This window comes from Anomaloglossus baeobatrachus, chromosome 1, assembly GCF_048569485.1.
Source record: "Anomaloglossus baeobatrachus isolate aAnoBae1 chromosome 1, aAnoBae1.hap1, whole genome shotgun sequence".
In the NCBI taxonomy this organism is placed as follows: Eukaryota; Metazoa; Chordata; class Amphibia; order Anura; family Aromobatidae; genus Anomaloglossus; species Anomaloglossus baeobatrachus.
In genome coordinates, this window is record NC_134353.1 from 824,380,019 (window position 1) to 824,452,107 (window position 72,089).

A 72,089-nucleotide genomic window follows, 5' to 3' on the forward strand; every position below is an offset into this window, starting at 1 on the left:
ATCCTTGTAATACCAGCCCGCAGCTGTCTGCTTTACCTTGACTGATTATCAAAAATAGGGGGGTTTCCATGCTGTTTTTTTTACATTATTTATTTATTTATTTAATTAATTAAACAAGGATAAAAACACTCTTTAGTGCCACATGAATGGCACTCAAGAGTGCAAGTGTAAAAATCCTGCTCTAATCTAAGTTCTGCTTCCTATATCAAGTTTTCCCTAAGCTGTCCCTGATGATGTGATGCAGCCAGCAAATCACATTAATTCCAGTAGCCAACATGGCTACGGCATTACAATGATTGGTAGGCAATCCCCGCATGTTTAGTGGCTGAAAAACAGCGATGAAAAATACAGGATGGGGATTCGAACATGGTGCTCAAACACCCGCGATACTCAATCAGTTAAAGAGCGAGTTTGAGCACCCTGATGCTCGATCAAGTAACGAGCAGTGTTGAGCATGTTCACACATCACTAATCAGAAGCTAAATCACATAATCTGAATCACATCATAATCACTCTTTCATATAGTGTATGATATACAGTCCCTGACAAAAGTTCTGTCGCCTATCCATGTTATGTAAATAAAAGCTTATAACCTGACTTTACATTCATCCATTGGTTTCATAAATTACTCTTTTGAAAGCTGAAACTATCCCAAATTTGGTTTAGATTATGAAAATAAAGTAGCTGCAAAGCTGAAATATTGATCATTTAATGAACACAGAAAGGTCAGATTTTGGCAAGACAAAAGTTTTGTCACCTTGTCACATAATGCACCCAATCCTAGTTTATATCCTCACCTGTGTTCACTAAATGATCGGTTAATTAGTGGGTGTGTATAAATAGAAACCCAGCACCCGAGACCTTCAGTTGAACTGCAACTTGACCTCTGACAACATGCCAAAAATCCACCCTGCGACCAAGGCCTTGATTATCAAGAGGCTGAAGACCAGATCCACTGCAGAGGTGGCTGGCACTTTAATGTGTCTCAGCGTCAAGTACAAAGCATTAAAAAAAGATTTAAAGAGACTGAAGATGTTTTTTGACAAGCCCAGGTCTGGCAGACCCCACAAGACAACTGCTCAGGAGGAACTTTTATTGGTTAGAAAATCCAAAGCCAGCCCCTCTTCCAGTGCAGCAGAGCTCCAAAAGGCCTGGTCAACTCAAGTCCCTGTGTCAACTAGAACAGTTTGTAGGATTCTGCCTCGAAATGGCCTCCATGGTCGAATCAGTGCCCAGAAGCCAGCACTAAACAAAAGGCAATTAAAAAACCGTGTGGTATTTGCCAAATTCCATAGCCTGCTAAACAGATGGATGCTGGAAAAGTTGCAGAAGGTGGATTTCTTTGATGTATCTTCATTTGAATTACACCACAGCCGCCGCTAATAATGCAGGAGACCTACTGGAGCCCGTATGGATCCAGAAAACAGTTAAGTTTGGTGGTGGAAAGATCATGGTCTGGGGTTACATTCAGTTATGGGGTGTGAGAAACATTTGCAAGGTGGAAGGCAATATCAATAGAGTAAAATATCAAGAAGTATTAGCTACCTCTCACATTCCCAATCATAAAAGGGGTCAATTTCTGCAGCAGGATGGTGCTCCATCTCATACATCCATCTCTACAACAAAGTTCTTCCTGGCAAAGAAGATTAAGGTGCTTAAGGACTGGCCAGATAAGTCACCAGACACGAATATTATTGAGCATGTTTGGGGTAGGATGAAAGAGGAAGCTTGGAAGACAAAGCCAAAGATTGTAGATGAACTCTGGGAGGCATGTAAAACTGCATTCTTTGCTATTCCTGATGACTTCATCAATAAATTGTATGAATCATTGTTGAACCGCATGATTGCAGTCCTTCAAGCTCATGGAAGTCACACAAAATATTAAATATGGCTCTAATAGCATTACAACTTCATTCACCAATGTTATGCAATATATCTTTGTATTAGAAGTTAATTATTTGTTTGAATTTCACATTACTTTCTGTGGGCGACAAAACTTTTGTCTTGCTAAAACCTGACCTTTCTGTGTTCATTAAATGATCAATATATCAGCTTTGCAGCAATTTTATCTTCATAACTTAAACCAAATTTGGGAGGGTTTCAAAAGAGTAATTTATGAAACCAATAGATGAATTTAAAGTCAGTTTATAAGTAGAGTTGAGCGCGGTTCTAGGTTCGAGGTTCTCCAGTTCTAGGCTCGAGTGATTTTGGGGGCTGTTCGAGATCGAACTAGAACTCGAGCTTTTTGCAAAAGCTCGATAGTTCTAGATACGTTCGAGAACGGTTCTAGCAGCAAAAAGCAGGGCTTTTTACAGCTACAGTGTGCAGGAGCCATCGCTGGCAGCCTGCCAGAAGCTGGTAACCAAGATAAACATCGGGTATCCAACCAAAGCGCTTTGGTTAGTAACCCGATGTTTATCCTAGTTACGTGCAGGAAGCCCACACTTCCCCGCTCAGCTCGCTCCGCCCCCTCCTGCCCGCGGCATGTACACATACATACACACACACACACACACACACACACACACACACACACACACACACACACATGGTCCCGCTCGGCTTACCTGCGGTGATGAAGTCCCGCCATCAGCGCTGTCACTGTCCTCCATGGCCGCCGCTTGTCACATCACCTTCTCTCGCTTCCGACCCGAGACTGACTAGCGGTGACGTCACGGGCCTCTCGCGATGCTTGGCTGTGAAGGCGCCGGTCATTGAACTCAGTGACAGGGGCTGTCAGTGTGCTGGAGATCAGCGCAGGTAATGTACCTCGCTGACAGCAGCACTTGTCATCCCCTGCAGTGACCTGGGCTGACCCATTGATGTTAGCTCAGGTCACTGCACTGCTCTCCCAGCCAATGGGGAACATCCTGCTCTTCATTGACTGGGACAGTGTGGATCGTCATGGCAACCCCTTGGATTACACCAGACCTGGATTTGTTTTTCTTTCTAATAAATTGGTTAAAGAGGGAATGTTTTGGGGAGTGTTTTTTCAAATAAAAATGTGTTTGTCGTCTATTTTTTTTTATTACTGACTGGGTTGGTGATGTCGGGTATCTGATAGACGCCTGACCTCACCAACCCCAGGGCTTGATGCCAGGTGACATTACACATCTGGTATTAACCCCATATATTACCCCGTTTGCCACCGCACCAGGGCGCGGGATGAGCTGGGGCAAAGCACCAGGATTGGCGCATCTAATGGATGCGCCACTTCTGGGGCGGCTGCGGCCTGCTATTTTTAGGCTGGGGAGAGTCCAATACCATGGACCTCCTTAGTCTGAGAATATCAGACCCCAGCTGTCTGCTTTACCTTGGCTAGTGATCCAATTTTGGGGGGACCCCTACGTGTTTTTTTTTTTAATTATTTATTTAATTTAAAATAACAGCGTGGGGTGCCCTCAGTTTTGGATTACCAGCCAAGGTGAGGTTGCCAGCTGTGGTCTGCAGGCTGCAGCCGTCTGCTTTACCCTAGCTGGCTACAAAAATAGGGGGAACCCTACGTCATTTTTTTTTTCATTTTTTTGGCTAAATACAAAGCTAAGCACCCCTTAGTGCCACATGAAAGGCACCAAAGGGTGCAAAATTACAAAATGCAGGAGAGTGGGACATTATGTGTCTTTCTGCCATTATAATGACAGAAAAGACTGATATGAAGTGCACAAGCACAAGAAAATCACCAGAGCGCTCTACGCTGTGAAAAGCAGTAGAAAATGGCACTGGAGTGAACATGTGACCGCCTCATGTAGGATGAAGCTATGGATCCTGGGTAAATTTATGCATTTACCCTCATTCAGTTTTTTTGCAGTACACAAAAAAACGGAAGGCACACGGATGACAAACAGATGACATACGGACCGTCTACGGAACAGAAACGGATGCCACACGGATGCACCCGTGAAAAAAAACGGACTGTTTTTTGCAGACCACAAAAATGGATCGGTCGTGTTAATGTAGCCTTATTCTGATCTGCCGTTTATAAACAGCAGGCAGAAATAAGTGAATAACGCCCCCCAGTGTCAGAAAATCTCCGGGGTTTCATGGCTAGCTGAGACCCTGGAGATCATGATTCAGGACGGTTTTTCCGGTCCCCACTCACATGATCACAGGTACACACCGTACACCGATGATCACGTTACAGTAAATGACAGCGCCGGTAAAAAATTATTTATCTCCCATCTGGCATGAACAAACACTTCTCCACTTCTTCTCCACTACTTCTCCACTTCTCCACTTCTTCTCCACCTTTTCTCCATTTTTTCTCCACTTTTTCTCCACTTTTTCTACATTTTTTCTCCACTTTTTCTCCATTTTTTCTCCACTTTTTCTCCACTTTTTCTCCACATTTTCTACATTTTTTCTCCACTTTTTCTCCACTTTTTCTCCATTTTTTCTCCACTTTTTCTCCACTTTTTCTCCACTTTTTCTACATTTTTTTCTCCACTTTTTCTACATTTTTTCTCCACTTTTTCTCCACTTTTTCTCCATTTTTTTTCTCCATTTTTTTCTCCACTTTTTCTCCACTTTTTCTCCACTTTTTCTCCATTTTTTCTCCACTTTTTCTCCATTTTTTCTCCACTTTTTCTCCACTTTTTCTCCATCTTTTCTCCATTTTTTTCTCCACTTTTTCTCCACTTTTTCTCCACTTTTTCTCCATTTTTTCTCCACTTTTTCTCCATTTTTTCTCCACTTTTTCTCCACTTTTTCTCCACTTTTTCTCCATTTTTTCTCCACTTTTTCTCCACTTTTTCTCCACTTTTTCTCCACTTTTTCTACATTTTTTCTCCACTTTTTCTACATTTTTTCTCCACTTTTTCTCCATTTTTTCTCAGCTTTTTCTCCACTTTTTCTCCACTTGTTCTCCATTTTTTCTCCACTTTTTCCTCCACTTTTTCTCCATTTTTTCTCCATTTTTTCTCCACTTTTTCTCCACTTTTTCTCCACTTTTTCTACATTTTTTCTCCACTTTTTCTACATTTTTTTCTCCACTTTTTCTCCACTTTTTCTCCACTTTTTCTCCATTTTTTCTCCATTTTTTTCTCCACTTTTTCTCCACTTTTTCTCCACTTTTTCTCCATTTTTTCTCCACTTTTTCTCCATTTTTTTCTCCACTTTTTCTCCACTTTTTCTCCACTTTTTCTCCATTTTTTCTCCACTTTTTCTCCACTTTTTCTCCACTTTTTCTCCACTTTTTCTACATTTTTTCTCCACTTTTTCTACATTTTTTCTCCACTTTTTCTCCACCTTTTCTCCACTTTTTCTCCACTTTTTCTCCATTTTTTCTCCACTTTTTCTCCACTTTTTCTCCACTTTTTCTCCACTTTTTCTACATTTTTTCTCCACTTTTTCTTCACTCTTTCTCCACTTTTTCTACATTTTTTCTCCACTTTTTCTCCATTTTTTCTCCACTTTTTCTCCACTTTTTCTACATTTTTTCTCCACTTTTTCTACATTTTTTCTCCACTTTTTCTCCACTTTTTCTACATTTTTTCTCATCTTTTTCTCCACTTTTTCTCCACTTTTTCTACATTTTTTCTCCACTTTTTCTCCATTTTTTCTCCACTTTTTCTCCACTTTTTCTCCATTTTTTCTACATTTTTTCTCCACTTTTTCTCCACTTTTTCTCCACTTTTTCTCCATTTTTTCTCCACTTTTTCTCCACTTTTTCTCCACTTTTTCTCCATTTTTTCTCCACTTTTTCTCCACTTTTTCTCCACTTTTTCTACATTTTTTCTCCACTTTTTCTTCACTCTTTCTCCACTTTTTCTACATTTTTTCTCCACTTTTTCTCCATTTTTTCTCCACTTTTTCTCCACTTTTTCTACATTTTTTCTCCACTTTTTCTACATTTTTTCTCCACTTTTTCTCCACTTTTTCTACATTTTTTCTCATCTTTTTCTCCACTTTTTCTCCACTTTTTCTCCATTTTTTCTCCACTTTTTCTCCATTTTTTCTCCACTTTTTCTCCACTTTTTCTCCATTTTTTCTCCACTTTTTCTCCACTTTTTCTCCACTTTTTCTCCACTTTTTCTCCATTTTTTCTCCACTTTTTCTCCACTTTTTCTCCACTTTTTCTCCATTTTTTCTCCATTTTTTTCTCCACTTTTTCTCCACTTTTTCTCCGTTCTTTTTCTATGGTCGGTCTACCCATTAGCTCTGCCATGCATAGTGTAGCTCTACACCTACTGCACATGTTACTTTATGATTGACATCTCTTTCGTACCAGAGCTGTCTAAGCCTACTCTGACCCCATATTTGTCATTACTATATTGTCCTTGTACTGTATTATGACATTTGTATCATGTGTTTCATTTCTTGCTGTGTTGCAATTTTTTTGCTGCATCCCAATTGTACCTTTACATTGTTCGAGTTTATGTTATTGTTCTCTCACTCTTATGTGATACTGATTATTGTCATTTTTCATGATTACATGCAGATAAGTCCAATCTGACGAAGGCTCAGGCCGAAACGTCATTTGTAACTTGTTTTGGACAAAAACATATATGCTTATGAAAAAAATTTTTTTCTTAATACGGACCAATAAAGAGTGATTTTGCATTACTATCCGTTGTGACTTACTGACTTAGTCTGGGAGATTTAGAGTGCCGAGGTTACTCACTAATTTTATCTATTATTACCTCTGAGCACCTATATACCAGTGAGCAGAGCTTCCTCTACAGTAGTTCTCCTGATTAGGCATGCCCTTACCTCATGAGCAGGGCATTGCAGCTTTGGTAGCAACCATTACGACATGGACTCTGCTGCTGTGGACCCGGGGAGAGTGAGTGCAGATTCATTGCACCCACACTCCTCACATGAAGGGTCCGCACTCCTAGAAAATGGGGGATACATTCCCTGAGTGTCTCCCCCCCATATTCTAGACGGTCCAGAGTCGTCGTGGGACCCCTTTATTTTTTTTCTGACAATAAATTGGTGAAAGAGGAAATGTTTTGGGGACTGTTTTTTTCAAATAAATTTCTTTTGTCGATTTTTTGTTTTTGTTAGTACTGACAGTTTATGATGTTGGGTATCTAATAGACGCCATGACATCACAAACTGCTGGGCTTGATCTCAGGTGACTTTACAGCTAGTATCAACCCAATTTATTACCCCGTTTGCCACTGCACCAGGGCACGGGATGAGCTGGGGTGAAGCGCCAGGATTGGCGCATCTAGTGGATGCGCCACGTCTGGGGTGCCTGCGGCCTGCTATTTTTAGGCTGTGAAGGCCCAATAACTATGGACCTTGACCTTCCCACCCTGAGAATACCAGACCACAGCTGTCCGCTTTACCTTGGCTGGTGATCCAATTTGGAGGGGACCCTACTTTTTTTGTGTAATTATTAATATTTATAAAATAATTATAAAAAAAGAGCCTGGGGGGACCTCCACATTGGATCCCCAACCACGGTAAAGCTGCCAGCTGTGGTTTTCAGGCTACAGACGTCTGCTTTACCCTAGCTGGCTATCAAAAATTGGTGGACCCAACGTCATTTTTTTTTTAACTATTTTTTAAATAGAAAAAATTAATGGGCTTCCCTGTATTTTGATTGCCAACCAAGGTAACGACAGGCAGATGGGGGTGGCAACCCATAGCTGTCTGCTTTATCTGCGCTGAGAATCAAAAATCAAAAATGTCATTTTTTTTAAAGATTTATTTTTACAGCACTGTGATGTCCAGCAATCAAAATACAGGGAAGCCCATTTTGTTTTTAGTTATTTAAATAAGTAATTAAAAAAAATATATATGGGCTCCCGCTGCATTTTTTGTATTGCTAGCTAAGGGTAATCCAAGCAGCTACTGGCTGCTAACCCCCACTGCTTGGTGTTACCTTCACTGGCAATGGAAAATCCAGGGAAGCATTTTTTAATTTTTTGGCCAAAAAACTACAAAAAAGGACGTGAGCTTCGCCCTATTTTTGTATGCTAGCCAGGTATAGCAGGCAGGTGCTGGAAGAGTTGGATACAGCGCCAGAAGATGGCGCTTCTATGAAAGTGCCATTTTCTGAGGCGGCTGCAGACTGCAATTCGCAGCAGTGGGGCCCAGAAAGCTCAGGCCAACCTGTGCTGCATATTCCAATCCCCAGCTGCCTAGATGTACCTGGCTGGACACAAAAATGGAGCGAAGCCTACATCATTTGTTTTCTAATTATTTCATGAAATTCATGAAATAATAAAAAAAGGGCTTCCCTTTATTTTTGGTTCCCAGCCGGGTACAAATAGGCAACTGGGAGTTGGGGCCAGCCGTACCAGCCTGCTGTACCTGGCTAGCATACAAAAATATGGCGAAGCCCACATAATTTTTTCAGCAAAAATCGTCTGCATACAGTCCTGGATGGAGTATGCTGAGTATGCTGAGCCTTGTAGTTCTGCAGCTGCTGTGTGTCTGTATGGAGAAGAGCAGACAGCAGCTGCAGAACTACAAGGCTCAGCATACTCCATCCAGGACTGTATGCAGAAGTTTTTTGCTCACCAAAAAAATGACGTGGGCTTCGCCATATTTTTGTATGCTAGCCAGGTACAGCATGCAGCTACGGGCTGCCTCCAACCCCCAGTTGCCTATTTGTACCCGGCTGGGAACCAAAAATATAGGGAAGCCCTTTTTTTTTAATTATTTCACTTATTTCATGAAATAATTAAAAAACAAATGACGTGGGCTTCGCCCCATTTTTGTGTCCAGCCGGGTACAACTAGGCAGCTGGGGATTGCAATCCGCAGCACAGGTTAGCCCGAGGTTTCTGGGCGCCTCTGCTGCGAATTTCAGTCCGCAGCCGTCCCAGAAAATGGCGCTCTCATAGAAGCGCCATCATCTGGCGCTGTATCCAACTCTTCCAACAGCCCTGGAGCCGGGTGGCTTGTTGGGTAATCATGAGTTAATACTGGCTTTGTTTTACTAGCCAGTATTAAGCCAGAGATTCTTAATGTCAGGCACGTTTGACCCGGCCATTAAGAATCTCCAATAAAGGGTTAAAAAAAGACACCACACAGAGAAAAAATACTTTAATAGAAATAAATACACAGACACATTAGAGACTCCATCTTTATTACCCCCTGTCAGCCCAATAAATCCCCAATAAACCAGCGCTGATAAGAGGTTTTTAATAGAGGCTTAAATTATAAGCAGCAATTTCAGCGTTCCAAGTGCCTTTAAATGAATTTGAAGAAACTGCACTTCAGGATTGTAGTGAGGATTGTAGTGAGGATGAGGTGCACCAGCCCATCATGGGCTGGGGCACCTCATCCTCACTGCAATCCTCACTAGTGTAGTAGTAGTAGTGACGATTGTAGTGAGGATGAGGTGCACCAGCCCATCATGGGCTGGGGCACCTCATCCTCACTACAATCCTCACTAGTGTAGTAGTAGTGACGATTGTAGTGAGGATGAGGTGCACCAGCCCATCATGGGCTGGGGCACCTCATCCTCACTACAATCCTCACTACAATCGGGAAGCAGCGTGCAGCCTTCACTCCGTGAGTGATCAGTGCTGCTAGCGGTAACAGTGGTAACGCTGACAGACGCGTTACCATAGCAACGGTGCTCCCGGAGCCGCGGTTAGCGGTGACGTCACCGCTAACTGCGTTGCTATGGCAACGGTGATCTCCGTTAATGACCGGCTGTGTCAGCCGGTCCCTAACGGAACGGGGAGTCGACCGTGTGCTAGAGCATATCGCCGGTACACGGCGATACACAAATGTGCACCGTGTACCGGAGAGATGCACTCGCAGGTCCTACATGACGTGTCATAGTCATGTGACCAGTCTGTAGCCAATGAGATAATAGCCACGTGACTGGTCACATGGCTATTTTGACATCACGATAGGTCCTGCTTCTCTGCTGGCAGTGCTGGTCACCGGGAGGATTCAGCGATCATCGGATGGAATAGCGGCAGGAGACAGAGTGCAGGAGGGATCGCGGGGACCGGTAAGTGTTATGGCAATGTTTATTAACTGTTTGTGTACATTTATCATGCATTTTTATGTGTTTGTGATTGCCTCCCATTATAGCCTATAGGTTCGAGTTTGGTTCGTCGAACGTTCGACGAACCGAACTCGAACGGGATCCCCGTTCGGCGAACCGACCTCGAGCCGAACCGCGACCGGTTCGCTCATCTCTATTTTTAAGCTTTTATTTACATAACATGGATAAGCAACAGAACTTTTGTCAGGGACTGTATAGTAGTTTTCTACATTTCTTTCAAATATTTTAATCAAATAAGAAAAATTGCGTCTTTTTATACATAATTTTAAGGTTTTGTCATTTTGATGATTCTTTAAAATCAGTGATTAGGTTCTGCACATGAATTATAATTGTTAATATTATTGATGACTTGCACTGTAAGTATGAGATACTATATTCCGTGCAATAAATAATTATGAGGGCACCAAATGTGCCATGCCATGCTGCAACAGGTTAAAAACATTATGTGAGAAGTTGGCGATGAAGTGGAATACTTTTCATTTCACTCTTGAATATAATGTTTTAAAAGTAATTAGGCCCACAATTGCATACTTGTATATTTTGAAATATAATTAGTAGAGATGAAATAATCTGCTGAAATTCGAATTTCAGAGGTGTTTTGAATTTTCCCAGGAAATTCAGTTTGCATCAAATATTTTCCATACAAATCCAATCAGAAATGAAGGGGCTACAAAAGTTTTATTAAACTCACTACTTTTTTCCCCTCCCTTTAGGATATGTCCGCACACTGCGTTCTTGATTTGACAAGAAAATGCACCCTCTAGCAACTGTAAACACTGCGTTTGACAAAAAAAACCGAGGTGAAAACGCATGCGCTTTTGATGCGTTTTCAATGCATTTTTGTCAGTACGTTTTTAAAGAAGAAATAAAATATGATAGGATAATTGATAGATAACTAGAATAGATAGAAAAAAATAGAAAGAATTGATAGAAAGAATATGTAGAATAGATAGAAAGAACATATAGAATAGATATTAAGAAAGAACAGGTGGGATAGATAGAAAGAAATATCAGAATAGTTTGATAGAGGGATAGCTAGCTTGGACAGCTGTTTCTTACATTTTTCGGGAAACAAATGAGGTGGGGGTTCCCCCCTTTTTTCATATCCAGCACAGGAACAGCAGCAGTCGTGGCCTGCAACTCTCAGCTGTCTGTTGTGCCTTGGCTTGTTATGAAAAATAGAGGCAATCCCACACTTTTTTTTAATTATTTGAATTAGTTAAAAAAAAATGACGTGGGTTTCCCCCCATTTTTCTAAAACTAGCCAAGGTGCAGCAGACAACTGGGAGATAATATTATTAGGCTGGAAAGGCCCATCGTTATTTGGCCCATTTCAGCCTCACAATAGCAGCCCACAGCCGTGCCAGAAGTGGCGCATCCATAAGATTCCAGGTATGGAGAATACAGCAGGTAATGGAAGATAGGTATGGGTTAGTGGGTACAGGTACAGGTAACGGCACAAAATTAAATGGGACCTGACAACAAGCTAGCTAGACAGAAATAAACTGACTGACCATTTTGCTCAGACTTCTGCGCTAGTGGGGGGATGCCTCAAGTACCTTGTGCCTCTGAGAGGCACTTCCAGAAATTAGTGGACTATCCCTTTAAGAGAGAGTGTGTGTGCATGCTCGAGCCATAAGTGCGCTTTTGGGGGACCTGTTCAGGGATTCGGCAGCAGCGGCCGCAGTATGGAAGGAATTGAAAATAGATTTTCTTTAACTTCTTCCCAGCCCTCAGAATTATTATTATTATTATTATTATTATTATTATTATTAATAATAATAATAGTAATAATATATTATTCCATTTTACTGGAATTTGCTTGAATCAAATCACAAAAATATGGATTCTGTTGAATCTAAATTTTTCAGTAAGTTCATAACCAATTTGGTTTGTTTGAATCTTATCAGTTATCTCATCGTGTTTTATTTTGTATCAAGTATGAATGTGTATGTACTGTATTCTTCAGCAGGAGGTAGTAAGCTCATGTGCTCCACCTAGTGGCAGCTACAAAAAGCCACAACTGCATGATGCGCATCAGGAATTAGTGATGTTAAGGCAGTTTGCTGGTTATTGTATAAGCATTCATGAAAAAATAGAAAACTGTCTCATGTTAGCCACAGTGGTCTGTGGAACTGCAATTGGTTTTAGAACGACCATTGTAAATTAAAAAAAATTGTGAGTTGAGATCATAACTGGATAGAAAATTAGTCATTGGTTCTGAAGCTTCCAAAATTTTCTCCCCAAAATAAAAAATAATAAGAATTAAAACAAACAAGAGTAAATCATATACAGATACTGATATATTAAAGTCAGAGTAAGGTATTGCACTTTGTAAATTGTTCCCTATGCTGAGGAAAAGGGCTTTTTCAAATTCCTGAACAATACATACAATGGACCTAAAAAAATAAAAAGTAGAGGCCGATCTCACCTAGCGTCCAAAATTGACAACTCAGTCTGCATAGGTACAAAGCAATACAGAACAAGTACAGAACAAGTAGTACTGTGGTACCCTGAGGAGTAGAGATGAGCGAACTTGTTTGGAAAAGGTTCTTCAATTCAAATTCGGTATGAGCCTTGGCCCTTTTGGCTCAGGCTCAGATTTTTGAGCACTTTGTCAAAAGTTGTCAATGTTTGCTTTTGTTCAGTAATAGTGATGGGCGATCCCCTTGATGGTCGGGATCGGGGAGACTTGCCCGATCATTTTGTAAAGATCGAGATCGGGATCGAGATAACATGATCTTGCATCCGATCACCGATCTTGGACTTTACAATTAAAAGCAAGAAGGCCTGCGGAGACACCATCACATGTTTCTCAACGCTGGCAGGAAACTAGCCAGGTCTTTCACCGGGAAGGAACAACCACGGGAAGGGCAGTCTCCAGTCAAGGAGACCACCTATGCCAAACATGGTATCCATCCACAGACAGCCGTTTCGGGGTATTTGCCCCTCATCAGTGTGGAGTAGGAATCTGGCTAGTGGGACATTGCCTAGTAAAAGACTATGTGAGCAAGGATGGTTGACCTTAGGGAGATCAACATCCACCACTGCGGAGACACCATCACGTGTTTCTCAACGCAGTGATTCTAGAGCAATGCTTTGAATATTTCCCAGGGGGCATTGCTCTAGAATCACTGCGTTGAGAAACACGTGATGGTGTCTCCGCAGTGGTGGATGTTGATCTCCCTAAGGTCAACCATCCTTGCTCACATGGACTTTACAATTAGGGATGGGGCAGGGGGACTTAAAATAAAGAATACAGTTAATTCTAAACATTGTCATTATACTTACAGGTCCCCCGACACATCCTGCTGACTCTGTCTCCCAGCGCTTCTGCTTCCGAGTACGATTATCGCTGTGCCACCCGATAACCAAAGGACCTTCCGTGATGTCATAGCATGTGACCAGTCAAGTGCGAATGTTTTATTATCTCACTGGCTACAGACAGGTCACATGACTATGATGTCATGCATGCTCGCCGGTACTCGGTGCTCGCCCGAGCATCTCAGTACTCTCGATATACTTGGCAAGCAGCGTGTACCGGCGAGATGCTCAGGCACATGCTCAGGCACATGATAGGCTCCCACTCCCTGCATGTTGGCGCTCTTTGCAGAGTCAGCTCACATGCAGGGATTAGCTGCCACACATTGTAATGCCACAGCCTGTGAATAACAGCGCTGGGACTCAGGTGGTCGGAGATCACCGTTACTATAGTAATCCGCTCGATAGGTTACTATGGCAACGTGGCAGCGGTGACGTCACCGCTTACCAACCCGCAGCCTCATTGAGTGATTAGACAGCACGAGGAGCAGCGTTGTTTTTCCTTCCCACCCGTGCATTCTGATATAGCAGAGCTGCACTGGTTGAAGAAGACAAAACACCAGGATTGTGGAGGGGTGAGAGGGAGTAATAAAGATGGAGTCCCTAAGTGTGTCTGTGTATTTATTTCTAATAAAGTATTTTTTCTCTGTGTGATGTCTTTTTTTAACTCTTTATTGGAGATTCTTAATGGCCAGGTCAAACTTGGCCTGAGATTAAGAATCTCGGGCTTAATACCAGCTGGTAAAACAAAGATGTTATTAACCCCTTATTACCCAGCGTGCCACCCGTCACCAGGGCTGCTGGAAAAGTTGGATACAGCACCAGAAGATGGCGCTTCTATGAAAGCGCCATTTTCTGGGGCGGCTGCAGAATGTAATTTGCAGCGGGGGGTGGGCAGCAGAAAGCTTGGGCCACCCTGCGCCACCCTGCGCTGCGGATTCCAATCCCATGCTGCCTAGTTGTACGTGGCTGGACACAAAAAATTGGGCAAAGCCCACGTCGTTTTTTTTTTAATTATTTCATGAAATTCATGAAATAATTAAAAAAAAGGGCTTCCCTATATATTTGCTTCCCAGTCTGATACAAATAGGCAGCTGGGGGTTGGGAGCAGCCCACACCTGCCTGCTGTACCTGGCTAGCATAGAAAAAATATGGCAAAGCCCACATTATTTTTTTTAGCTTTTTGGCAAAAAACTTAAAAAAAAAAAGGCTTTCCTGGATTTTCCATTGCCAGTGAAGGTAACACTGTTAAGAGGGGCATAATTTACGGTGATGCAATCCAAGTTATACATCTATAGTACATCTTAAATCTGTCTGTTTCCAAATCATAGTCATTTGTGAGTAGCATGCTATTGAATTAATCCACCCAGACCTGATAAAAGATGTAGGCAGATCTAGGTAGAAAATATGACTGCTTTAATTACGGAAATTAACATACATTTAAAGAAATCAGTTGGCTAGGAGCCAACAATACATAACACTTCTCCTATTGGGTAAACTGTAAAAGAGCTTATTCTGCAATATATATGTATATGTGTTTCATCATTTTATATTAAGCTAAGTCAGCATGATTCACTTATCATAGGAAAGTCCCAGAATGTCTTGTGAGTCTTATGATGTCTGAATGCACATTTAGGTGCAGTACACAGTGCAAGCACCATTTTAAGTCCTGCTTTTTGGATATATTCATATAATTCTTAATACTCATAACAGTTCACAACCATGTCCATAACATTCCCCCCTTTGGAGATAGCCAAAAATATTTCCTTACTTTCGTCGAGTCTATCGATCTGTCCTAATGCCAATGGTTACCTCACTTGCCTACGAGATAACCCATCCCTTGTGGATGAACCTCCTCACCCAACAGACTATGCATAGGAAGTCAGATCCTCTCCGTATCCCCTTGATTGTCCTCATGGCTATGTTCCACACTGGCGCACGTTATTCGGGAAGAAAGTAAGGGGTGGTAGTCCTCTCATCAGTCCTTTCATCAGGATCGGTTTCACTCAAAGCCTCATGTTCCTCAGTCCTCAGTCGATGATGGTGGGACATCATCAAAGGCGGGATGGACAGTAATCTTCTTGTCCACAAGCTTGTATAACATCACCTATTGTACCATCACCCATTCCCTGTAGACTGTGAGCCCTCGTGGGCAGGGTCCTCTCTCCTCCTATACCAGTCTGTTTTGTACTGTTAATGATTATTGTACATATACCCTCTTTCACTTGTAAAGCGTCATGGAATAAATGGTGCTATAATAATAAATAATAATAATAACATCTTCTTGACACAAAGTATCAGGTAGAAGAGGGGAGACAGCCATTTCTTGGTCCTAGGACTGACATCTTTTTGTAGTGGGATGCATGGATCTATGTGGGTTTCCCTTCCCCTTTACAGCAGTGCTGATCATCAGGAAACCTTGGAAGGTCACATCATATCTGGTTCTAGGGCTCGTAGACAGCCATCTCCTGATCTCGATCAGCCTGGATCTGGAGTGGAGGAGAAAACTCAGTGTATGTTAGTGAAATGTTTAGTTAATTAAACAACAAGTTTAGTTAAAGTATCTAGGGATACTTCTAAACAGGATTTCATCGGGTCTCAACTTAGTTGTTCCTGCTGGGGTGTGTCTGACACTGAACAATGCAAGGGGAAGACTCTCATGCCCTTGTTTCCTACACTGCTTCAACCTCTCAACCCTCTCACTATTCTGTGGATGGTATGGGGTGTGTAGGGTCAGTTCTGCCCTCAAGGCCTGTCATAGCACCCTATCAGTCCTCTTCTTCTGAGACTTTCTTTTGTAGGGTCAGGACAATGTTTTCTCAAGACTTTCCATCTTTCCTCTTCTCTTCGGGGTCACTTAAGGAGCACAAATTGGCTGACTGTTTCTGTGGTAAGTGGTCTTGGAGCTTCTTTGGTTGTTCTGTCAGCGAGGGCATTTCTTACTGCTTCCCTTGATTCCTCCAATGTAGGCCTCAACCCTGCTCACCGCGACTCTGTCTGGCAATAGCAAAGCTTCTATCAGTTCTTCTATGGCTTCATGGTGGTGTACAGTTCCATTGGCGGTGATCAAGTTTCTTTTTTTCCCATACAGAGTAGATGTAGGCTGCCATCTTGCAGGCTTCAGTGATAGCACATACCTTCTTTCTTTTGCAGACAGGGATGCAGGTAGCAACTGCTCTATCAGCACAGCGTCTTCTGCTACCATCACCATAACCATTTGGAACCGTCCTTTTTGATCTGCATATCGTGATCCATCCTCAAAGGGGTTAAGTCAAGGTCTTCCAAGGCTGTATCCATCACTGTATCGAATCCAGAGGTTTCCTGCCTCAGGAGAGCAAGGCAATCATGTAGAACTATGCCAGATCCAACTACCTCTTCCACCAAGGTGGTATATTTGGGACAATCCCCCCTTGGAAGAGGGAGAAGTGTAGAAGGATTATGAACCACACACTAGGAGATTGTGACTTTGTCAGGGAGCAGTGATGTCATACGGGCATTGATCTTCAACTGGTGCTTTACTGTAGGTTGGTGTTTCTCGGACAACTGGATCCAATCTGGCTGACTAGTATCCAAAGGGCCGCTGTCTTCCTCAATGGCAAACAGGCATAATGACTTCTGGTAGTCGGGCAGGCCCAGGACTGGAGATAACGTGATGATACTCTTCAGGTGACTGTGAATGCAGCCCATTTGTATGTGGGGTGGACTTGTAAGCTACTAGATTTTTCTTCATACCTCTTGCCACTTGAAAGAGAGTGTATTGGTCCTTTACTCTGTAATCAGAAGTTACCAGCTGTAGTTGTTTGCATATGGGCTCTCGGACACCTGATACAAAGGACTATACCCAGGTTTGTAAGCAAGAGCATTGGGGTAAATTTGGGTCAGGAGAACACTAATATTCTAAAAACTAAGATCCCCTAAAACCCCAGAAAAAGAGCACAAGAGTGTTTGGTAACTAACTAACTGGCAGCACCCCCCTGACTATATATGCATAACTAGAAATAGCGGTGGAGCATGCCTACTCTACCTAGATGCCTCGTTACCACCTAAGAACCTAGCTTACCTCAAAGAAGATGAAAGAAATCCTAACTTGCCTCAGAGCAGCCCCAAAAAGATAGTTAAAGCCCTCAACACTTAACAACGATGATATAAAAAGTAAACAATACACAGTTGGTTAGGGATAGACTTAAGCAAAGAGAGGCCCTGCTAACTAAGACACAAAAGGATAGGATAGATCACTGGTGCAGCCAGCAAAAACCGTAATATATGCCAATTCCTGATGAGCAATATTCGCTTAGGACCACACGATCCTCCACCCACTACATCAGGGAACTCTTGTGCAAGATACCAGGCAGTATAATATACAAGCGAAATTATCTCAAAAATAGGCTAAGTAGCAACTGCCATAGGCAGAAAAATATTCACTGTCCACCAGGACTAATACTGAGCAGCCATATGGTCTAATAAATTGTATACTAGGTACAGAAAAAACAAAAGTGAAGGAAAAAGGAAAATATGAGGCTTTTAGTTTGTGTTATGGCCATAAGATGGAAGCCTACAACTCTCGTCACAGGAACCTCATGCTTGTAGGTCCCTGCACTATATATAATATAACAAATAAAAATAGACTTCCGTCTTATGGCCATAACACCAACTAGGCTGCGGGTTTGTGACTGTACATCTGCAAGTGTGTGTGCTCTATGCAAGCCATCAGTGTACAGTTTTTCCATCCAGCAATCGCCCCCTCTATGTTTGGAAGTGTGTGTGTGATTTGCTCGTCCTGCACCTGTGATGCCTCCACCTAGTGGGGGCTTAGCTGTATCCTGCTGGAGTAGTAGTTTTTGGCCTAGGTAGTGTACAGCTGCAGTTCCATCTTTGCTTATTCAGTCCTCTTTTTTGTTGCTTTTTTATATTATATATAGTGTAGGGACCTAGAAGCATGAGGTTCCTGTGACGAGGGTTGTAGGCTTCAGTCTTATATCCATAACACCAACTAAAAACCTCATATTTTTTTGTACAGGATACAGCCAGGCCCCTTTTTGTTAGGCCTTGCATATTAGAGTTCCTGTCCCTGTATGATGTGCAGATGGAGTACGGCTTGGCAGCCTGCCTGATCTAATAGTATGGGCGTCGCCTAATAGGCTGCGGGTTTGTGACTGTGCATATGCAAGTGTGAACAGCGCTCTATGCAAGCCATCAATGTGCAGTTTTACCATCCAGCCATTACCCCCTCCATGTTTGGAAGTGTGTGTGTGTATGTGTGTGTGTGTGTGTGTGTGATTTGCTCCTCCTCCACCTAGTGGGAGTTAGCTGTATCCTGCTGAAGTAGTAGTTTTTGGCCTAGGTAGTGTACACCTGCAGTGCCATCTTTGCTGTAAATAATGATATTTATTCCCCTTTTTTGTTGCTTTTTTGTATTTTTTTCAGACAATCAAAATATGGACCAACACAGAGTTTGACATAAGAATAAAGACACTATATATAAAATGCAAGTGTTTGATCTTCTAATTACAGAGTTAAACATATAACCATATAATCTGGTTCATACCAGAAGTCAGCGTATATGACAACTTCCTCATTTTGCTCTAAGGCTACCGAAACAAAACTTTTAACTTATGCTTTCCACAGAACAGACAAAGACACACGTTACATGTAACATTATGCAGACGGTTTAAGAAATATTATGACCGGGATTCACCTAAGACTTTATCTCACAGAGGTCAGTCATCAGGTGTCTGGACTAGGACAGCCAACACCTCCCACCTCCAAATGGAAGCATGAAAGGCCAGGTAAGATAAGAAAATGTTCTTACCTTTTTGTGGAGTTGCGCAATCTCCCCTCTCATGTCTGCCATTTGTAAAAGGAGATAAAAGGGCCTTCTGTTGTCCAGCCTTTTCGTCCTAGTGCAGGTTAGGCACCATCTGTTAAGAGGGGCATAATTTACGGTGATGCAATCCAAGTTATACAGTGCTGGCCAAAAGTATTGGCACCCCTGCAATTCTGTCAGATAATACTCAGTTTCTTCCTGAAAATGATGGCAATTACAAATTCTTTGGTATTGTTATCTTCTTTTATTTTGCTTGCAATGAAAAAATACAAAAAAAATTGAAACAAAAATCAAATCATTAATCATTTTACACAAAACTCCAAGTGCGATCTTTCGAGATCGCACATAGGTCATTTTACGCATGTGCGATCTCGAAAGATCGCACTTGCGATCTAAAATTTCACATCGCTAACGAGATCGCTAGCGATGTCGCAGTGTGTAAAGTACCCTTTAGCTAGAGATGAGCGAACCGGTCCCGGTTCGGCTCGAGGCGGTTCGCCGAACGGGGGGTCTGGCTCGAGTTCGGCTCGTCGAACGTTCGACGAACCGAACTCGAGCCCATAGGAAACAATGGCAGGCAATCACAAACACAGTAAAACACCTAGAAAACACCCTGAAAGGTGTCCAAAAGGTGACAAACAACTCACAACATAACACAAACACATGGGAAAGTGACAAGGACATATACTCATGTGAAAACAAAACAGCTGGACAAGGAAAAAGAGGGAGACACACAGATATATGAGTATATGCAAAGAAACATCGATTCCATTATTGTGCAACTTGAGCCCTGCTCATTTTAGGCTTCCAATCTGGATAAATTGCCTGAGCTCGCCACGTACGCCTTGAGGATCTTGTCGTGTCCTGCAGCCAGCGTTCTCTCGGAACCTGTCTTCAGTGCTGCTGGGGGTCTGCTGGCAGATAAGCACACGTGTCTGTCCACTGACAATGTGGACCTGGCTCTCAGAGGACTTTTCTTCCCCTGGGTCAGCCAGGGGAGGCGAAAGGCACGCGTATTTTTGAGAGTGCTTCATGCAAAGCATCTTTTTCTTTGTCAAAAGGGGGGCTCAACCGATGCCAGTCAAGTGGGGTGTGTGTGGCCCAGTTAGTGGCAACGAGGGAGACTGTGGTTGGAGTCCCCTCGCTGTGTCTCTAAAAGAACCAAGATGAACAAGTCATGGCTCTCAGAGGACTTTTCTTCCCCTGGGTCAGCCAGGGGACGGGAAAGGCACGCGTATTTTTGAGAGTGCTTCATGCAAAGCATCTTTTTCTTTTTCAAAAGGGGGCTCAACCGATGCCAGTCAAGTGGGGTGTGTGTGGCCCAGTTAGTGGCAACGAGGGAGACTGTGGTTGGAGTCCCCTCGCTGTGTCTCTAAAAGAACCAAGATGAACAAGTCATGGCTCTCAGAGGACTTTTCTTCCCCTGGGTCAGCCAGGGGACGGGAAAGGCACGCGTATTTTTGAGAGTGCTTCATGCAAAGCATCTTTTTCTTTTTCAAAAGGGGGCTCAACCGATGCCAGTCAAGTGGGGTGTGTGTGGCCCAGTTAGTGGCAACGAGGGAGACTGTGGTTGGAGTCCCCTCGCTGTGTCTCTAAAAGAACCAAGATGAACAAGTCATGGCTCTCAGAGGACTTTTCTTCCCCTGGGTCAGCCAGGGGACGGGAAAGGCACGCGTATTTTTGAGAGTGCTTCATGCAAAGCATCTTTTTCTTTGTCAAAAGGGGGGGTCAACCGATGCCAGTCAAGTGGGGTGTGTGTGGCCCAGTTAGTGGCAACGAGGGAGACTGTGGTTGGAGTCCCCTCGCTGTGTCTCTAAAAGAACCAAGATGAACAAGTCATGGCTCTCAGAGGACTTTTCTTCCCCTGGGTCAGCCAGGGGACGGGAAAGGCACGCGTATTTTTGAGAGTGCTTCATGCAAAGCATCTTTTTCTTTGTCAAAAGGGGGGGTCAACCGATGCCAGTCAAGTGGGGTGTGTGTGGCCCAGTTAGTGGCAACGAGGGAGACTGTGGTTGGAGTCCCCTCGCTGTGTCTCTAAAAGAACCAAGATGAACAAGTCATGGCTCTCAGAGGACTTTTCTTCCCCTGGGTCAGCCAGGGGACGGGAAAGGCACGCGTATTTTTGAGAGTGCTTCATGCAAAGCATCTTTTTCTTTTTCAAAAGGGGGCTCAACCGATGCCAGTCAAGTGGGGTGTGTGTGGCCCAGTTAGTGGCAACGAGGGAGACTGTGGTTGGAGTCCCCTCGCTGTGTCTCTAAAAGAACCAAGATGAACAAGTCATGGCTCTCAGAGGACTTTTCTTCCCCTGGGTCAGCCAGGGGACGGGAAAGGCACGCGTATTTTTGAGAGTGCTTCATGCAAAGCATCTTTTTCTTTGTCAAAAGGGGGGGTCAACCGATGCCAGTCAAGTGGGGTGTGTGTGGCCCAGTTAGTGGCAACGAGGGAGACTGTGGTTGGAGTCCCCTCGCTGTGTCTCTAAAAGAACCAAGATGAACAAGTCATGGCTCTCAGAGGACTTTTCTTCCCCTGGGTCAGCCAGGGGACGGGAAAGGCACGCGTATTTTTGAGAGTGCTTCATGCAAAGCATCTTTTTCTTTGTCAAAAGGGGGGGTCAACCGATGCCAGTCAAGTGGGGTGTGTGTGGCCCAGTTAGTGGCAACGAGGGAGACTGTGGTTGGAGTCCCCTCGCTGTGTCTCTAAAAGAACCAAGATGAACAAGTCATGGCTCTCAGAGGACTTTTCTTCCCCTGGGTCAGCCAGGGGACGGGAAAGGCACGCGTATTTTTGAGAGTGCTTCATGCAAAGCATCTTTTTCTTTTTCAAAAGGGTGCTCAACCGATGCCAGTCAAGTGGGGTGTGTGTGGCCCAGTTAGTGGCAACGAGGGAGACTGTGGTTGGAGTCCCCTCGCTGTGTCTCTAAAAGAACCAAGATGAACAAGTCATGGCTCTCAGAGGACTTTTCTTCCCCTGGGTCAGCCAGGGGACGGGAAAGGCACGCGTATTTTTGAGAGTGCTTCATGCAAAGCATCTTTTTCTTTTTCAAAAGGGGGCTCAACCGATGCCAGTCAAGTGGGGTGTGTGTGGCCCAGTTAGTGGCAACGAGGGAGACTGTGGTTGGAGTCCCCTCGCTGTGTCTCTAAAAGAACCAAGATGAACAAGTCATGGCTCTCAGAGGACTTTTCTTCCCCTGGGTCAGCCAGGGGACGGGAAAGGCACGCGTATTTTTGAGAGTGCTTCATGCAAAGCATCTTTTTCTTTTTCAAAAGGGTGCTCAACCGATGCCAGTCAAGTGGGGTGTGTGTGGCCCAGTTAGTGGCAACGAGGGAGACTGTGGTTGGAGTCCCCTCGCTGTGTCTCTAAAAGAACCAAGATGAACAAGTCATGGCTCTCAGAGGACTTTTCTTCCCCTGGGTCAGCCAGGGGACGGGAAAGGCACGCGTATTTTTGAGAGTGCTTCATGCAAAGCATCTTTTTCTTTTTCAAAAGGGGGCTCAACCGATGCCAGTCAAGTGGGGTGTGTGTGGCCCAGTTAGTGGCAACGAGGGAGACTGTGGTTGGAGTCCCCTCGCTGTGTCTCTAAAAGAACCAAGATGAACAAGTCATGGCTCTCAGAGGACTTTTCTTCCCCTGGGTCAGCCAGGGGACGGGAAAGGCACGCGTATTTTTGAGAGTGCTTCATGCAAAGCATCTTTTTCTTTTTCAAAAGGGGGCTCAACCGATGCCAGTCAAGTGGGGTGTGTGTGGCCCAGTTAGTGGCAACGAGGGAGACTGTGGTTGGAGTCCCCTCGCTGTGTCTCTAAAAGAACCAAGATGAACAAGTCATGGCTCTCAGAGGACTTTTCTTCCCCTGGGTCAGCCAGGGGACGGGAAAGGCACGCGTATTTTTGAGAGTGCTTCATGCAAAGCATCTTTTTCTTTTTCAAAAGGGGGCTCAACCGATGCCAGTCAAGTGGGGTGTGTGTGGCCCAGTTAGTGGCAACGAGGGAGACTGTGGTTGGAGTCCCCTCGCTGTGTCTCTAAAAGAACCAAGATGAACAAGTCATGGCTCTCAGAGGACTTTTCTTCCCCTGGGTCAGCCAGGGGACGGGAAAGGCACGCGTATTTTTGAGAGTGCTTCATGCAAAGCATCTTTTTCTTTTTCAAAAGGGGGCTCAACCGATGCCAGTCAAGTGGGGTGTGTGTGGCCCAGTTAGTGGCAACGAGGGAGACTGTGGTTGGAGTCCCCTCGCTGTGTTTTACATGCTTTTAGAAGGGCATGAAATGGCTTGGAGGTTGACTTTCATCATATGCAAACTGTTGGCTACCAAAATGCTGCCTTTCCAACAACTGTGGTTATAGGCAATGAGGAACATACTGATGAAGATGAGACGCAGATACCCGATTGGGATGACAACTTAAATATTCGGTCAGGGCAAGAAGAAACTCGGTCTGAGGGGTAGGGGAGTGCAAACACAACAATTGATGATTAAGTTCTAGATCACACCTACTGTCAACCCACAGTCAGACACTCGAGGAGGTCAACAGAGGCGGTGGAGGAGGATGCAACCGACGTCGAAGTAACCTGGCGCCTTCCTGGACACAGTCGGAGCACTGGTAGCACGTCTACAACTGCATCCTCAGCCACCACTCTGCCTCTGAGCATTATTCGGGGTGGATCAACAGGTCGCATGGCCTCTAAGCCTTGCCTAGCCAGGTCCTTTTTTGACATAGAAAAAGATCGCCCAAATTATGTGATCTGTAAAATTTGTCATGGTTCTCTTAGTAGAGGTCAAAACCTCAGCAGTTTGACAACTTCTTCCATGAATCGTCACATGAATAAATATCATATGGCCCGATGGGAAGCTCACCGTGCTGCAATGCGGCCTAGCGGAGCGAACCATCCACCGCCTGCCCCTTCCAGTGCATCCGCGCGCTCGTCATCTTCTAGGACTGTGGGGACAGCTGTCACACCTGTTTTTCCACCCACAACTTCCACCACTGTAACCGCAACAGGCAGTTTGCTTGGTAGGTCGTCAGTTGGTTTGGAAGGGGAAACAAGTGAGTGTGTACAGCTCTCTCAGACATCGATAGCACCAACTTTGGATGAAGGCAACATCATGTCTCCGCCTGCACTTTCCTCACAAAGCTGCATTTTTCCAGGGACACCCGACTCAACACCGTCTACACACAGCAGCCAGATCTCTGTCCCTCAGATGTGGTCAAATAAAAGGCCACTTCCTGCGACCCATGACAAAGCGAAGAGGTTGACTCTATCCCTCTGTAAGCTGTTGACTACAGAAATGCTGCCTTTCCGCCTAGTGGACACACAGGATTTTAGAGACCTTATGTCTGTCGCTGTGCCCCAGTACCAGATGCCTAGTCGCCACTACTTCTCTAAGAAAGGTGTGCCCGCGCTACACCAGCATGTCGCACACAACATCACCGCTTCCTTGAGAAACTCTGTGTGTGAACGGGTGCATTTCACCACCGATACTTGGACCAGTAAGCATGGACAGGGACGTTACATGTCGCTGACTGGCCACTGGGTAACTATGGTGATAGATGGTGAAGGGTCTGCTGCACAAGTCTTGCCGTCCCCACGACTTGTGTGTCAATCCTCTGTCTGTCCAAGTTCCGCCACTGCTTCTGCATCCTCCACCTCATCTGGGTCCTCCACCTCCGCCCCAAGCCTGCCTGGTCAGGCCACCAGCGTTCTCACTGCGCAGAAGGAATCACGCACCCCTCATTACTATGCTGGTAGCAGAGCGCAACGGCATCAGGCGGTCTTTAGCTTGACATGTCTTTGAAATAGGAGTCACACAGCGACTGAGTTGTGGGCAGCTCTGGAGACTGATTTTGATAAATGGTTGTCTCCACTCAACCTGCAGCCTGGTAAGGCCGTGTGCGACAATGCTGCAAACCTGGGTGCGGCCCTTCGCCTGGGCAAGGTGACACACGTGCCTTGTATGGCTCACGTGTTTAACCTTGTTGTCCAGCAATTTTTAACACACTATCCCGGCCTAGATGGCCTTCTGACCAGGGCACGGAAACTGTCTGCAGTGCTCACTTCCGCCGTTCAACCGCCGCACCTGAGCGACTTGCATCGCTCCAGAAGTCTTTCGGCCTGCCGGTTCATCGCCTGAAATGCGATGTGGCGACACGCTGGAATTCAACTCTCCACATGTTACAGCGACTGTGGCAGCACCGGCGAGCCCTGGTGCAATACGTCATGATGTATAGCCTGGGCCAACGAGATGCAGAAGTGGGGCAGATCACCCTGATGGAGTGATCTCAGATCAAGGACCTATGCACCCTTCTGCACAGTTTCGACATGGCGACGAATATGTTTAGCGCTGACAATGCCATTATCAGCATGACGATTACAGTCATTTACATGCTGGAGCACACGCTAAACACTATTCGTAGTCAGGGGGTGGGACAACAGGAAGGGGAGGAACTACAGGAGGATTCATATGCGCAAGACACAACAACATCACCAAGGTCCAGACGTTCATCATCACCAACGCGGCAGGCATGGGACCATGGGGGACAGGGATCAACAAGGGCGCATGGTAGCAGGTGAGATGTTGAGGAAGGTGCAGGAGGACATGAAGATATGGAGGACGAACTGTCCATGGACATGGAAGACTCAGCAGATGAGGGGGACCTTGGTCAAATTTCAGTTGAAAGAGGTTGGGGGAGATGACAGAGGAAGAAAGAACGGTTAGCACCTCTATGCCACAAACACAGCGTGGACTTGGTGCGCATGGCTGCGCAAGACACATGAGTGCCTTCTTGTTGCACTACCTCCAACATGACCCTCGTATTGTCAAAATTAGAAGTGATGATGACTACTGGCTTGCCACACTATTAGATCCCCGGGACAAGTCCAAATTTTGTGACATAATTCCACCCATAGAAAGGGACGCACGTATGCAGGAGTATCAGCAGAAGCTGTTACTCGATCTTAGCTCGGCTTTTCCACCAAACAACCGTGCAGGTGAAGGGAGTGATTCTCCCAGTTGTAACTTGACAAACATGGGACGGCCTCGTCATCTTCAACAGTCTACCCGTACCAGTAGGACCGTATCTGGTGCTGGTAACAGCAATTTTATGGAATCTTTTCATAATTTTTTTAGACCCTCCTTTGCAAGGCCACCAGAGACAACAAGTCTGACACATAGTCAACGGATGGAGAGGATGATACAGGAGTATCTCCAAATGAACATCGATGCAATGACTTTGCAAATGGAGCCTTGCTCCTTTTGTGCTTCAAATCTAGAAAAATGTCAAGAGCTCTCCAGTTACGCCTCGAAGATTTTGTCGTGTCCAGCTGCCAGCGTTGTCTCTGAACGTGTCTTCAGTGCTGCTGGGTGTGTGCTGACAGATAAGCGCACGCGTCTGTCCAGTGACAATGTGGACAGACTGACGTTCATCAAAATGAACAAGTCATGGATCCAGAAGGAATTTACTACCCCTGTGTCATCCTGGGGAGAGTAAATGCTTGTGGATTTGGAATGTGCTTGATGCAAATCAAAACATCCTGTTTGCAACTAGGGCACAAGTGCTGCCACTGATAAGGTGTCTGTGTGGGGCCCAATTTTTGGAAAAAAAGGGAGACTCCGCTTGGAGTAACCCTTGCTTGCTGTGTTTTTTAAAAATGATACAAGATGAACAGATCTGAAGGCAAGATGAAGCCAACATCATGTCTCCGCCTGCACTTTTCTCACAAACCTGCATTTTTCCAGGGACACCCTACTCAACACCGTCTACAGACAGCAGCCAGATCTCTGTCCCTCAGATGTGGTCAAATAAAAGGCCACTTACTGCGACCCATGACAAAGCTAAGTGGTTGACTCTATCCCTCTGTAAGCTGTTGGCTACCGAAATGCTGCCTTTACGCGTAGTGGACACACAGGATTTTACAGACCTTATGTCTGTCGCTGTGCCCCAGTACCAGATGCCCAATCACCACTGCTTCTCCAAGAAAAGCATGCCCGCGCTACACCGGCATGTCGCACACAACATCACCACTTCCTTGAGAAAATCTGTGTGCGACAGGGTGCATTTCAACACAGATACTTGGACCAGTAAGCATAGACAGGGTCATTACATGTCACTGACTGGGCACTGGCAAACTATGGTGAGAGATGGAGAAGGGTCTGCTGTACAAGTCTTGCCGTCCCCACGAGTTTTTTCAATCCTTGTTCTGTATGTAGAAGTTAATACACTGCTTCTGCCTCTTCAACCTCGTGTGGGTCCTCTACCTTTGCGCAAACCCTGTGTGGTCAGGCCACCCTTCCTTGCAACTGCGCACAAGGACTACCACACACCTCCTTACTATGCTGGCAGCAGAGCTCAATGCCATCAGGCGGTCAAAGTTTTACTTTGAAATGTATGGGAAATGTGAGTCACACCGCTATTACAGAGAATAGTAGTCAGGCAGGGTCAAAACATTAATTGAGGAACAGGAACAGAATGGGACGGCCAGGACTTAATCAGAAAACAAGCAGAGGTGAAATGCGTATCGGCCAACAAGGTACATAAACAGCAAGCAGGAAAAGTAGTCAGGTAACAAGCACACAAAATCATAAAACTGAACTGGGGGTAAAATTAACCAGAGGTTCATAGCTATGTCTGGCAGTGGTCTGCAGACAGGATGGGCATAAAAAAGGGTGTGGTGTCTTCCCATTGGTTGTAGCTGAATGATGGTATTTCATCTGTGAGATACCCACCAGCTACATTCAGCCAGAGATTCTGCATCTGTCAAGGTAATGCAGCCCAGTGGGTGAGCATAACCTGCGTCCACCTGCGCCGCTGGCATCGACTACTCTCCCATCATCAGCACTATTCATGAAAGGAACACGTTGTCACCTGGCGACCGGAGTACAAATTGACGGAGCGGACTCCGTTGGTGACTTAACAGCCGTGTGCGGCAATGATGCAAACCTGGCTGCGGGCCATCCTCAGGGCAATGTGACACACGTGCCTTTTATGGCTCACGTGTTGATCCGAATTCTCCAGCAATTTTTAAAACACCATCACGGCCTACATGGCCTTGTGCAGCGGGCACGCTCGCTATGTGCTCACTTCCATCGTGCGCACACAGCAGCTCAACAACTTTCATCACTCCGGAAGTCTTAGGGTCTGGCAGTTAAACGCCGGAAATGCGATGTTCCGACACGCAGGAATTGGAATCTGCACATGTTGCAGCGTGTGTGGCAGCACCGCAGAGCCCTGCTGAAATACGGTAAGACATATAGCCTGGGATAAGTTGATCCAGAGGTGGTGCAGATCACGCTGCTGGAGTGGTGTCAGATCAAGGACCTATGCACCCTGCTACACAGTTTTGAAATGTCGACGAAGATGTTTAGCACTGGCAATGTCATTCTCAGCGTGACAATTCTGGTCATCTACATGATGGAGCACACTGTAATTATTATTCGGAGTCAGGTGTTGGGACAAGAGGAAGGGGAGGAAGTACAGGAGGAGTCATATGCGGAAGGGATAACAAGATCTACGAGGTCCAGATGGTCAGCGGCACCTATGCGGCAGTCATGGTGAGGGAGAGGGATTAACAAGGGCGCATAGTATCAGCAAAAAGTGTTGATGAAAGTGCAGGAGCCCATGAAGAAATGGAGGACGAACTGGCGATGGGCATGGAAGACTCAGCAGATGAGTGAGAGCTTGCTCACATTTCGGTTGTGCGAGGTTGTGGGTAGAGGGCAGAGGAAGGATGCACGATTCTCACCTCTCTGCCACCAACACACCAAGGACTTGGTCCTCCTGGATGCACAAGACACATGAGCGCCTTCTTGCTGCACTACCTACATGACCCTCGGATTGTATGAATTTGAAGTAATCCTGAATACTGGGTTGCCACACTGTTAGATCCCCGGTACAAGACAAAATTTGGCGAACTAATTCCTGCCATAGAAATACAAGTAAAATATATCTTTGTACCGTGTTAGCCAGTAGAGATAAAAAAATTGTTTAAAAGAACAGAGAGTCCTCAGTGGTTGATACCTTTTAATGGCTAACTGAAAAGATGGTAATAATTGCAAGCTTTCGAGACTACTCAGGTCTCTTCATCAGGCATGGTATAACACAAAATCTGAAGAGTCACGTATTTATACACAACAGGACTTAGAATAGTGCAGTAAAAAAAAAAAAAAAAAAAAAAAAAAAAAAAAAAAAAAAGAACAAGTTATATGAAACAGAACTATCTCTATGGCAGGGGGACAAGCTGTTCTAGCCATAAATACTGCTGCAGTTCAGTGTGAAAGTTTTATTGTCCTTTGATAAGGGTCTGGTCCAGGGCTGTGACACGCTCGGATGGTCAGAGGAGCACATCTTTTAACTGATGTAAAAAGACATGAATCCATGAGACACATTCATTCCTTCTCTGAATGTGTCAAAGGTCATCATAAGTTTGTACTCCCATAGTCTCCTGTCTCTCTGGGACTTGAAGTTTCCTTTCAATACCAGCAATTTCATGTCCATGATGCTGTGGTCTGGGTTACAAAAATGTTTGGCCACAGGTAGATCCATCCTTTTTTCTCTAATTGTGTGGCGGTGAGAATTCATCCTTGTCCTGAGCTGTTGTCCTGTCTCCCCTACATACAGACCCCCAGTTGGACATTTGGTACATATAATTAAGTACACCACATTGGTTGTGGTGCAGCTGAACGTACCTGGGATCTTGTAGTCCTGATGTGATCTGGGAATCTTTATCTTGTCCGTTGTCAATATTAATGGACAGGTCTTGCATTTTTTCTGGTTGCAGGGAAATGTTCCTGTTGGTGTTGTGTAGAATTGGGTTTGTAATCCAGAGTCCTTTGGGGATCAGATTCTCCTTTTTGCATTTGGATAAGAAGAAACACCAACAGGAACATTTCCCTGCAACCAGAAAAAATGCAAGACCTGTCCATTAATATTGACAACGGACAAGATAAAGATTCCCAGATCACATCAGGACTACAAGATCCCAGGTACGTTCAGCTGCACCACAACCAATGTGGTGTACTTAATTATATGTACCAAATGTCCAACTGGGGGTCTGTATGTAGGGGAGACAGGACAACAGCTCAGGACAAGGATGAATTCTCACCGCCACACAATTAGAGAAAAAAGGAAAAAAGGATGGATCTACCTGTGGCCAAACATTTTTGTAACCCAGACCACAGCATCATGGACATGAAATTGCTGGTATTGAAAGGAAACTTCAAGTCCCAGAGAGACAGGAGACTATGGGAGTACAAACTTATGATGACCTTTGACACATTCAGAGAAGGAATGAATGTGTCTCATGGATTCATGTCTTTTTACATCAGTTAAAAGATGTGCTCCTCTGACCATCCGAGCGTGTCACAGCCCTGGACCAGACCCTTATCAAAGGACAATAAAACTTTCACACTGAACTGCAGCAGTATTTATGGCTAGAACAGCTTGTCCCCCTGCCATAGAGATAGTTCTGTTTCATATAACTTGTTCTTTTTTTTTTTTTTTTTTTTTTTTTTTTTTTTTTTTTTTTACTGCACTATTCTAAGTCCTGTTGTGTATAAATACGTGACTCTTCAGATTTTGTGTTATACCATGCCTGATGAAGAGACCTGAGTAGTCTCGAAAGCTTGCAATTATTACCATCTTTTCAGTTAGCCATTAAAAGGTATCAACCACTGAGGACTCTCTGTTCTTTTAAACAATTTTTTTTGCCATAGAAATAGACGCACGTATACAGGAGTATCTGCAGAATGTGGTACGCAATCTTAGATCTACTTTTCCACTAAACACCAGTGCTGCACAGAGTGAATCTCAACACTTTGTCATGGATAGGAGGAAATGGTCTTTTACTTGTCCACATCGGAGGGACCGAGGGATGGCTGCTGTGCTGAGATGGCGTTGAGTACGGTGTCCCTGCACAGTTGCACTTTTGGTCATATCCCAAAATGAGTTGAAAAAGGACAGATGCTGTTGGAAAGGGGAACAGGTGTGTTGGAAAGGGGAAAAAAATTTTGGTCCGTGGATTTGGTGGTTAAACAACTGTAACATTTGCTGAAGAAACAACATCTGTTACAGTGGGACTGGCAGATTTGGATAAAGTGGTATATAATCTGTGACCGCTATATAACAAAAATTAATAAGAAAAGAAAGAGAAAGGTATATATCACCTTCAGCAGTCAGTGTCCACCGTGCTCCCAGTTGGAAAAGGAGAGGTTGGCAACTTGAAGGTTTGGTGGAGGATACAGAGCTGTGTGGCTATGAAACTAATAGTAGCCTGAACCGAGTTAGACGCCATTCGGATCTGGAGACTGTGAGCCCTGTTAGCGTCACAGGGTCCACATGCCCACCCAGCCCAGGAACTCCCTGTTAACAACACAGGGGCCATTGAGTACGCTGACCGTGTGCGTAGGGGCCACACCTGTGGACAGCAGGCGCATCAGCAGCAGCAGGCCTGTTAATGCCACTGGGCTGCACAAGCAGGACTGTTAGGACAGGAGCTGGTCTTAACCGTTCTGCGTTACCAACTGTGGTGGTGGCCTGCATCCACCACCCTATCCCTGCCTACCTCTGGCCTAAAGCCGCAATGGGTTCAACACATGGAGGTGTGCTCTTTCGGAGCATAATAGAAGACTGCGCACCTCCTTGTTGGCTCCAGCCCCTTTTATAACCTGGGTCCGCCCCAAACCAGGGTGAACCACAATGCACCTCCTGGAGACAAAAGCAGAGTGACACGTCATGAGTGGCATAACTAGCGTCCTATTTGGAAACGCAACTTCAATGATGACCTCATGGCTGCCATGACCCAAACACCTCACCAGTCATCGTCTGACCATCAATAATGCGGTGACAAGTCATAGGTGTGGGCCTCTGCAAGCCATTTGGGAGGACACCTGATGCCCTGTGGTCTATATGGGACCCCCACATCAGGGCCAGGGCCAAAGAGTTCATTACCGGACCTAGTCTCTGATGCAGGAAGTGCCTGAGCATGCTCAGTAGCATGAAATACAGTCTCTGAAAAAAGACTATCAGCTTTAGCATGGTGTCTAGGCACAAAACAGGACTTAGACCCGGCACAGAATGCAAGCACCTGTGCAAAGAGGCTTTTCACACTTAGTGTGGGAGCATGCGCTGTATCCCGAAATGAAGACTTAGCGTCAGGAATGGCACAGTCAGGCTGAGCATACTCACTAGGCGAAACACTGTAATTATGCTGCAGCTGGGGTACATCGGCACACGCATGCGCACTAGCTGCCTCTCCACACTTAGACGTGGAGGGGAAATTTGTCTTGGAGATGCTGTCTATGAACAGAAGGAAAAGCTAAAGGAAGCCTGACTTTCTATCCCTCCGAATTATGAAATGCAGCAATGAATTCCATGAGTTTGCTATAACATTAGCGTAGCTAAATGTGCATGAGGGTGTGATGTAGAGGTGCTAGAAATAGCTTGTCACCAGTGGGGCACTAATGGAATACAACAGCCAGTTCTATGATGCCACAAAATGGCAGTATTTTGTGCTATCATTATAGCTTATTAAAAACAGAGCACGAGGTTGTCATGCAGAGGTGCTGCACATAGATTTGCAGTAGTGTGAATAGACAAAAGTACAATAGCCACGTTTAGGATACAACTAGGTACACTGAGTGTTTGCTACTATAAATGGCTGAGTTTAAAAAAGTTTGAGTGTGCAATGCAGGCAGACGTGCTGCAAATAACGTTCCAATACTGTGAATTGACAAAAGTACAATAGCCACGTTTAGGATACAACTAGGTACAGTGAGTGTTTGCTAGTATAATGGCTGAGTTTAAAAAAGTTAGAGTGTGCAATGCAGGCAGACGTGCTGCAAATAACGTTCCAATACTGTGAATAGACAAAAGTACAATAGCCACGTTTAGGATACAACTAGGTACACTGAGTGTTTGCTACTATAAATGGCTGAGTTTAAAAAAGTTTGAGTGTGCAATGCAGGCAGACGTGCTGCAAATAACGTTCCAATACTGTGAATTGACAAAAGTACAATAGCCACGTTTAGGATACAACTAGGTACACTGAGTGTTTGCTACTATAAATGGCTGAGTTTAAAAAAGTTTGAGTGTGCAATGCAGGCAGACGTGCTGCAAATAACGTTCCAATACTGTGAATTGACAAAAGTACAATAGCCACGTTTAGGATACAACTAGGTACAGTGAGTGTTTGCTAGTATAATGGCTGAGTTTAAAAAAGTTAGAGTGTGCAATGCAGGCAGACGTGCTGCAAATATCGTTCCAATACTGTGAATAGACAAAAGTAAAATAGCCACGTTTAGGATACAACTAGGTACACTGAGTGTTTGCTAGTATAATGGCTGAGTTTAAAAAAGTTAGAGTGTGCAATGCAGGCAGACGTGCTGCAAATAACGTTCCAATACTGTGAATAGACAAAAGTACAATAGCCACGTTTAGGATACAACTAGGTACACTGAGTGTTTGCTACTATAAATGGCTGAGTTTAAAAAAGTTTGAGTGTGCAATGCAGGCAGACGTGCTGCAAATAACGTTCCAATACTGTGAATTGACAAAAGTACAATAGCCACGTTTAGGATACAACTAGGTACAGTGAGTGTTTGCTAGTATAATGGCTGAGTTTAAAAAAGTTAGAGTGTGCAATGCAGGCAGACGTGCTGCAAATAACGTTCCAATACTGTGAATAGACAAAAGTACAATAGCCACGTTTAGGATACAACTAGGTACACTGAGTGTTTGCTACTATAAATGGCTGAGTTTAAAAAAGTTTGAGTGTGCAATGCAGGCAGACGTGCTGCAAATAACGTTCCAATACTGTGAATTGACAAAAGTACAATAGCCACGTTTAGGATACAACTAGGTACACTGAGTGTTTGCTACTATAAATGGCTGAGTTTAAAAAAGTTTGAGTGTGCAATGCAGGCAGACGTGCTGCAAATAACGTTCCAATACTGTGAATTGACAAAAGTACAATAGCCACGTTTAGGATACAACTAGGTACAGTGAGTGTTTGCTAGTATAATGGCTGAGTTTAAAAAAGTTAGAGTGTGCAATGCAGGCAGACGTGCTGCAAATATCGTTCCAATACTGTGAATAGACAAAAGTAAAATAGCCACGTTTAGGATACAACTAGGTACACTGAGTGTTTGCTAGTATAATGGCTGAGTTTAAAAAAGTTAGAGTGTGCAATGCAGGCAGACGTGCTGCAAATAACGTTCCAATACTGTGAATAGACAAAAGTACAATAGCCACGTTTAGGATACAACTAGGTACACTGAGTGTTTGCTACTATAAATGGCTGAGTTTAAAAAAGTTTGAGTGTGCAATGCAGGCAGACGTGCTGCAAATAACGTTCCAATACTGTGAATTGACAAAAGTACAATAGCCACGTTTAGGATACAACTAGGTACAGTGAGTGTTTGCTAGTATAATGGCTGAGTTTAAAAAAGTTAGAGTGTGCAATGCAGGCAGACGTGCTGCAAATAACGTTCCAATACTGTGAATTGACAAAAGTACAATAGCCACGTTTAGGATACAACTAGGTACAGTGAGTGTTTGCTAGTATAATGGCTGAGTTTAAAAAAGTTTGAGTGTGCAATGCAGGCAGACGTGCTGCAAATAACGTTCCAATACTGTGAATTGACAAAAGTACAATAGCCACGTTTAGGATACAACTAGGTACAGTGAGTGTTTGCTAGTATAATGGCTGAGTTTAAAAAAGTTAGAGTGTGCAATGCAGGCAGACGTGCTGCAAATATCGTTCCAATACTGTGAATAGACAAAAGTAAAATAGCCACGTTTAGGATACAACTAGGTACACTGAGTGTTTGCTAGTATAATGGCTGAGTTTAAAAAAGTTAGAGTGTGCAATGCAGGCAGACGTGCTGCAAATAACGTTCCAATACTGTGAATAGACAAAAGTACAATAGCCACGTTTAGGATACAACTAGGTACACTGAGTGTTTGCTACTATAAATGGCTGAGTTTAAAAAAGTTTGAGTGTGCAATGCAGGCAGACGTGCTGCAAATAACGTTCCAATACTGTGAATTGACAAAAGTACAATAGCCACGTTTAGGATACAACTAGGTACACTGAGTGTTTGCTACTATAAATGGCTGAGTTTAAAAAAGTTTGAGTGTGCAATGCAGGCAGACGTGCTGCAAATAACGTTCCAATACTGTGAATTGACAAAAGTACAATAGCCACGTTTAGGATACAACTAGGTACACTGAGTGTTTGCTAGTATAATGGCTGAGTTTAAAAAAGTTAGAGTGTGCAATGCAGGCAGACGTGCTGCAAATATCGTTCCAATACTGTGAATAGACAAAAGTACAATAGCCACGTTTAGGATACAACTAGGTACACTGAGTGTTTGCTACTATAAATGGCTGAGTTTAAAAAAGTTTGAGTGTGCAATGCAGGCAGACGTGCTGCAAATAACGTTCCAATACTGTGAATTGACAAAAGTACAATAGCCACGTTTAGGATACAACTAGGTACACTGAGTGTTTGCTACTATAAATGGCTGAGTTTAAAAAAGTTAGAGTGTGCAATGCAGGCAGACGTGCTGCAAATATCGTTCCAATACTGTGAATAGACAAAAGTACAATAGCCACGTTTAGGATACAACTAGGTACACTGAGTGTTTGCTAGTATAATGGCTTAGTAACAATGAGTTGTAGTGTGCAATGCAGGCAGACGTGCTCTGCAAATGTCTTTGCACTAGTGGGACTATAGCAAAGTCCAATAGCCACGTTTAGGATGCCACTAGGTACACTGAGTGTTTGCTAGTAAAATTGCTTAGTTTAAAAAAGTTGGAGTGTGCAATGCAGGCAGATGTGCTCTGCTAATATCTTTGCACTAGTGGGACTATAGCAAAGTCCAATAGCCACGTATAGGATGCCACTAGGTACACTGAGTGTTTGCTAGTATAATGGCTTAGTTAAAATGAGTTTGAGTGTGCAATGCAGGCAGACGCGCTATGCAAATGTCTTTGCACTAGTGGGACTATAGCAAAGTCCAATAGCCACGTATAGGATGCCACTAGGTACACTGAGTGTTTGCTAGTATAATGGCTTGGTTTTAATGAGTTGGAGTGTGCAATGCAGGCAGACGCGCTCTGCAAATGTCTTTGCACTAGTGGGACTATAGCAAAGTCCAATAGCCACGTATAGGATGCCACTAGGTACACTGAGTGTTTGCTAGTATAATGGCTTGGTTAGAATGAGTTGTAGTGTGCAATGCAGGCAGACGCGCTCTGCAAATGTCTTTGCACTAGTGGGACTATAGCAAAGTCCAATAGCCACGTATAGGATGCCACTAGGTACACTGAGTGTTTGCTAGTATAATGGCTTGGTTAGAATGAGTTGTAGTGTGCAATGCAGGCAGACGCGCTCTGCAAATGTCTTTGCACTAGTGGGACTATAGCAAAGTCCAATAGCCACGTATAGGATGCCACTAGGTACACTGAGTGTTTGCTAGTATAATGGCTTAGTTATCAGTTGGAGTGTGCAGAGGACAAGAGGGTACAGTGGCAGGATTGTGGTGCTCTGGGTAGAGGAATGGAAGCCTGCCTTTCTATTCCCTCCTAATGGTGAAATGCAGGTAGGAAATCCCTGACCTGGGCTACACAGACGCTGTTGCTGTTTGCAGGACCTGTCACCTATGGCTCTCTGACCCTGCCGGTTGGAGCCCTTAAAAGGACTGCTATAAAGTGCTCTCCCTAAGCTGTCTAACGCTGTGTATGCAGCGCATACAGCTGTATCGGCTATAGGACTCAGGAAGACGGAGCTGCGACAGTGATGTCTGACACCAAAGACGCAGAAGGCAGATAATGGCGTCCGTGAAGAAAATGTCCGGTTTTATAATGCAGGGACATGTGACATGCAGATCCTATCACACATGCCGTTGCTTCTCTGGCTCAAAGTCCACTTAGCTGTGTGTGTGTCTGGGATTGGCTGACATGCTGGCCCGCCCCACAAGACGCGCGCACTTAGGGAAGGAAGACAAGAAAAAAAAAAAAAAAAAATGGCGATCGCCACTATAGAAACAGCAGTGATCTGAAGGCGCTGTTCACGCACACTATACACTGAAATGTGATAATAGTTTGATTCACAGAGTGACTTACACTATTACAGCAGAAACCAAGCTATGATTTAGCTGTTTTTTGGCTGCTAGAACCGTTCTCGAACGTTTCTAGAACTACCGAGCTTTTGCAAAAAGCTCGAGTTCTAGTTCGATCTAGAACATGCCCCAAAATCACTCGAGCCGCGAACTGGAGAACCACGAACCACGAACCGCGCTCAACTCTACCTTTAGCCTAATACTTGGTTGCACAACCTTTAGCCAAAATAACTGCATACAACCACTTCCGGTAACCATCAATGAATTTCTTACAATGCTCTGCAGGAATTTTAGACCATTCTTCTTTGGCAAACTGCTCCAGGTCCCTGAGATTTGAAGGGTGCCTTCTCCAAATTGCCATTTTGAGATCTCTCCACAGGTGTTCTATAGGATTCAGGTCTGAACTCATTGCTGGCCACTTTAGTAGTCTCCAGTGCTTTCTCTCAAACCATTTTCTAATGCTTTTTGAAGTGTGTTTTGGGTCATTGTCCTGCTGGAAGAACCATGGCTTCTGAGGGAGACTCAGCTTTCTCACACTGGGCCCTACATAATGCTGCAAAATTTGTTGGTAGTCTTCAGACTTCATAATGCCATGCAAACGGTCAAGCAGTCCAGTGCCAGAGGCAGCAAAGCAACCCCAAAACATCAGGGACTTCGCCATGTTTGACTGTAGGGACCGTGTTCTTTTCTTTGAATGTCTCTTTTTTTTTCCTGTAAACTCTATGTTGATGGCTTTTCACAAAAAGCTCTACTTTTGTCTCATCTGACTAGAGAACATTCTTCCAAAACGTTTTAGGCTTTCTCAGGTAAGTTTTGGCAAACTCCAGCCTGGCTTTTTTATGTCTCGGGGTAAAGGCTACTTTACATGCTGCGACATCGCTAGCGATCTCATTAGCGATGTTAAGTTCTAGATCGCAAGTGCGACCTGTTGAGATCGCACATGCGTAAAATGACCTATGTACGATCTCGAAAGATCGCACTTGCGCTCTAGAATTTCACATCGCTAATGAGATCGCTAGCGATGTCGCAGCATGTAAAGTAGCCTTAAGAAGTGGGGTCTTCCTGGGTATCCTACCATACAGTCCCTTTTCATTTAGACGCCGACGGATAGTACGGGTTGACACTGTTGTACCCTTGGACTGCAGGGTAGCTTGAACTTGTTTGGATGTTAGTGGAGGTTCTTTATCCACCATCCGCACAATCTTACGTTGAAATCTCTCATCAATTTTTCTTTTCCTTCCACATCTAGGGAGGTTAGCCACAGTGTCGTGGGCTTTAAACTTCTTCATGACACTGCGCACCGTAGACACAGGAACTTTCAGGTCTTTGGAGATGGACTTGTAGCCTTGAGATTGCTTATGGTTCCTCACAATTTGGATTCTCAAGTCCTCAGACAGTTCTTTTTTCTTCTTTCTTTTCTCCATACTCAATGTGGTACACACAAGGACACAGGACAGAGGTTGAGTAAACTTTAATCCATGTCAACTGGCTGCAAGTGTGCTTTAGTTATTGCCAACACCTGTTAGGTGCCACAGGTAAGTTACAGGTGCTGTTAATTACACAAATTAGAGAAGCATCACATGATTTTTCAAACAGTGCCAATACTTTTGTCCACCCCCTTTTTCATGTTTGGTGTGGAATTATATCCAATTTGGCTTTTTGACTTATTTATTTTTTTTTTTTTTCATTGAAGACAAATTAAATGAAGATAACAATACCAAAGAATTTGTGATTGCAATCATTTTCAGGAAGAAACTGAGTATTCTCTGACAGAATTGCAGGGGTGCCAATACTTTTGGCCAGCACTGTACATCTACATCTTAAATCAGTCTGCTTCCAAATCATATGAGTCATTTGTCAGTAGCATGCTATTGGATTAATCCACCCAGACCTGATAAAAGATGTAGACAGATCTAGGTAGAAAATATGACTACTTTAATTACGGAAGTTAACATACATTTAAATAAATCAGTTGGCTAGGAGCCAAGAATACATAACATTTCTCCTATTGGGTAAACTGTAAAAGAGCTTATTCTGCGATATATATGTATATGTGTTTCATCATTTTATATTAAGCTAAGTCAGCATGATTCACATATCACAGGAAAGTCCCAGAATGTCTTGTGAGTCTTAGGCTATGTGCCCACGCTGCGGAAAATGCGCGGATTTTGCCGCGGATTTCTCGCGGAAAAGCCGCGGATTTTCCAGAAATCTGCAGCACAGCTACTCCCCAGCCATTTCTATGGCATTTGGGATGTGCTGTGCCCACACTGCGGATTTCGTGCGGAAAAATCTGCAGCATGTCAATTATTGTTGCGGATTTCTCCGCAGGGTCCCATATACTTACCTGCCTTGATAGAGACCCCAGTCACTTTCTCCGTCTGGTGTAGCGGCAGCAGCGCGGTGGATCCAGCCAGGTACAGGAAGGAAGAGGTGGGCGGGGCCTGCACGAGCTCTGGTCATGTGACAGCCAGAGCTAGTTCAGGCTCGCTCACCTCCAGCACAGTGAACCAGACGCTGCCTGACAGTGACCCGGCCGCCGGAAAGCAAGGTACTGCATGATGGAGGTAAGTATGAGCACCCCGATCACTGCAGCACTTGTTCTGCATTGAGGATGCAGTGCCGAAGCCAAGGTACTGTATCCTCAATGCAGAATGCCCGCACCATAACCGCACGACATTCCGCTGTATATCCGCAGCATTGAAACAGAGAAAGTTCTGTTGCGGATTTCTGGGAGCACCTGCGGAATGTCTTGCGGATATATCCGCAGGACAATGTCCCCGTGGGCACATAGCTTTAGGATGTGTGAATGCAGATTTAGGAGCGGTACACAGTGCAAGCACCATTTTAGTCCTGCTTTTTGGATATCTTCATATGATTCTTAATACTCATAAAAGTTCATAACTATGTCCATAACAACACCAAGGAGAGTTCGTTAGCAGCCAGTAGCTGTTTGGATTACCCTTAGCTAGCAATAGAAAATACAGCAGGAGCCCACGCATTTTTTTTTGAATAACAAAAAAATATAAAAAAATGGGCTTCCCAGTATTTTGACTGTCAACCATTGTAATGCTAGGCAGATGTGGTTGGCAGCCCCTAGTCGTCTGCTTTATGTGCGCTGAGAATCAAAAATACCTCAGAGCGCTATGTCATTTTTTAAATTATATATATATATATATATATATATATATATATATACACACACATACACACATACACACACACAGTACTGACCAAAAGTTTGGACACACCTTCTCATTTGAAGAGTTTTCTTTATTTTCATGACTCTGAAAATTGTAGATTCACATTGCAGGCATCAGAACTATGAATTAACACATGCGGAATGAGATACTTAACAAAAATTGTGAAACAACTGAAAATATGTCTTATATTCTAGGTTCTTCAAATTAGCCACCTTTTGCTTTGATTACTGCTTTGCACACTCTTGGCATTCTCTTGATGAGCTTCAAGAGGTAGTCACCGGAAATGGTTTTCACTTCACAGGTGTGCCCTATCAGGTTTAATAAGTTTGATTTCCTGCTTTATAAATGGGGTTGGGACCATCAGTTGTGTTGTACAGACGTCTGTGGGTTACACAGTTGATAGTCCTACTGAATAGACTGTTAGAATTTGTATTATGGCAAGAAAAAAGCAGCTAAGTAAAGAAAAACGAGTGGCTATCATTACTTTAAGAAATGAAGGTCAGTAAGTTCGAAAACTTGGGAAAACTTTGAAAGTGTCCCCAAGTGCAGTGGCAAAAACCATCAAACGCTACAAAGAAACTAGCTCACATGATGTCCGCCCCAGGAAAGGAAGACCAAGAGTCACCTCTTCTGTGGAGGATAAGTTTATCCGAGTCACTAGCTTCAGAAATCGCAGGTTAACAGCAGCTCAGATTAGATACCAGGTCAATGCCACACAGAGTTTTAGCAGCAGACACATCTGTAGAACAACTGTTAAGAGGAGACTTTGTGCAGCAGGCCTTCATGGTAAAATAGCTGCTAGGAAACCACCGCTAAGGACAGGCAACAAGCATAAGAGACTTGTTTGGGCTAAAGAACACAAGGAATGGACTTTAGACTAGTGGAAATCTGTGGTTTGGTCTGATGTGTCCAAATTTGAGATCTTTGGATCCAACCACTGTGTCTTTGTGTGATGCAGAAAAGGTGAACGAATGGACTCTACATGCCTGGTTCCGATCGTGAAGCATGGAGGAGGAGGTGGGGGTGCTTTGCTGGTGACACTGTTGGGGATTAATTCAAAATTGAAGGCATACTGAACCAGCATAGCTACCACAGCATCTTGCAGCGGCATGCTATTCCATCCGGTTTGCGTTTATTTATTTTTCAACAGGACAATGACCCCAAACACACCTCCAGGCTGTGTAAGGTCTATTTTACTAAGAAGGAGAGTGATTAGGTGCTACACCAGATGACCTGGCCTTTACAGTCACCAGACCTGAACCCAAGTGACATGGTTTGGGGTGAGCTGGACAACAGAGTGAACAGAAAAGGGCAACCAAGTGCTAAGCATCTCTGGGAACTCCTTCAAGACTGTTGGAAGACCATTTCCGGTGACTATGTCTTGAAGCTCATCAAGAGAATGCCAAGAGTGTGCAAAGCAGTAATCAAAGTAAAAGGTGGCTACTTTGAAGAACCTAGAATATAAGACATATTTTCAGTTGTTTCACACTTTTTTGTTAAGTATTTCATTCCACATGTGATAATTCATAGTTCTGATGCCTTCAATGTGAATCTACAATTTTCAGTCATGAAAATAAAGAAAAAACTTGAATGAGAAGGTGTGTCCAAATATTTGGTCTGTACTGTGTGTATGTGCGTGTGTGTGTGTGTGTGTATATACATATATATATATATATATATACATACACACAGCTCTGGCAAAAATAGGAGACCACTGTAATATTTTATATTTTTGAGTAAAATGTAAATTGTTCTTTTTACCTATAAACTACTGACATGTCTCTGAATTTACATGCAATACATGTTGTATTTATATTCTGAACATACTAGTTTATAGAATAAAAGTTACATTTTACTCAAAAATATAAAGAGAAAAATCAGAAAAACTGAAAATTTTGCAGTGCTCTCATAATTTTGGCCAGAGCTACACACACACACACACACACACACACACACACAATATAGTTGTATAAGAATAAATAATTTAAAAAAATGACGTAGGGCTCAACGGCATTTTTGATTCTCAGTGCAGATAAAGCAGACGGCTACGGGCAGTCACCGTCACCCCCATCTGCATGGCTTTAGATTTCCTGGGAATCAAAATACAGGGAAGCCCATTATTTTTTTTTTATTTAAAATAATAATAATAAAAAAAAATGCGTGGGCTCCCACCGTATTTTGATCTGCAGTCAGGTAAAGCCAGACAACTGGGGGCTGGGATTCTCGGCAGTCCGCAACCGCCCATGAAAATGGTGCATTGTTTCTTAGCGCCATTTCCAGGCACTTTAACCAGCTGATCCAGTGGCCCTGGTGCCGGGTGGCCCGCTGGGTAATAAAGAGGTTAATACCAGCTTTGTATTCTCAGATGATACTAAGCCCAACATTCATGGTGTCATCCAAATTAAAATTGGCCACCATGAATTTCTAGTAAACAGTAAAAAACACACAGGAAGCATGGTGGCTCAGTGGTTAGCACTGCAGCCTTGCAGGGCTGGGGTCCTGGGTTCAAATCCCACCAAGGACACCATCTGCAAGGAGTTTGTATATTCTCCCCATGTTTACGTGGGTTTCCTCCGGGTACTCTGGTTTCCTCCCGCACTCCAAAAATATACTCATAGGGAACCTAGATTGTGAGCCCCAATGGGACAGTGTTGCCATTGTACAGTCATATGAAAAAGTTTGGGCACCCCTATTAATGATAACCTTTTTTCTTTTTAACAATTTGGGTTTTTGCAACAGCTATTTCAGTTTCATATATCTAATAACTGATGGACTCAGTAATATTTCTGAATTGAAATGAGGTTTATTGTACTAACAGAAAATCGCATTTAAACAAAATTTGACTGGTGCAAAAGTATGGGCACCTCAACATAAAAGTGACATTAATATTTTGTAGATCCTCCTTTTGCAAAAATCACAGCCTCTAGTCGCTTCCTGTAGCTTTTAATGAGTTCCTGGATGAAGGTATATTTGACCATTCCTGTTTACAAAACAATTCCAGTTCAGTTAAGTTTGATGGTCTCCGAGCATGGACAGCACGCTTCAAATCATCCCACAGATTTTCAATGATATTCAGGTCTGGGGACTGGGATAGCCATTCCAGAACATTGTAATTGTTCCTCTGCATGAATGCCTGAGTAGTTTTGGAGCAGTGTTTTGGATCATTGTCTTGCTGAAATATCCATCCCCTACGTAACTTCAACTTCGTCACTGATTCTTGCACATTATTGTCAAGAATCTGCTGATACTGGGTTGAATCCATGCGACCCTCAATTTTAACAAGATTCCCGGTGGCGGCATTGGTCACACAGCCCCAAAGCATGATGGAACCTCCACCAAATTTTACTGTGGGTAGCAAGTGCTTTTCTTGGAATGCCGTGTTTTTTTTTGCCTCCATGCATAACGTCTTTTTCTATGACCAAACAACTCAATCTTTGTTTCATCAGTCCACAAGACCTTCTTCCAAAATGTAACTGGCTTGTCCAAATGTGCTTTTGCATACCTCAGGTGACTCTGTTTGTTGTTTTTTTTTATTTATATATACATATATGATATATTAGTGTAGGGACCCACAAAAATGAGGATCCGTGACGTGGATTGTGGGCTTCCGTACTATGGCCATAATACCTACCAATACCTCATATATTTATTTATTCTCTTGCACAGAATATTTTATACAGGATGCAGCCAGGCCTCTTTTTGTTTGGCCTTTCATGCTACAATCACCGTCCCTGCATGGAGCACATATTTAGTACTGGTGCAGCCCGCTTGCAGCTATTGTGATGGGCGTAACTAATAGTCTGCTCACCATATACTGTGAACCTGCATGTGTGAACAGTGACCTATGCAAGCCACAAGTGTGCGCTGGTTATTATGATTCATTCTGAAGCTAGGTCTTGAGGTGGAAGGAGCTGCTGGTGCCCTTGTTTTGTGAAGTAGTGTAGGCTGTAGTTCTGGTGTCTGACTGCAGATGTGAAGTTTGGCTTTATCCTTTGCTGTTTCTCCTGTCTGTCATACCTTCTTGTCCTGTTGTAATAGTGCAGCAGTGGGACTAGCAGTGGGACAAGCAATCCTCACCTGCCAGCTCACTAGCCACGGTTATTGCAGGGTCTCTCAGGGTTTCAGGTATCCTGTTCAACGACAGGTGCGGAACTGTATAGCGACTTGCAAGGAGAGCAGGCTGCAGCTGCAGTTGAGTACAGAAGGTGTTGCATCATCCCCCTCACTAGGTCCAGGGCCCACCAGTATTAAAATGTCCCACTGTACCCCTTTTTGTTGTTAGTGAACCTCTTATTGTTGTGTGTCTTGGCATGTATCAGACCTTCCCCAAGTCTGTGAATGACAGTCCTGCTGTCTGCCTCTAATTTTTGGAAATGTGGAGACTCCAAAATGGGTCTCCAAGTTGTATCTTGTCTGTAGTGGCAGGGTTCTCAGAGCAACAGGCCTCCTCCTGTCTCTCATCCAATATTTCTTATGTCAATAGTCTAGGAAGTTAATTGCTGTGCCACAACAGTGTGGCTCTACTGTAAAATGGTTTGAGCTATTTTTGCAGCTTTTGAGCCCCCCAAAAGTTATCTATGCCTTTGTTTTTTTTCTTTTTTTAGCCTCCCATTGAATTCAATGGTTTCGGATATGTTCGTTGAACCATTCATCGAACCGTTCAACAAGTCAGGTGAATTTGACGAACACTAACCAAACCTCAGGAGGTTTGCTCATTCCTACAGGACAGCCAATCAGATCATCTTCAGAGATATAGGTGTTTTAGCAATATAATACTTATGCTTGATTGATTTTCCATCCAATTTTACATGGTCGGAACTGTCTGCCACATTATGTGTTCAAAGTGGTTTTAAGTTACAACTGCCCAGAAAAGATCATTGTATGTTAAAAATATTTTAACTTGAGGCAATTGTAGCTTGTGTGGAGCAATGCTTTCTTTACTTCCATTTAGAGGAAAGCTAATTTGCAAACTCAAATATTAGTATAAGATATAAGGATATGCCAAGAAAAGAAAGTTCACTCAATTTTAAAAAGCTTTATAGCAATAAAAGCAGGAAAATTTACAAGTAAATGCTGGTTAGGCAGCAGATATACAGTAATACTTATATACTATGAATATTTGTGAATGCAGGATAGGGTAGCAAACTGATCTTTTGCCCCTGGTGAAAGAACGTTTGGCAACATCTTAAACACTATGGCTGCTTTAATCTTCCTTTTTGATGGCTGCATCTTGAATATTTTGTCACAACATACAGTATATAACATTTAGGTACCTTCATAGTCTAGTTCAATATTGAAGATAGAAAGCATTAATGATTCTGTGCAATCTACGAATCTGTTGAATGGCAGATTAAGTGAATTCATTGTACATTTTTCTTCTCTTTCAATGATGTTTTTATTTAAGCTCTGAAACAATAAAGAATATAATACATTACTCACATGGGATTAAGCATTAGGATTTGGCTTACAAATACTGGAGATAAAAAAACTCACCAGTCAACGTGTGCATGTGGCCTTATACAGTAAAACAAAATATATTTCTCATACTGTATGTAATGCGTAGTTAACAGTAGCTTCCACATGTGTCTATTTTTTATCCCCCAGGTTGTTTCCTCGCTCACTTCCATGACATCCAAACAGAAGGTGAAAACATTTCCCTTTTGTGGTAAACTAATTTAATTTGCACCTTTCACCTTGGCCTGTTATGTGTTAGTCTGACTGTCTGCCTGTTCTCCCTTCACCCATGTCTATTTTCTCATGGGAAACCATACTAGGCTATTAACAAGAATAATGTTGCTTGGTTCTTCACAATTGCTCAAGGTAACTTAATTACAAACATTAAAACAGCCACTCAAAACTAAAATTAATTTGACGCCTTAACACCTTTTGTGACCGTTTCAACGGCATCAAACACCGACTTCTCATCCAGGTTATGTAAACAAATACTGCCATAATATAAATTGCTGCATTTTATTCTCCAGGCTTTAAAGCGCCACTCCAGTGTTGTTGTTTTTTTTTTTTTTTTATGTCACTGATGGAGTGGTGCTTAAATCTAAGCCACCGGAGCCCTTTCTTACCCTCTGGTGGCTTCATCTTCTATCGCCACTCTCCGGTCACTCTCGGCAATTTGTGACCTAACGGCAGCTCCAGTTGTTCATGGAGCGCACCGCAGGTCAAAACTTAATATATCCCTATGAAAGCCTCATTCTGGCCTCATTCTTGCTGTCATAGAGATGCATTGAACAGTTGTGAGATAACTCCTAACTTCCGGCCAGTCAGAAGTTACTGTCACAAGATGGAGCTGCGAGACCAGAGCGGTACTAGTAAAAGGTGAAGCTGCCCGAAGTATATGACAAGGGGCAGGGGTCTTAGATTTGAAACGCTACTCCGGGACTGAAAAAAAAAAAGGCTGAAGTGGTGCTTTAACTATATATCAAAGTAAATTATTTCATGGTAAAAATAATGTGGGACTTAAGGATTGGCTGCAGATAAGGCACATTTTTTAGACACCTTAAGATTATGATGCTTATAATTGCCTAGTACTGAACACAGAATTTATAGAAGAATGAAATATTGCAGAACTGTGGGGAAATTTATCAGCATTCAGAATAATTTTCTGTAGTGTACCTAAATTTTTAAATAGTATAAACGTTGATCCACAATGAAGTGAAGTACACATCTAGTATGCATCTATCTCTGTTTCTCGCTGTCTCTCTCTGTGTCTCTGTCTCTCTATTTGTCTCTCTGTCTGTCTCTATGACTTTGCCTTTCTCGGTCTGTTTGTCTCTCCCTATCCGTCTCTCTCTGCCTATCGGTCTGTGTCACTCTGTCTGTTTTTCTGTCTCTGTCTCTCTTTCTCTGTCTCTCTCTGTCTCTCTCTGTCTCTATCTTTTTGTTTCTCTCTCTGTCTCTCTTTATCCATATGTTTCTGTCTCTATCTCTTTCTGTCTCCCTCTCCATATCTCTCTGTCTCTCTGTCTCTCTTTGTCTCTGTCTTTCTTCCTGTCTGTCTATTTCTCTCTCTCTCTGTCTCCCTGTCTGTCTCTCCATCTGTCTTTATCTCTCTGTTTCTGCTATCTGTCTCACTCTTTGTCTGTCTCTTGCTCTGTCTTTATTTCTTTTTCTGTGTCTCTGTCTCTCTCTGGCTGTCTCTCTCTGTCTCTATGTCTGTCTCTCTATGTCTGTCTCTCTCTGTCTCCCTCTGACTGTCTCTCTTTCTCTCTCTTTATGTCTCTGTATGTCTCTTTCTCTCTCTGTTTCTATCTCTGTCTTGCTCTCTGTCTGTCCCTGTCTTTTTCTGTGTCTCTCTTCCTGTCTGCCTCTTTCTCTGTCTGTCTCTCTCTTTATCTCTCTGTCTCTCTGCCTCTCTCTTTCTCTCTCTATCAATCTCCGTCTCTCTCTGTGTCTTTCTTCCTCTCTGCCTCTCTCTCTGTCTGTATCTCTCTCTCTCTCTCTGTCTTTCAGGCTCTCTATTTCTCTGTTTCTCTCTCTGTCTCTTTCTTTGTCTCTCCCTCTTGCTGTCTGTCTCGCTTTCTCTTTTTCTCTTTGTCTGTCTCTGTCTGTCTTTCTCTATCTCTCTTTCTGTCTCTCTCTGTTTGCCTCCCTCTCTCTGATTCTCTCTTTGTCTCTGTCTCTGTCTGTCTTTCTGTCTGTCTCTCTCTGTCTGACTGTCTCTCTTTCTATTTCATCTTTCCACCGAAATCATGTTAACTGATATATAAGCAGTCTTATACTAAGAATGTATTTCCTTACCTATAGCAGCCAATCAGAGCTGCTCCTATTAATAACCTCCCAGCTCCATTGACTTTAATGTAAGCAAGTTTGGGTCAAATTACTGTAAAGCGCAGAGTTAAATTTTCCCCTCAAAATATAGTTTGACGTTCCCTGAGTCAAATGAGTTGGCTGTTCAAAATGTCGTGACAGTGAATGCAATGGTGCGTATTCCTTTAGCAGACAAACTGCATACACACACTGTTACGGTTGCTGTGGCACTGGAGACTATGTTCGGATTTCTTGCTACTGCACATGTGCGAGCATTGGAGACTATGTTCGGATTTCTTGCTACTGCACATGTGCAAGCGCTGGAGACTAAGTCCTATCTTGGAGCCATTGCACATGTGCGGGTGACATCATCGCTGACACGAGGTCACATGTCTCTGACACCTTCTAAGCTGATTGGCCGCTGGTCATGTGCTTGTGACACGTGGTCACATGTCTCTGACACCTTCTATGCCGATTGGTCGCAGGTCATGTGCTTGTGACGCTTTGCTCGGGGATAGGCCAGCGTGACGTCATTGCTGTCATTCTGGCAGTGGATTGGCTCTGGTGTCCTCCATCTTGGATGAGGCACAGAGTCTATATAAGACCCTGACGCACGCCGCCCGGCGTTCAGTCCTCTTGGTTCCTGCATAGGAGTAGACGCTCTGTGCATGTCCCTTGCGGCACCTATTCTATCTAGGTGAGTGTTATCGGTAGGGTAACGCTCTTGTACCTTGCAGCTTATGCTGTGGTCTGTATCCTCGCACCTTAGTGGAGCGGTCATAGGCAGGTGCTTGCTGCACATGACTACCACAACTTGGCACCAGAGTGACTGGCCAAGAAAGAAGTGATTCAATACAAAGTTACTAGCAAATCATTGAATATTTTATTCATAATAATTGCATAACAAATAATGGTATAAACAAGAGAGCCACCTGGGGGGGCACATGGTTCCAAATATATCAAGATTATAGTTCCAATCCAACAATCCTGTATATACATAAAGGTGACACAATAATATACTATAATAGTTGGGCCCAACCCTCCATATCACACTTGTCAACTATTATAAGTTAATAATGGGTACGGGCTGTAGCACTAACCATCACAGTGTATACATATTAAACCACAAATGTATACGTGGTATGAACAGATAATTTTAACATCAGATATCACCATATACATATATATCACTTAAACTCCTATCGCTCAGGAAAAGTGCCCTGAAACACTGTAAGGGTCGGAGGGATATTATAGAAAGCCGGTACACAAACCGCTATGTTAAATATCAAGGGATACGCTCAATTCCCATTAATACATCTACCTACATACCATGGCAAATATCAGCCGGATACCATCGCCATGTATGTTTGTATTACATCAATTCCTGCCATACAGCGGTAAAGGTAGAATGTATTAAGGTGGAAACCGGTATACTGATCAATATGCTAAAATTTGAGGGATACAATCATTCCCATTAATGTTTACACCTGCATATGGTAGCAATTATAGCAGTTATTGACCAGTTACCGTCACCATATGTGCGCATTACCTCAATGCTAACCACTCAGAAATCCATTTACAGTGTCAGCCACTATAAGGCACACTCACCCTAATAGAGTGACAGCAGTCATAAATCACCAAGTATGGATGAGAAGTACTTACATTATAAGATGACCATGCGTCCCACCACCCCTGACGTATGTTTCGCCACTGCTTTATCAAAAGGGGGCGTGTCAGGGTGGGGGAACGTCCGTGCTTAAATAGTGTAACTCAGCCAATAGGAACCTGCTCGCGTTGATACCACCTTACGCTGGATGACATCACTTCCGGTATCGTAAAGGCGCATGACAGTGCTGCCGCCTCCCTCTAGAAGGGACTTCCGGACTGTGCGCGCCGACCCGCAAGCGTGTCACGCTCTGGGTCACATGATGCCCGCAGATCAGGAAGTCCGAGGAGCGGACAGCAACGCATGCGCACAGCCGGAACCGGTGTCATACACTGCAGACTAGAATGTCATTTTCGGAACCAATCCTGTTATAAATTGCAGGCTAATACTCCTACTATACATACGATTGATACCGCGGCACCAATACTGCATTAAATTATACCTGATGTATATACTATAAATATCAAAATTACATTTTTCAAAGACCATAATAACAATATACAGTCTACTTATTCTGTGTCTTCATATCATATAGCTAATTAACTAAAAGATGTCCTAACATTCTAAACATTATAGATTACAAATAAGTAGAACTTAGTGGCAACAATATGACATTTAATATATTCATAATTATTCTCTAATATATCTATATAAAAGTCAGACGTTATCCAATATTATTATGTATATACAGTTATGAGACATGCATTCCTCCATAGATAATATATTTTATTCATGTTTATTCTTCTATTTTGTTGTGATTATATCTTCACTTTGTTTCCGCATATAAGGTTACATGTCGTGATGACGTCAGTCGATGTATTCATGCATATTTAATATCTCCTTTTTGGTCCTATGGCTGAGAGCAATTAAATAGAATTATTAATCAACAAAAAAAAACCAACACTTAAAAACATATCCCACCCATAAAAACAACCACAAGACAAGGAGCACAGCAGAACTTGCTAAATTACCAACCTTACACTACCTCATTAAGAATTTGACTGGTTCTACTCATAACCAGTGTTAAATATACAGTGGTTTAAAACTACATGTCTGAGAGAATTATTAGATTGCGCTCACCACTGCATTACCTCACTAAGCATAGTTAAATTACAGGAAGGACCCAAAACCATTACTTTCATTCAACCCTTGAGGTGCCATGGAACCAAGACGAAATATCCATTTACATTCCAGCCTTGCCAAAGCAAGGCCTAGATCACCTCCCTTTGGTCCCAAATTAATCTGGTCGATAGCACGAAATTTTAATCCCCTTGGGTTACATCCATGTGCCATATTAAAATGGCGTGGTATTGTTTTTAAAGTGGATATATCCTTCGCTGTCCGTGCATTGCGAATATCTTTAAGATGTTCAAGGGCCCGGACTTTAAACTCTCGTGTCGTCAAGCCTATGTAGATTTTCGCACATGGACATTCAGCTTGGTATATAATTCCAGTGGAAGAACAATTTAAGATCTTTCTTATTTTGTATGTTCTTGACCCATCATGGTTTTTAAACACCTTAGTTTTAGTGCAATTACCGCATGCCTTACAGAGGCCACATGGATAAAACCCATTAAGGGGGTTATCGACTTGGGATTTTTTACTATGAGAATCCATCTCATAGTGGCTATGGACAAGTATATCGCGTAAATTTCGCGACCGTCTTGCTACCATCAATGGTGCTTTTGATAGTTCCTTCTTTAATATTGTATCCGTCAGTAATACCATCCAATGTTTATCAATGATGGATCTCAACTCATTCCATCTCGAATTGTATGTAGTAATAATCCTTGTTGTTGACTCATTACCTTTCCCTTGTTTAACATTAGTACCATAAAGTAAATCATCGCGATTACTTTTCAGAGGCTTATTGTAACCACTTTTGATGTTCCTACGGCTATACCCACGTTCCGCAAACCTACGTGCTATGTCTCCAGCCTGTTTCTTGAAACTCTCCATTGTGGAGCACAGCCTACGGGCTCTCAAAAATTAGCCTCCCGGTATCCCACGTATGGTCGAAGGCAAGTGGGACGAGGAGGCATGTAGCAAAGAGTTCGTGGCCGTAGGCTTGCAGTACATGTCAGTGGTAATCACCCCGTTGTTACCTATACTAATCATGATGTCCAAGAATTCTAATTCTGTACCGCTTTTATATGTCAGTTTGATATTTTGTTCGTTGGTATTTAAATCCATCATGAATCTATCCAACTCCTGACTGGTACCCATCCATAAAAACCACACGTCATCTATATAACGCATCCACTCCTGAACCCTTGACACTGCTGGTAAATTTTCCCCTAAAAATATATGTCTTTCCCAAAATCCCCAAAATAAATTAGCATAAGAGGGGGCACATGAAGCCCCCATCGCCGTTCCTTGTTGCTGTAAAAAATTTTTTTTATTAAAAACAAAAAAATTATGACGTAAAACAAAATCCAGCAGTGTCAATAAAAGTTCAGCAGTGGATGCGTCCAGATCACTAGCCCGAAGATACCACTCCACTGCCCTAAGGCCATCACTGTGACGAATCGAGGTGTATAAGGATTCTACGTCAGCCGTCACCATGATCACTCCCTCGTCCACATGTATGTTACCAATTCTCCGAAGAGCAGATGTTGTATCTTTCAAATATGAGGGCAAGGTCGCCACGATGGGTTTGAGGAAGTGATCAATGGTGACGGAGACGAGTTCACAGAGGCTACCATTGCCTGATATGATAGGCCTACCTGGAGGGTCGGTGGGGTTTTTATGTATCTTGGGAATAAGATACATCGTAGGTAGACGTGGATGTAACTTCTTGACTGATTCCAAAAACGTTTTAGGTATCAGACCACCTTCGAACGCCCTTTCTAAAATACCAATCAATTTATTTTGATATAGGGCAGTGGGATTATTGGGGAGAGGTTTATAACAGTTGGTATCACCCAATAACTTATATGCCTGTTTCTCATATTGATCTGAAGGCCAGACTACGAGGTTTCCGCCTTTATCGGCGGGCTTGAATAAGACCCCCCGTAGCTGGCCCAGATCTTTCAATGCCTCTTTTTCATCAGATGTCAGATTGGGCTTAATAGAGAAGTTTTTAAATGGCATCTGCTCTATATCAGGGGTACAAGCCTTGTAAATACCTCTACAGCCGGGCAGAGTAAAAGGGGTGGGAAATTCTTAATTCTTCTTTCTTGGCCAGTCACTCTGGTGCCAAGTTGGGGTAGTCTAAGCTTGAAGTTGTAAATATTAAGTACCGGACAATTGTGATTAATGCTTGCTGCACATGGTCTGACTGGGCCTTGTGGTTCTACTCTGAGGTGAGCGCTATCGGTAGAATAGCGCTCCTGTACCTTTCAGCCGTACTGTTGTCCGTGTCCTCGCACCTTAGTGGAGCGGACATAGGTAGGTTAGGTGGTCATTGCCTTCTAGGGTAACGCTTCACTACGCTGCCTCCTGCAGCAGTCCTTATCCTTGCACACTAGGGGAGCGGCAGGAGTTTCAAGCTAGCAGCCTTGCTGCTGTCCATATCCTTGCACCACAAGTGGAGCGGACATAGGTAGGTGCCATATTGCACACACTACACCTAGTCTCTGTGACTGTTAACTGAGACAGGTGCTTTCACGCTCACAGACTGTGAGACTTCTGTGCACTTTTATGTTGTATTCCTCACTCTTTTGCATTTCCACTCCTATGTTATTCTAATAAGGTAGTCGCTGTGACTTAAACAGTATACGTCGTTATTGGTCTTGGTGACACTGTGACGCAACAGTGTCAGTACCGCTTTGGTGGTACAGGTTTCCCCTATCCTCTGCCATACTCTGCAGCAGAGCTCTGCACGGTGGACCCTGACTGTCAGATAGCCTTCCATTCCCTTATTATCCAACAGCCCCCGTAACATTCGGACTGAGCCAAGGGTCTGGCAGAGATGGCAGAGTATCAACAATTGCATCAGTATATACAGGTTCTTGAAGCAAGGCTCAAGACTGTAGAGGATAAACCTCAAACTTTGATGTCTTCTCTACATGACCCACGACTTGCTCTACCCAACAGATACTCTGGCGATGCCAGGTCTTGTCGTGGGTTTATAAGCCAGTGTCAGATTCACCTTGAGGTTAATTCCTCTCACTTCTCGACGGAGAGGTCCAAAGTAGGCTTTATTATATCCCTGCTTCAGGATAAAGCCTTAGAGTGGGCTACTCCCTTATGGGAGCGCTCTGATTTGGTTACTCAGAGACATCAAGACTTCCTTGATGCTCTTAAAGCAGTGTTCATGGGACCGCAGGGTACCCATGATGCAGCTTTGAGACTGCTAGATCTGTCTCAAGGTTCGTTATCTACCAGCTCTTATGCCATTGCTTTTCGTACCTTGGTAGCAGACTTAGGCGGGCTTTGCACGTTGCAACATCGGTAACAATGTGTTACCAATGCTGCAGCGATAGTCCCGCCCCCGTCGCACGTTCGATATCTAGTGAAAGCTGCCGTAGTGATTATTATCGCTACGGCAGCTTTACATGCACATACATGCCGTGCGACGTCCCTCTGGCCGGCGACCCGCCTCCTTCCTTAGGGGGCGGGTCGTGCGGCGTCACAGTGACGTCACACGGCAGGCGGCCAATTGAAGCGGAGGGGCGGAGATGAGCAGGATGTAAACATCCCGCCCACCTCCGTCCTTCTCATTGCAGCCGGAGGCAGGTAAGTTGAAGTTCCTCGCTCCTGCGGCTTCACACACAGCGATGTGTGCTGCCGCAGGAGCGAGGAACAACATCGTACCTGCCGCTGCACCGGCATTATGGAAATGTCGGAGGCTGCAGTGATGATACGATAATGACGCTTTTACGCTCGTTCATTGTATAAAAAAGGTTTTACACGTTGCGATATCGACTGCGACGCCGGATGTGCGTCACTTTCGATTTGACCCCATCGACATCGCACGTGCAATATCGCAACGTGCAAAGCCGCCCTTAGACTGGCCTTAGAAGGTGTTAATACCTATCTTCTGGAGGGGTCTTGCAGGCTATGTCAAAGATGCTCTTGCTATTCGGGAAGTTCCTCCTTCTCTGGAGGACTTAATTACGGTAGCAACTAGGATGTACGCCATAAGGAACGTAGACTCGGGGTTACCTTGTCACGTCCCAAGCGTCGAGTTGGTTCAGATGCTGAGGTTCCTTCTCCATCTTCCTCAGCATCTGAGACATCTCCTACTCCTATGGAGTTTGGTTACACTACTTCCCGACCTCGTAAGGCGGGCTCTCCTATCTGTTACATATGTCGTCAGGCTGGGCACTATGCCAACAAGTGTCCTAGCCGTCAGAAAACTCCCAGGCCTAGTAACCATTAGAGGGGGTTTACTACAGACACCTTCTGCACCCTCTAAGTGTAGTGTCCCAGGTCAGCTCTCATTCTCTGAGAATACATGGCCTATTATGGCTTTTGTGGATTCCGGAGCTGACGGGACTTTTGTGTCCTTAGGATTTGTAAAGAGACACAATATTCCCTCTATCATGTTAGAGGCGCCTATTCCTGTCCGGGTTGTTAATGGGACTATGTTGTTTGACTCCATTACATTGAGGACAGTTCCCTTGCGCCTTTCCCTGTCTCATGGTCACATAGAGGAGATTTCTTTTCTTGTTTTGCCTGAGGGTATAGACGACGTACTTCTGGGTCTCCCATGGCTTCGGACTCATGCTCCTCTAATTGACTGGGAGTCCGACAGCATTATTAGTTGGGGTTCGAAATGTCAGTCCCGATGTCTTCCCTTACCACCTAAGGTCATAGCGGTGGCATCAACTGATCTCTCTCCCTTACCTACACCCTATGTGGATTTCGCTGATGTGTTTTCCAAGCATGGTGCTGAGACTCTTCCACCTCATAGGCTTTATGACTGTGCTATAGAGTTCTTGCCGGGTTCTGTTCCACCAAAGGGCAGGGTCTATCCCTTGTCTATCACAGAATCCGAGGCTATGTCGGCCTATATAAAGGATAGTCTGGAGAGGGGCTTCATCCGCAAGTCTGTCTCACCTGCTGGGCCTGGGTTTTTCTTTGTGCGGAAAAAAGAGGGTGATCTGCGTCCCTGCATAGACTACAGGGGTCTTTAAGCCATCACTGTAAAAACAGATACCCCTTGCCCCTAATTTCTGAACTGTTTGACAGACTATGGGGAGCTAAGGTATTTACGAAGTTGGATCTGCGAGGTGCTTATAACTTAGTGCGAATTCGAGAGGGTGACGAATGGAAGACCGCTTTTAACACCAGAGACGGTCACTATGAATACCTCGTCATGCCTTTCGGTCTGTGTAATGCACCTGCAGTATTCCAGGACTTCGTAAATTACATGTTTAGGGATTTACTGTTATCATCCGTGGTGGTATATCTGGATGATATACAAATTTTTTCTCCCGACCTGGAGACACATCGGTTGGATGTGATCAGGGTTCTGTCACGTCTAAGGGAGCACTCTCTGTTTGCCAAACTCGAGAAATGTATATTTGAGCAAGCCTCTCTACCCTTCTTAGGCTATATCATTTCTCATGAGGGATTGGCAATGGATCCTGTGAAGCTTTCTGCAGTTATGGAATGGGCTGAACCTCATTCCTTGAAAGCAGTACAACGCTTCAGGGGAATCATAAATTATTACCGGCAATTTATACCACACTTTTCTACCTTGGTAGCTCTGTTAATGGCTTTTTTGACTAAAAAAGGCACCAATCCTAAGGTCTGGTCTACTGAGACATCCCAGGCTTTTAAGGCAGTTAAAGAACACTTTAACACATGTCCCTTGCTGCACCTATTCTATCTAGGTGAGCGTTATCGGTAGGGTAACGCTCTTGTACCTTGCAGCTTATGCTGTGGTCTGTATCCTCGCACCTTAGTGGAGTGGACATAGGCAGGTGCTTGCTGCACATGGTCTGACTGGGCTTTGTGGTTCTACTCTGAGGTGAGCGCTATCGGTAGGGTAGCACTCCTGTACCTTTCAGCCGTACTGTTGTCCGTGTCCTCGCACCTTAGTGGAGCGGACATAGGTAGGTTAGGTGGTCGTTGCCTTCTAGGGTAACGCTCCACTATGCTGCCTCCTGCAGCAGTCCTTATCCTCGCACACTAGGGGAGCGGTCATAAGCAGGAGTTTCAAGCTAGCAGCCTTGCTGCTGTCCATATCCTTGCACCACAAGTGGAGTGGACATAGGTAGGTGCCATATTGCACACACTACACCTAGTCTCTGTGCCTGTTAACTGAGACAGGTGCTTTCACGCTCACAGACTGTGAGACTTCTGTGCACTTTTATGTTGTATTCCTCACTCTTTTGCATTTCCACTCCTATTTTATTCTAATAAGGTAGTCGCTGTGACTTAAACAGTATACGTCGCTATTGGTCTTGGTGACACTGTGACGCAACAGTGTCAGTACCACTTTGGTGGTACAGGTTTCCCCTATCCTCTGCCATACTCTGCAGCAGAGCTCTGCACGGTGGACCCTGACTGTCGGATAGCCTTCCATTCCCTTATTATCTGACAGCCCCCGTAACACACACACACACACACACACACACACACACACACAAACACACACACATACACTCAGCTTTATATACAGTGCCTTGCAAACGTATTCGGCTCCCTTGAATTTTTCAACCTTTTCTCACATTTCAGGCTTTAAACATAAAGATAAACATTTTAATGTTATGGTGAAGAATCAGCAACAAGTGGGACATAATTGTGAAGTTGAATGAAATTTATTGCTTATTTTAAAGGTTTTTTTTAAAAAAAATTAACTGAAAAGTTAGGCAGGCAATATTATTATTCATCCCCTTTAATTTCAGTGCAGTAAGCTCACTCCAGAAGTTCATTGAGGATCTCTGAATGATCCAATGTTGTCCTAAATGACTGATGATGATAAATATAGGCCACCTGTGTGTAATCAAGTCTCCATATAAATGCACCTGCTCTAGTCTCAGTGTTCTGTTTAAAGCGCAGATAGCATCATGAAGACCAAGGAACACAACAGGCAGGTACATGATACCATTGTGGAGAAGTTTAAAGCTAAATTTGGTTACAAAAAGATTTCCAAAACTTTAAACATCTCAAGAAACACTGTGCAAGCGATCATATTGAAATGGAAGGCGTATCATACGACTGCAAATCTACCAAGACCTGGCCGCCCATCCAAACTTTCATCTCAAACAAGGAGAAGACTGATCAGAGATGCAGCAAAGAGGCCCATGATCACTCTGAGAAAGCCATTTCTCAAAGATATCCATAAAAACTGTTGTTTAAAGTTTGCCACAAGCCACCTGGGAGACACACCAAACATGTGAAAGAAGGTGCTCTGGTCAGATGAAACCGAAATTGAACTATTTGGGCACAATGCCAAACAAGATGTTTGGCGTAAAAACAACACCGCTCATCACCCTGAACACACCATCCCCATTGTCAAATATGTTGGTGGCAGCATCATGGTTTTGGGCCTGCTTTGCTTCAGCAGGGACAGGGAAGATGGTTAAAATTGATGGGAAGATGGATGGAGCCAAATACAGGACCATTCTTGAAGAAAACCTGTTGGAGTCTGCAAAAGACCTGAGACTGGGACGGAGATTTGTCTTCCCACAAGACAATGATCCCAAACAAAAAGCAAAATCTCCAATGGAATGGTTCACAAATAAATGTATCCAGGTGTTAGAATGGCCAAGTCAAAGTCCATACCTGAATCCAATTGAGAATCTGTGGAAAGAGCTGAAAACTGCTGTTCACAAACACTCTCCATCCAACCTCACTCAGCTCCAGCTGTTTACAAAGGATGAATGGGCAAGAATTTCAGTCTCTCGATGTGCAAAACTGATAGTCACATACCCCAAGCAACTTGCAGCTGTAATCGCAGCACAAATTGGTGCTACAAAGTATTAACTTAAAGGGGACGAATAATATTGCACGCCCCAATTTTCAGTTATTTATTTTTTTAAAAAGTTTAAATTAAACAATAAATTTTGTTCAACTTCACAATTATGTCCCACTTGTTATTTTTCTGATTTTTATCTTTATAGGTATATTTTTGAGTAAAATGTAAATTGTTCTTTTAATCTATAAACTACTTACAACATGTCTCTGAATTTCCAAGCAAAAAATTTATATTTTTTTCTGAAATGAGGAATGGTCAAAAATTGCTTTCAGTCACCTCAAATAATGCAAAGAAAACAGGTTTAGAATAATTTAGAAACAACAATACCAATATTTTAACTCAGGAAGAGTTCAGAAATCAATATTTTGTGCAATGACCATGATTTTTAATCACAGTTTTCATGCTGTCCAGCAGTCTCTCACACTGCATTTGGGTGACCTTATGCCACTCCTGGCGCAAAAATATAAGCAGTTCGTGTTTGTTTAATGGCTTGTGACAATCCATTTCCTCTTGATTACATTCCAGAGGTTTTCAATGGGGTTCAGGTCTGGAGTTTGATCTGGACATGACAGGGGTTTGGTGTGATGGTCTTTCATCCCCACAGTGACCGACGTGTCAACGATCAACAATTTTTAACCTATTTGCGATAGTTCGGAGTCGTACGTAGGTGTCACACGCAACGACGTTGCTAACGATGACGGAAGTGCGTCATGGAATCCGTGACCCCGACGACATATCGTCAGATAAATCGTAGCGTGTAACGCCACCTTTACTGAAGCATCCCCAGATCATCACTGATCCTCCACCAAATTTCTCAGTGGGTGTAAGACACTGTGGCTTGTACACCTCTCCCCATGTCCCCGTTTAACCATTAGATGACTAGGTGTTGGGCAAAGCTGAAAATTAAGTAAAGAAAATTCAAGAAACGTCAAACTCTGGCCGCAGTTGCTGGGCACACTGGCATCACATCACAGGCTCTCCCTAATGTCATTATGCCTATCAGGGGCCAAAGCTGCAGAACAAATGCAGAACAGAGAGCAAGCGACCATCTGCTCCTCAATGATATATAGATAGATAGATGGATCAGTAGACAGACAGACAGGCAGACAGACAGATATATAATAGAGAGATAAACAGATAGATAAACAAATAGACATATTTAATAAAGAGATAGATGGATAGACAGATGGATATATAGAGGGATAGACAGATATATAAGATAGATGGATAGATAGATACATAATATTAAGATAATAAGTAGATAGCTAGACAGAATTAATGCATAGACAGTCAGACAGCTAGATATTGCACACTATAAGACACACATCTTATACACACCACATACAGACAACACATAATACATTGCAGATATGACACACAGCACATTATGCTCACCTACCTTTCTTTCATGGCCTCTAGGAGAGCAGTGGGTTTTTAGTAGCAGCTTCTCTGGCAGGAGCAGAGCATGTGCCCCCCCAAGTGAGTTGCTGTCTCCCTGCAGCTCCCCATCTGCTGTCTGCTGTCCAGCGCTCAGTGTGACCAATATTGTCATACACAGCTAAGGCCGGCCATGATGTTCAGCACATTATTCTTTATGGAGGACTATGTGGAGCCCACTATTCTGTTTGGAGGACTATGAGGGGACCATTATTTTATATGGAGGGCTATGTGGGGCCTTTTAGTTCGCCATACAGAATATGTGGAGCATATTATTCTGTATGGAGGATTATTTGTAGCCCATTAATCTGCATTAAGGGCTATGTAGGGCCTGTTATTCTGTATGGAGGACTATGTGGGGCATAACAACCTGCATAGAGGACAATGTGGGTAGAGCTGAGCGAACCTTAGGCTCGATGCTAGGTGTTTTTGGGCTCGGAAAATGATGTGAAAATCATTCTAGTGAGAATCACACTGTGCTGGTGTCTGAGTGATGCGCAGCATTGTAGGTGCTGTGGGAAGTGTGTGATTGTCCCAATTTGACTTATATTCTGCATTCTTTGATGTATTGTTCATGGAAAAAAAAAAAAAACACTGTCCACCCACCTCTGTGTTTTCCTTTTGACCCATAGCAAAACACTTCCGCAGGTGGGCAGAATGTAAGTCAAATTTGAGATTATCACACCCTTCCCGCAGTGCCCACAATGCTGCGAATCACTCAGACACCGAAACAGCGTGATACTCATGAAGGTGATTTTCACTGCATTTTCCGAACCCGAACACTGAGCCTTAAGCCTAATGTTTGCTCAACTCTAAATGTGGGAACAATAATTTGTATGGAGGGCTATGTTTTGCCCATTATTCTGTATGGAGGGAGGGCTATTTGGGGCCAATTATTTTGCATAGAGGACTATGTGGCGCACATTTTTCTGTATGGCGGACTATTTGGTACCTGTGACTGGGTTGGCCAGCGACTTTGTCCAAGTTTTTAATTTTGGCTCTCCGTGTATTTTAGTTTGACATCCCTGCCCTATACTATGTCATCTACTGAAGTTATAGGCGACGAGGAAATAAAGTGAGCGATGGCATGGTTAATATGCTATGTTCAGATGTTGCATTTTTGCTGCATTTTTTGAGTTTAATACTAATTAAAAGCTTATTTTACAGTCCTAGCAAAAATAATGAGATTTCATAAAGCTAGTGGACACGATTGTTTATTTTGCTTAACTAAAATGGTAGACTGCTGCGTTTTTTAAATAATGCTAAGTGTGAATATAGCCAAAGGGGTGGAGCAGGCAATTTTTCTCTCCAGGTAAATTTGCCTTAGAAACATGTCTTTATACAGGAGAGAATGTTATCGCCACTTTTGTAAGTTTTGGAAGACATGTACAGGAGGGCCTCACAGTACAATTATTTTTACCATTTTTAAGGAGTGGGACTCCTAGACTGGTAAAGCCAATGGAAGGACTCAAAAAAATTAGAAGAAGGCATTCCAATTTAATCTGCAAGATACGTACAAGATGGCCTCAGTAAGCATTTTTACCCATTTGGAAGGAGTGGGACTCTTAGGGGCACTTTGCACACTACGACATTGCAGGTGCGATGTCGGTGGGGTCAAATCGAAAGTGACGCACATCCGGCCTCGCTGTCGATATCGTAGTGTGTAAGCCTTTTTGATACGATTAACGAGCGCAAAAGCGTTGTAATCGTATCATCGGTGTAGCGTCGGTCATTTCCATGATTTGGAAATGACCGATGTTACGATGTTGTTCCTCGTTCCAGCAGGCAGCACACATCGCTGTGTGAGAAGCCGTAGGAGCGAGGAACATATCCTACCTGCGTCCTGCGGCTCACGCCAGCTACGCGGAAGGAAGGAGGTGGGCGGGATGTTTAGGTCCCGCTCATCTCCGCCCCTCCGCTTCTATTGGCCGCCTGCCATGTGACGTCGCTATGACGCCGCTCGACCCGCCTCCTTAATAAGGAGGCGGGTCGCCGGCCAGAGCGATGTCGCAGGGCAGGTGAGTGCATGTGAAGCTGGCGTAGCGATCATGTTCGCTACGCCAGCTATCACTATGATATCTCAGCTGCGACTGGGGCGGGGACTATCGCGCACGGCATCGCAGCATTGGCTTGCGATGTCATAGTGTGCAAAGGGCCCCTTAGACTGTTAAAAAGTATGCATTATGTGCTAGGGCTGACAAATATTAGAAGGAGGCACTCCAATACACCCTGAAAGAGATCTAGGGGAGGGCTTCAGAATACAATTCTTGTTCACATTTGTAACAAGTGGGATTCCTACACTAGTAAAGCTTAGGCACTATGTGTAAGGGCCTTACAATGTACAATAGAAGGTAATATTGTGGTACCATCTTAGGCAGAAAAATCAATTGAAATACTATGCCTCAAGAATGACAAAAGTATTTTAGGAGTGATACCTTTATAGACTAACCAGAAAAATTATATTAGCAAGCTTTCAGAGCATCAAGGCTCCTTCTTCAGGCTAAATTACAAATGAATTACTGAGACAAAATCACAAGATTTCAATGAATGTTACAACAGGACATGGTCTGGATAGAAAGAAGATGTCACTGTTCAGTTATTCCAGTTTCTTGGGGCATAGTGTTTCAATTGATTTTTCTTGCTAACACGGTACCACAATATTACCTTGCATTGTAAATTGTAAGAATGGAAGATACCCCAATGTACCGAACACATATAGATCTGAAAAACCTACTGAAGAAACTGGCACAACGGAACAGCCATGTCTTCTTTCTATCTAGACCATGTCCTGTTGTAACATTTATTTAAATGTTATGATTTTGTCTCAGTAATTCATTTGTAATTTTACCTGAAGAAGGAGACTTGCTGCTCTGAAAGATTGCTAATACAATTTTTCAGCTTAGCCTATAAAGGTATCACTCCTAAAATACTTTTGTCATTCTTGGGGCATGGTATTTCAATTGTGTAAGGGACTGAAATGCAGTGAGCATGAGACGTAGAGGAGAGATTATAATTTCATTCTGGTACAATGTTTAAAAACATTCTGCCTTCCAAACTGGGAAAGCCTATGCACTCAGTGAGAGTCCTAGCTAAAATGACAAGGAGGGTGTTATGGTTCGTGGTCCTTCTGAGTCTAGAACCGGTTCAGTTCCGTCATTGACTCCCACATTGGGATCGGTCGACTTCCGTCCACCTGTCCGTCACTCAAGGTGTCGGGGTACAGGCATGAGGTGGCTAAAGTCTTCTACCGTTCTGAACCTAAGTGCTCATTTAGTGCTACTGCACAAAGTGCAGGATTACCACTATCGCGCATGCGCGTGACGTCATCGCTGACGCTGATGCTGATTGGCTCGCGGTGACATCAGCAGTGACGCGGTGGCCGCTGATTGGTCGCAGTGACGTCAGCGGTGACGTGGCGGCCGCAGAGTGGCCGAAACCGGCGCCATTACCACATGCCATGTGGCCTGGGCGAGGGAGGCGGCTATAAAAGGTCCATAACTACGCCCATCGGGGGGTAAACGTCATTGTGTATTGCTGCAGCTCAGTGAGCAGACTGTGCTACATGTATGCTTGGGTTCCAGCTCCATCATTCCTGCAGTGCTTGTGGCAGGTGTGTGTGTGCTACAGGACAGAGTTAATCAGGGCTAGGCACCGGTACCAGGTATTTGTATCTCGGTACACATGTGTCTTGGCATGGTGAGGGTCAGTCTCTGTCCTATCAGTCCTCGGGCAACCAGTAACGCTAGCTGGGTAGCCCACTTGTTCTGATGTGCCCCTTACGCACATGACCGGTAGTTTGCAGTGCCAGTGGCAGACGTGTGTGTGTGTGTGTGTGTGTACCAATCAACGGGTACCCAGTGACGCTAACTGGGTAGCCCTCGCGGTCTGACGTGCCCGTATGTACATGATCGGTAGTCTGCAGTGCCTGTGGCAGACTTGTCTACGCTAACCGGGCTATCCAACCAGTCTTTCGAGCTCCCTACGCACGTGACTGGTTCAGCGTCTATGTCCTCGGTTTCCCAGTGACATTAACTGGGTTACCTCTCGGTCTGACTTTTTCCTACACACGTGACTGATACCTGTTTGGTTTTCCTCTTGGTCTGACGTGTCCCTACACACGTGACCGATACCCATGTAGTTGTGAAGCTAACAGGGACGCATTACACATTGGGGTGTGCCCTTAAACATACCCTTCATTCTCATTTGGGTTCTCCTTAGTTGCTGTATCCATCCACCAGTCCCGTAGTGGCTTTGTCATCTGCCCGGCGGACTTCGGGTGATGATTGGCATCATATTATTTTATATCCAATCACCCCCTCCATAACATAGGGATTGCAATATAGCCAGCAAGATATGCAGAGGAGAGACTCGGATTCACTTCTCAGTGGTTAGCACTGCAGCCTTCCAGTGCTGGGGTACCAGGTTCAAGTCCCAAAATGAACAAAATTGCAAAGAGTTCCTACATATTTAGCAGCTGAAAAAAAAGCTGCAAAACATGAGGGGTGTGGACTCGAACATGGTGTTCCAGTAAGTATCGAGCGTCTCAAGCACCCCAATGCTTGATCGAGTACTGAGCGGTGCCAAGGACCCTCACCCTTCACTATTTATCAAGGACCTTTCATCTGACCTTACTATGTGTTTTGCACAATGTTTATAGCAATGAAACTTGTCCTTGTGTTCTAAAGAGTCTTACGTTTCATGTTTTATAATACTAAAGGGCTGCATAGTATGTACGCAATTCTGGGAATACAGATAATACACAGGTGGCATTTTAAACTAAATTGATTTGTACATATTTGGAATAATAGGTCTTGTTTTTTGACCTTACTATGTGTTTTGTGCAATGTTTACAACAAAAGGACTTGTCCTTGTGAGGCAAAGAATCTTCCATTTTACGATTTATAATATTGAATGATTATAATAGCAACATGTCATTTTTGGAGTAAAATAATGCTAAATAATATACTCATAAGTCATAATCAAGAAAATAATAAATCACAACCAACAGCATGGATGAATATTAAAACGAGCTAAAGATTGTCCATCTTATCTTTATTTAATGAGCTGAGAATATTACTTTGTGGTTATTGCTAGTGATCACAGAACCTGTAACGTTTTGGGTTCATACTGGACACCTAGCGTCCTATGCTGAACTCCAAACACGAACTCCTGACAGAAGTCTGCTGTACAGTTTGGGTTTGGATGCTGAATAAAGTTCGTTGAGAGGCTGCAATGCAATCAACAAGCTTTTCAGCTTTGGGTTCTTCCGTAGCCATCACAGGCATGACAAATATTGGCATGGCTCTGATTAGAGCTGAGCGAACCTGTTCGATAAAGTTTCACCAATTTCAAATTCGGTATGAGCCTTAGCTAGTTCGGCTTGATTACCCGAGCACTTTCCTCAAAAGTTGCAAATGTTTGATTTCTGATCGCGTTTTTAAAAAATGTTTTTTTTAATAACATATTATGCTTTTGCATAGGATTGTGATGCTGTATGGCAAATGGGGGATGTTTTTACTGAGTGAAGGGGTTGGGGACTCGGGAAAAGCCAGATGAGTGCAACACCATTTTTTTTTCTTAACTTTATATGCGGATGTTCCTACAGCCAATCACAGCACAACAAATATCCACAAGTTTCAGACACAAGGGCTTGTGTCATTGGCTGCCTAAGTGATATGTCTGTCTGCATATATATTGTGGACATGTGGCGTGGGCGCCATTTTGTAAATGTGAAATTTTAGGAAATGTGCTGCTGCCTATGCTGCAACCACTGCTGCAAGACAGTTAACTTAGCTAGGCTTTTAATAATAGGTAGCTGAGATAGATAGAAGAGCGATAGTGTAGAATAGGGATGTGCAGTGTAGGGAAAGCTGTGTGCCACAAATCAGCATTAAATGATAGAAATTGGGAAAGCTACTTGTCAGTGCCTGCTAAAGAGTTACCAGTGAAGAATCTAAATAGCTATTGCTACTTATTAAATCTGCTCCCAATTAGCCAGTCAATCACATTTCTAGGCATTTATTAGTACTGGCTGCTGTAAATTTGTTCATAAACTAGTTAAACTTTTTTGGCAGTTTTCATCGCCTGCTCAAAATTACACAGTCAATCATATTTGTAGGTTTTGTTTTTTAGTACTGCCTGCTGTAAATTTGCTAGTGAACTACGTAAAAAGGTCTTTGCAGTTTCCATTGCCTGATCAAAATTAAACAGTCAATAACATTTCTAGCTATTGTTAGTTAATACTGCCTGCTGAAAATTTGCTAGTCAACTAGATAAGAAGGTTTTGGAAGTTTTGATCCCCTGCTCAAAATTATTTAGTCAATCACATTTATAGGTATTGTTAGTTAGTACTGCCTGCTATCAATTTGCTAGTAAACTGGGTAAAACGGTATTGGAAACTTTCATTGCCTGGTCAAAATTACGGTGTCAATCACATTTTTAGTTATTGCTAGTTAGTACTGCCTGATGTAAATTTGCTAGTGAGCTAGCTGAAAAGGTTTTGGCACTTTTCAGTGTCTGCTCAAAATTATACTTTTTTTCTCTCTCTCTCTCTCTCCCCATTGCTCTACAGTTCATTCCTGAGCCACCCCAATTACACTTGTTACCTCCAGCATCACAAGTCTCCAACCAGCAAACTGACTGTGGGGAACCACACATGGGTGAGTCTACAGAGCTGTTCATATGTTAATGGGCATCAAAGGTCTGCACAAAAGATTCCCAGGCTCAAGAGGAATAAAGTTTCTGCACCGATGGCCAAAATCTTTGTCAGTTGGATTCTTGAGCAGAAGAAGTAGGGTCCGAGCAGGATCCCGACCCTCGTCAACTGATGTTAACTTCCGTGGGTGGAGGTGATGATGATGATGATGAGACTCAGATACCTGAGGCACATGCGTACTGTGATGTGATGTCAGGTCAAGAATAAGAGGAGTGGAACAACTTTGACCCTGACAATGAAGTTGTAGATTCCACTTGGTGTGAACACAGAAGCACGCAGCTGTGTAGCTCAGCAGATGAGGATGAGGAGGGGGTGGAGGAAGCTGTGGAGGTTACGTTTGCAATTCCCATACAAACACGTAGTGATGCAACCATTAGATGCACTGCATCCTCAGCCACAAGTCTGGCTGTGGGAAGCAGCAGTCACGGGTCTGCAGTTCACAAGAAGGATTGCCTAGCCTGTGACTTTTTGAGGCTGCAAAGGATGACCCAACTTTCGTTATCTGCCAACATTGTAAACAATGACTCAGTAGAGACAAAAACTAAAATAAATTGAATGCTAACTGAATGAACCGGGACATGCACAACTAACATGAATTACTGTGAGAATCTTACTGCGCTAAAATGCAGACTACTGGGCTTACCCAACCACCGGTGGCAAAATAAATCACATCTGCTTCTTCTTGCTCCTAATGCATTACTGTTGAAATTACTCCTACACAGGTCTCTGACCGCAGAACCTACACTTGCTTACCCGCTACAGTCGGGGTGAGTGAGAGCTGTTATAGAAGTGAGCATGCCTGGTGTTTTTGATCCATGTGAGACACAGAGGACACATCCTGAGTTTTGCTGGACCATATCTCCTTGCTGTGCAAACACACTTTGGGGAGGTTGGGTAGGGAATTGATGCCACTGTCCTGCTGTCTGCCTGAAAGGTTTTTAATATAAGACTCCACGATGGGTCTTCAAATTGTATTTTGTCTATATTGCCAGGTTTCTGAGAGCAAGAGGCCTACACCTGCCACTCATGCATTTCTTGTTTTTTAAAGTGAAAATGCCAGGCCACATCATGGAAGCATCCGAGACATGAGCGCCTTCTTGCTGCAATATCTTCAACATGGTGTCAATATTGTTAGTATTAGAAATAGTGCCACTCTGTTAGATCCATGGTATAAAAGTTAATTTAGCAAGATACTTCCCACCTGGAAAGGGACGCGTGGATGCTGGGGTATAGAAACAAGCTTGTAGACCATCTTAACAGTAGTTTTCCACAAGACAGAAGTGAGGCACACAGTTTGCATTCTAGATTTCCAAGCATGGGAACGTTGTGATGTTAACACAGAAACATTAGCAAGAGTAGTTCAAGTGGCAGAAGCAATTTCTGTGAGGTTTGAAACACATTATTTAGACCATTGCATGCACGAGCAGAACAGAGTAGAAGTCTGACACATACTGTATGACTGGAGAGGATGATGCAGGATTATCTAGAGCTCAATATCCATGCCATAACGGGAGATTGAACCCTTTTGCATATTTGTTTTAAAAAATGAAAGAGTGGCCTGAGCTCGCCAGTCACGCCTTGGAAGTTTTGGCCTACTCGGCAACCAGCATTCTCTAAGGACTTGTCTTCAGTACTGCTGGCAATGTTTTGATGGATAAGTGAATCCAGCTGTCCCCTGAAAGCATAGATGGCCTAACTTTCATAAAGATTAACAAGTCATGGATGTCCAATGACTTTTCTACCCCAGTCTTAGACTGTGCGACTAAGTGATGGTGTAGTGCCAAGGTTCTGTCATATTGCTGTCCCTGGTTAAAGTAGAAATGTTAGTTCAGGCCTTGTTACAGGACCGGTCCCAAGCATCCATGTTGCGGTGTTCCACTATTTTTAGTCTGTTCCAATTGTTACCATTTTCCTGTTGCCTGACCTTAGTTTTTGGAAATGTGGAGACTCCAAGTAGGGTCTTAAAATTGTCTTTTGTCTGTAGTTCCAGCGTTCTGGGAGCAAGAGGCCTACGTTTGTCACTCACGCATCTTTTGACTTTTAAAATGAAAATGACAGCACACATCCTGTGTGTTGCATGGACCATAATTCCCTGCATGGCAAACACACTATGGGGAAATAGAGGGGTGGGGGCAATTGATGCCACTGTCCTGCTGTGTGCCTGAAATGTTTTTAATCTCAAGACTCCAAGATGGGTTCCAGAATTTTCTTGTGTTTTTAGAGCCAAGGTTCTGGGAGCAAGAGGCCTGCACATGTCACTCATGCATCTCTTTTAAAAATTAAATGCCAAGCCACATTTTGTGTGTAAAGGGTACTTTACATGCTGCGACATCGCTAGCGATCTCGTTAGCGATGTGAAATTCTAGATCGCAAGTGCGATCTTACGAGATCGCACATAGGTCATTTTACGCATGTGCGATCTCGAAAGATCACACTTGCGATCTAGAATTTCACATCGCTAACTAGATCACTAGCGATGTCGCAGCATGTAAAGTACCCTTAAGTCAATGCAATAAGGCAGTGATTAAATTAATATGCATTGGAGAACACAGGCACTCCGCTGCAGAGTTGTAGACCACTATCCAGGCCCAGTTTGATCAATGTCTGGTTCCCCTGAACCTGGAGCCTGGTAAGGCCATGTGCGACAACGGTGCAAACCAGGTGGTGGCACTACGCCTGAGCGACATGACATATGGATTGCATGGATCAACCTGGTTGTACCAAAATTTCTAGGGCACTATTCCAGCCTGATTTCACTCCTGCAGAAGGTGCGATCGCTTTTGCTCACTTTTTAAAATTAAAATGCCAGTCCACATCCTGTGTGTTGCATAGACCATAATTCCCTGGTGTGCAAACACACTATGGAGGAATGTGGGAAGGGGGCAATTGATACACTGTCCTGCTGTCTGCCTGAATGGTTATTAAATGTCAAGACTCCAAGAAGGGTCTCCAAGTTGTGTTTTGTCTTTACTGGTAGGAATGTGGGAGCACCAGCCCTACATCTATCTCTCATTCACCTCTATATTTCTTATGTCAATAATCTAGGAAGCTAATGGCTAGGCCAAAACAGTGGGGCTGCAAACCAAATTTTTGCTGTTTTCAAAGCTTTTCGACTCCCCTAAAGGTGTTTTCTGTGCCTTACGTTTGGCCTCCCATTGAGTCCAATAGGACTCGAAAACGTTCAAAGTTTGGTACGGCAAACGTAGCATTTGTTTGATAAGATTGGCGAACCAAACTTTCACAGGTTCACTCATTTCAAGCTCTGATTGCCTGATGCACCATGTGACCTGGCTTGTATAAACCCCTGATGGTGGGTGGTACCACCATTCTTTTCTGAATGTGGTGCAGAGTACCTTAATGGAGCCTGGTGCAGAGTATTTTAACAGAGCCTGGTGCAGAGAAACCTAACAGAGCCTGGTGCAGATTGCCCTAACAGAGCCTGGTGAAGATTGCCCTAACACATCCTGGAGTAGAATACCCTAACAGAGCCAGGTGCCCAGTACCCTAACAGAGCCTGTGTATAGAGTGCCATAACAGAGCCTGGTTCAGAGTTTCAGAGTAACCTAATCGAGCCTCATTCAAAGTACCATAATAGAATCCATTGCAGAGTACCCTAATAGATTTTGGTGTAGAGTACCCTAACAGACCTTGTTGCAAAGTAACCTAACAGTGAGTAATCTGCTGGGCACTCTCTCTTTCATCTCTACTGTGCTCTTTTTTGTGGTGCAAATAATGAGTAGGCATCAAATAGGGGACATGGACATGGCTGTGGCCATGGTGCTGTTGATGGTGGTGGTCTAGCCACTGTAGGGAAAGGATGTGGTCAATTTGCGCCTTCTACGAGCCCAAACACCTTCCTCTGGTGCATGGAAGTGACAGGATGTTTGGCATAATTTCATAGGCCTGATTAGCGTGTGACAAATGGTCAGGCCAGAACAAGTAGGGATAGCTTTAAATTGAATGGCTGAGTGGGCCTCCATTTCCTTTGATTTGTTTTCCAGCCAGTCACCTGCAGAAAAGGCAGAGTTTGCACCTGGGCTATGGGCATCTGCCTTCCACCTCACCTCCTTGCAAATCATCAGTCAAGTAGTCTGAGCCCCAAGTCATGCAGCAATCGCTTCTGCTTTTTGCTGACTCCGCTGGCTGAGGTTCCATGCACCAATCACCTATCCCTTCCCCAAATTTGGAAGAGATTGAGTGCACTGATGCCCAACCACTTGTGTTTGAGGATGAGTACATAAGAGGGCTAGTGCACATGGTCAGCAGGCCACTGCAGCACATCTCTGATGATGATGAATAGGTGCTAAATTCTGCAGGTTTTTGTACTGTGCAGACCATAAAAGAGGACAAGGGTGAAAAGTGGGTGGAGGATGATGCAGTGGATGATGAGGTCCTAGACCCCACATGGAGTGAAGACCATAAGAGTAACATGCACAGTTCGGAGGAAGTGGAGATGGTCTTGCTGTCTCAACTGCACAGCAAAAGAAGGAGCAGAGTGCAAAAGAAAAGCGGCCGGTCCCTAACCAGTATGTCTGCTCCTACTGCCTGATGTGAAGACAAACTGGGCCCTGGCATGGCATTTTTTCAACCAATGTTCTGGCGACAAGACATGGGTAGTTTGCAAACTGTGTCCTTAAAGTATGAAGCCAAGCATAAATGTTCTTAACTTGAGCACCATCTACATGATGAGGCATCTGAATGCAAAGCACAAACTGTAGTAGAGTAGACATCTGAAAACCAGGAAAGATCTGAGGCTCCTTCTGCTCCATCTTTTGCTGCAGTCTTGTCCTCTTCCTCTCGCTCCTGATCAACAGGGCCATCTAACTCCCTGCAAAGAGAAGACGTGACAACACCACCACAATCAGTGTAACCGAGCATCTCCACATCATCCCAAGGAAGTGTTCAGCTATCCCCCAAACACTGGCGAGAAAGAGGAAGTACCCCCCTACCCACTCACGAGGTCTGGTCCTGAAAAGCAGCATTCTCAACTTTCTGGCCTTTGAAATGCTGCCATTTCAGCTAGTGGAGTGGGACACTTTTAAAAAATGTATGGCTCTGGCTGTCCCACAGTACATGGTTTCAAGCCGTCAATACTTTTCCCGGTGGGCCATCCCTGCCCTGCACAAAGAGGTTGTGGACAAAATCAGGTGTGTACTGCGCAATGCCATCAGTGGCAAGGTCCTCATAACCACCGATACGTGAA